General features: G+C 34.4%; 4 protein-coding genes and 1 pseudogene across 10 annotated transcripts; 4 read left to right on the top strand and 1 right to left on the bottom strand.

The window, feature by feature from the left end:
* Positions 1–19,128: 19,128 nt before the first annotated feature.
* On the bottom strand, positions 19,129–30,587 carry LOC132276291 (vignain-like). Of its 7 annotated transcripts, none has more exons than XM_059777660.1 (6): positions 29,682–30,587; positions 22,751–23,077; positions 20,406–21,421; positions 19,966–20,198; positions 19,732–19,872; positions 19,129–19,577 (listed from the first exon to the last, which is right to left on the bottom strand). In XM_059777660.1, exons 3-6 carry the CDS (start codon positions 20,851–20,853, stop codon positions 19,320–19,322), a joined length of 1,080 nt encoding a protein of 359 aa, XP_059633643.1. In that variant the 5' UTR covers positions 20,854–21,421; positions 22,751–23,077; positions 29,682–30,587; the 3' UTR covers positions 19,129–19,319. The 7 variants fall into 7 exon arrangements, with proteins under 7 accessions (XP_059633643.1, XP_059633639.1, XP_059633640.1 ...); XM_059777656.1 differs by having other exon boundaries at positions 22,751–23,082; XM_059777657.1 differs by lacking the exon at positions 29,682–30,587 and adding an exon at positions 27,703–27,814 and having other exon boundaries at positions 22,751–23,082.
* Positions 22,810–28,236, top strand: LOC132276292 (putative multidrug resistance protein). The gene is made up of 7 exons (XM_059777662.1): positions 22,810–22,992; positions 23,320–23,374; positions 23,878–24,062; positions 24,169–24,626; positions 25,001–25,541; positions 25,629–27,589; positions 27,675–28,236. The coding sequence occupies exons 1-7, from the start codon at positions 22,810–22,812 to the stop codon at positions 28,048–28,050; spliced, it is 3,759 nt and encodes a 1,252-aa protein (XP_059633645.1). The 3' UTR covers positions 28,051–28,236.
* Positions 30,588–30,986: 399 nt separating the features above from the next.
* On the top strand, positions 30,987–31,130 carry LOC132280255 (U2 spliceosomal RNA; annotated as a pseudogene).
* A 6,182-nt stretch (positions 31,131–37,312) lies between these two features.
* On the top strand, positions 37,313–42,648 carry LOC132276293 (putative multidrug resistance protein). The gene is made up of 7 exons (XM_059777663.1): positions 37,313–37,495; positions 37,741–37,795; positions 38,283–38,467; positions 38,616–39,073; positions 39,437–39,977; positions 40,065–42,022; positions 42,273–42,648. Exons 1-7 carry the CDS (start codon positions 37,313–37,315, stop codon positions 42,646–42,648), a joined length of 3,756 nt encoding a protein of 1,251 aa, XP_059633646.1.
* Positions 42,649–47,352: 4,704 nt separating this feature from the next.
* Positions 47,353–48,636, top strand: LOC132277361 (protein JINGUBANG-like). Its single transcript, XM_059779215.1, has one exon. It carries the CDS (start codon positions 47,353–47,355, stop codon positions 48,634–48,636), a length of 1,284 nt encoding a protein of 427 aa, XP_059635198.1.
* The last annotated feature ends 21,002 nt before the right edge of the window (positions 48,637–69,638 follow it).

Raw genomic sequence — 69,638 nt, forward strand, 5'->3', positions numbered from 1 at the left:
TGAAGGACGACGCTCCTCCACAGGGTTCGATTGGTTAGTGGACTGTTTTGACATATCTTGTAGCTATGATTTTTTTATTTTATTATTTATTTATTTATTTATTATTATTATTATTATTTTTTTTTAAACCCTGAGATGACACGTATATTATGTATTGACGTAGGAAAGGACGGTAGTGTCCTTAGTTGACCTAAGAACCCAGTTAGCGATTCGAACCCTCGGGTTCGGGTCGTTACAAATTTGGTATCAGAGCTATAGTTCGAAAACCAGTAGGATGACGGGTAGAGGCCCACCTAGGGTTGTGTGGAAGGTGGATTGCATTGTTTATGTGTTAAAATGTTTGTTATCTGAGAAGCATGCTTACTTGCCCAATTGCTTATGTGTTTACGGTTTTAAAAGGCATGCTTATTTGCTAAGTATTCACATGTTTATGTGTTTAATTGCTAAAATGTGTGTTATATGGCTATGACGATGAAATGTATAAATAATTGAGAACATATTAATTATGATATGATGACAAGTGTGATTTAATTGGTAACGGTAAATGGTAGGCACGGTGTGTGCAATTTTATTTTAAATGATAATGTAGCAAGTAGTGAGCACGGTAGGTGCAAGTATGTCTCGTATGGTATTGTGACGGTTATTAGGCATGGTTATGCAAGTGTTTTTTTTTTTAAATGAAAGACGGGGTGTTTAAAAAAAAAATTAATAAAAAAATTAAGTAAAATAAATAAATAAATAAATTAAATGATGGGACATGATTGTATCATGGTATGTGATACGGTTATTATATATATATGTATACATGTATAGGAGTATGCAATTGAGCATGGATGGTTGTATGGGTTTTGCCCTTAATAGGCGAAGAGCTCGGTTGCTCTAGGGTTGTTTGGGGTGCCAGTTCTTATCAAACGAATGGTGCGGACTTTTAGCTCGTGGATTGAGTTAATCAGTGTATAGTCATTTTGAACTTCTTGTTGCATTTTATATGGTGCTTACAGCGCGACTTTGGAACGGGTTCATATTTCATGGCAGGGTGTCTTTGTTGTGTGCGAGTTTCATGTATCGGTGGATAGGTTCCTGTGACCGCGGAGGTCAGGTATGCAAGTGAGGATTTCGAGGGAGAAAGGTATGACCTTAGGAGGTTAGTGTTTGTGACTTGGGTCACAGTTTGGTGCGGAGGTTCTTTTCGAACCGGTCGTGATAGGTGTGACAGAGGTTGTTTAAGTTACGAATGTAGTTTATGGGTTGTAGACGTGTATTTCGGGTATTCTGGTACAGTCTGAGGAAGCATGTTGGTCATGGTTGTTAAGGGGATTGTTTGATTCAGTAGGTCTGGTGTGACGTAGGCATTGACTGGAGTCATGCCAGTGTTGGGTGATTGACTATTTGATGTGATTAATTTCGTGGGTTGTAAAAGTCTGTTTTAGAGACTGGTTAGTTAAAGAGTGATTCTTATTTCGGATAGCTATAGGAGTGTGACGGATAATTGACTCTCAGTGAGTTGATTGCATGGCTCGATGGATGAGCGGAGTTATAGGTTGTCACGATTATCGAGAAAGCCTTGAGGTGAGGTATGGTGGTTAGTTTTAGCTGTGTAGTGTAGGGTTGCACGATAAGGCAGGTAGTTTGGGGTCATTAAAGTGTTTGATCGTTTGCGGATGAAGTAATAGATGATAGGTACTGTGTTACCAAATAGATTGTGTTTAGAATTTGGAAGCTGTGGACTAGGGTTGTATTTCAATTGCATCTGAGGTGTCAGGAGATAGTGCTGGTTATTTGAGGATCGGAAGAAAAAAACTGAGGATTAGAATGATTGGGATGAAGTTGATCTTGTAGGTTTAGTTGGTAACCCCATTTTACTTTTGTCAGGGCTAAGGGGGTTTTGAGAAACGGGAAAGAGGGGAAGTAGTGACATTGAACCTGGGGTATAAAGCTTTTTTGTTATGGCATGTAGATTGTCTTGGGAAGAATGGTCGGAGTAGTCGATTAAGTGTTGGTGACTGATTGTGCTGTACATAATTTGAGGAAGCAGTTGGGTGTTGAGTATTCTGGTTTTTGTGTTCATTCTTTTTCTTTGGGATCTGTCGGCATGGTATTGCTGTAATACCCCTAGTTTTCAAAAGGACAAAATGGGAATTTAATTTTGCATTTTGGTTTTTATTTCATTTTTATTTGATTATATGACTTAGTTGTTTGAATTGATTGTTTTATTTGGGGAATTTATTTTATGTGTATTTGCTTAATTGCTTAATTACTATTTATGTGTATTTAATTTAATTGTTGAATTGTTTGTGAGTGATTTAATTTAATTATTTTATTTGTATGATTTAATTGACGTGTATTATTGGTTAGTTTATATAATTTATTTGTCAATTGTTTATTTAATTTTTTTTTTCTTTTTTCTTTTTTTTTTTTTTTTTGCTTTATTTGCAGTTATGCTTGGGTGACTCATTTAGTTTATATTTTAAATGGTCGTGGATATAGATTAGGGTTAGGGTTTTCTTTTATGGGGAGTATTTAGCCGACTTGTAAATTAGTTAAAATTAAAAATAGGTTAAATATAGAATGAAGGCCTATATATATTGAACAAAATAAGTTTGCTAGGGTTAGAAAACCCTATGCACGTATTAGTTTTGAGAAGGCAAAACAGAGGGAAAAGGGGCAGTAACCAAAGGAGGAAGGGAATGTATTAGGTTTGCCGGAATTTGCAGACGAAGGTTGAAGGTTTCAAACTGAAACCTAGAGGCAAGTTTCATTCTCTCCTTCCTGTAAACTTGTGTTCTGTGCATTCTATATAGTTTCCAGGGTTAATTTAACTTTAAAACTGATGGTTGATGCATGTGTAACAGACTGTAACTTGTTGTGTTTAAAGAACTGGAATCAGTTTCCTGCATACTGTGTTTGTTTATGAATTGAGATTTTTTTTTTTTTGTAAATTAATTCATAGTGGAAGGTTAAGAGTTTCTAGGACTCTAGGAACTTAGACGAAACCCTAGTAATGTAATTAAACTTTAAAACGAATATTTATGCATAATGAACCAAGCTGAAATCTGTTTTTACGTTTTGTGTTTCTGAAATTTTTCTTTGTTTCAACTGTTGCGACTAAGATTTAAGCTTCTATAAATCAAATCCTAAGAGGATGTGAGGAGGTTCTAGGACTGTGTGGATGTAAATTGAACTCTAGAAAGTTTAAGAATCTGTATCAAAGGTGGGACGGATGGCTGGAATGGCGTCGGAAGCGAAGACGAAGGTCAGAGATGAAGGAGCAGGCTCTCAGGGAGAGAGAGTCGGCTCCCTAAGTGAGGGAGCCGGCTCCTAAGCAAGTAGAGCCGGCTCTCCATGAGGGAGAACCGGCTCTGGATAATGAAGAGCCGGCTCCCATGGGGGGGAGCCGGCTCCCTTGAACAGATACCCCTTCGGGGGTATTTTCGGTATTTATTTTGCCCTTGGGGCCTTAAACGAAGTTTCTGGAAAATAAAGGGGGTTCTAAATAATTAAAAATTTACCTATTAGAACCTTTAAATAGTGGGATTATGTGAGGGTTTGATTCTAAGGGGCATCATGAACATAAACAATAGTAATGTGTATGTTGTCCGGAAGAAAGGAAGGGAGATTGACAGGCGAGTTGTTTTAGCAAAATTCAATAAACTGTTATAACGGATATTTCTGGGACTTTATATCAACAATGTCTAAGATATATTTAAGTTCCAAGAGGGTTGGTTAGGTTGTGGTTGTGGACATCGTGTAATTTAAATACATGGCTGTGTGCTGACAGGAGTGAAAGAGATTTTATTTGCTGGTATGTTTTAACCAGTTTACATAAGTAGGTATAAAGTACCATTGGGGTTTTACACAATGTGCAGTGAGACTTCTCAGTGTCATATGATATCAGGCACATGTTTTAGGATGCAGGATTAAAAAGGGACGTCATGTGTTATAAACGTTAACTTTCATGCCGTTAGGGATTGAGGAGGATTTCATTACTAGTCTCGGTTGTAATAATTTGAATGAACTAGTATGAGAGGATGGTTTGGGATTTCTAGCATAATGTACTCAGTTTATAATTCTGATAATCATTACACCATGCTATGGATGTTAGTTGATGAACCGTTGAATTTCTGTTTTATCAATTGTATGGATGTGAGTAATGTAAATTGTTTGTCATTACTTTAACAATTTATTTGGAGGATTTATGATTATAATCATATACTGGATGCATGATAGGATCTTAAAAATATCTGATTTCTATTATGCTGGTTTTTGGATATATTTAATGTTCTAATGAATGTGCATCGTTTGTGGATCATTTGCATTATATGTACCGGTATGGGACGGTGACATATCAGGGATGGATTAGATAAAAAAAAAAAACTAAGTCCTACCCCTTTATACATAAGGAATGGATTAACTAAAACAGTTAAATCCTATATGGATGCATGTGCTGTCAACTAAAACAGTTGAACGACATAATGGATATTTGTTTTATCTTTCTGCACTAGGAAGGAATTTATATATATATTTATGGTACCGTGATACGAGCTTGAGTCTCCTGATCACGGTTAGGGCGCGTATATCGTAAAGGTTGAGTAGCTGGATATAACTAATATTCCCTGGTAGGTCTAGGTACTTGGCCGCTGAAAAGCGTGTTTTATTGGTCACCTTCTACCCAAGCTGAACTATGTTATAGGCTAGTGAGCATCCTATAGTGTGTATTTATATATATATGGACTATTGTAGATATTGCCGAGCTATCTAGGATGTACCTGCGTATCAGGTTTATGTACGAATTGTAGTAGGATAGAACTTGCATGTGGGTCTGACCCACTTTTATTTTTCAGGTGTTCGTAAGTACCAGGCTTAGGGTTTGATCGTGGTGATGCAGATACAGTCACTCACTCTTCCGATTACATAGGATTTTCTTTCTTATTTTGGTTTTGGATTTTAATTTTGTAAATGTTTTACCAGTTGGAATTATTAGGGGTCCACTAGATGGATTCCCGAGTTGTACAGATTTGAAGGATTTAAAAGTTATTAATTTATTATTTTAAATTGAGGATTTTTATTTTAGAATTCTTTCAGCATTTTGATATTTTATTCTTAATTCAAATTTTATTCCTACTTGTTTACATATTAATTGTCTGATATCCCTCGGATCTGTGCTCGGACTTGATCACCCGTGGCTCTAGAATCGAGGGGTATCACAGTTGGTATCAGAACACTCCAGGTTCTAGTGTCCTTAGGAATGTCTTTCGTTAGAAGTCTTCCGCGTTGCGACTCTTAAAAACTTAGAGCCATATTAGGATTCGTTGTATTTTTTTTACGGTTCATTAGGAGAAGCTCCTGATGTCAATTATATTCCATAATTATGGAATGGTTGACACTAGAAGGAGGATGGGGTCTGCGGCGACAGCAAATCAGACCGAAGGAGTAGAGGAGTACGTTATCGAGTTCTCTATCAGAAGCAAAACTTAGGATTTAAGGTTTAGTTCCGGTTGGCACTACTTTTAGAAGTATAAGCCAATGAGGGATATATGAGTGTGTTTTAGGTCCCCGTATAAAGGGACTAACACGATTTTAGTTGTTCTCATAAAGGAGACAACCGAAGAATAGGAGTCCAAATAGGATTCTAGTGGAGGAGATTTCAACATACCCAAGAAAGAGGGTATTAAATGTTTGAAAATCAAGGATCACGTGAAAGTGATCTTGTTCGCTAATAGTATAGTGAACGATACTCATAGAGTTGAGGTGGATAGTTAACCTTGAGTATTACCTTTAAATGAGGTAGATAAAGGGAACTCTTCAGGGGTTTGGGAATCGGATGAAGTTCTTCTCAGAATGAAGCAAAGATTATATAGCACGTTCCGGGGAGTATGGGGATTAGGTTTTGACGATTTAAGTTGCTTTATACAGCTACATTAGACGGTTTGTATCCTGTGTATAAGGAGGATGAAGGTTAAGCCTTTGGCATTTGCTGAGGCAAATGGAGTTGGTTTTGAGCTATGTTTCGAGGTTGGATGATTACCTCCGAAACTGTAGAAAGGAAATTCTGAACCAATCGGGTAAATTTATTTTTTAAAAGAGATTTTCTTTGCTAGAAGGAACGATGTTTTACGTAGGGGTTTATTGTGTTTTATTGTGTATGCTTTATGTGTTTCTTTTTCGTCAAGTATTCAGGATTGGGAAAACGGTTTAGTTGGTGACACAAGTGAGTGATCAGTTAACTACCGTTTTGGAGGAATAGCGTTAATTACGCTAGGATTTTAGGCATGTGATCATAGGATTTGGTAAGTATATCTAACTTTAGCCAATCTAATGAACCTCGACATGCGTGGTTATAGTATATGTTCAGGATGGGATAAGAAAACCAGCAATTTGAGTCAAATGATATAGATTCATTTGATAAGCTGTAACGTCATGCTGGTTTATCGGAGAAACTGGCTTGGCTGAATATCTTCTAGGACAATTTTAAACAGGTGTTCCTAAGTCAGTAGGAGGATTTTGGTACTGGTTTAAGTACTTGTTGGAATGACAACGACTGAGGATAGTAGACGAATTTACTAGTCATCAGTCAATTCTTAAACAAGAATTTTATTTTCATCAGGGAGTGTCATTAGGAGGAGGTGCTGGAGATGTATATCAAAGAGAAGGCAGAGTCACTCATTTACACAAATAATATGAATTTTTTTTTTTCGGTTACCGTTCGTAATAAGTAGTTGTTGCTCGAAAATTGTTAACTATTTGGAGGATGAAAATATTTCCATTTGCGGTTGCAGTTAGACGGGATATCTAATAGACTCTTACTTGTGTTAGAAAAGTAAGATGTCAAAGACTTGAAGATGAGACTGAACATCTAATATCTGTCTCGAAATCTGATATCTGGTAAATAATCTAGATGGACCGTCAGAGATCATTAGATCCTTGCGGCCACTTCTCATGCTAGAGCGGGACTGACAGAGTAGTTTCCACGGATCTAGATGAGAGATTACTGATTCTACAAAAGGGTCAGGATTCTGGTTGGGATATCATTGGCTGATAAAATTAAATTAGCTTCATTTTGTCTAGTTTGGGGAACTAGTAAGATATCAGTTCCTACGAATAGCACGGATCACGAGACGGCTTAGATGGATAGATGTGGTGATTCACACTTTGCATTAAGCTTCATTTAGTGAAAGTAATAGGGACGAAGGTGATCTTATCAACCGATATGGTAATTGAACATTTGGTGGTATTTGCGCAATCCGTTGTGGTTTAACATGTGGAATTATAATACCCGCTGTTACCAGGGAAATGGAAGTGGTCAACTTAGAATATTTGAGCTGACCCCACAGGAGGTAGTACCTTCTTTAGATGAGTTTAAGGTACTGAAAGAGGATTGATAGATGTCTTTCTGCTTCTAGGAAGGTCGGAGTGACTGAGATGTAAAATTCCTAACTTTTGCAGTGTAGTCAAATGGATAGGAGTTACAACACGACATGCCAGGCTCGTTTTGGTGAGCCGGTACGGATAGGGACAAGTATAGTATTGTCTCCAAGTGTCACCTGCTAACAAGGTGAAAAATTGAGGCTCAAATATCATTGGAGGTTTTAGCCACTTCCTATATCAACAGGGAAGTATGACTAATCAGGAAGTAGATGGTTGGTAGAAAGTACCGACATTGTTTGGAATTTTAATTCCATATGGATTAAGAGTTGTGGATAAGCAAGTTCGATGGTGGACATCATTGTGAGTGGTGTTGTTTTGGCGTGTTATGTCAGTTCTACATTGCACTGATAACGGAGTTATAGCATGTGGTTATTCAATATGGAAGATAACCGGTGCTATGTCAAAGGAACTTCCTGAAAGTATTGGAGCAACAACTATGCTTCGCATCTCTAGACTGGAAATGGGATCGTGATATTCTATTTAATCATGGCATATATGCTTAGGATACATATCCTAGGTTGGCATGGGTAATTGAAAGCGTTACTTACCGTTTCAGATATTATCTGTGCTATTGCTGGCACAAGGAGGTTCGTGCGATAATGTTTGGGATTTTAGATAGTCGGGTTGTGTCGATCTCTTACTGGTTGGTCCGACATGGAAGCGAGGTTATCTAATAAGACCTTGACTTTATGTAAGGATACATTGGAGAACCATGCTCTCTTTTGGTAATGATTGCGCACGGTTTGGAGGCGGCAGTCGGATTTTGTAGATAGTTGAACTCGTACATGAGTGTTTTCTATCAGGAAATGGTTGTTGGGAGGACTTTCGTATTGGAAACAATGTTTTTAGAGGAAGGTTAGTTTTATGTATTACATTGACTTTTCCGGGATGTTGTCACTCGAGTTAGGCTGTAGCCTATTGTTTAGCGTTACTAAATAACTAGCGCTGGATGCATAGGACTTTTATGTGTTAGTTCTATGGAATTGGAAGGACGAGGGATGGTTACCCTTCATTAAATATTGGGTAAGATTGGATCATTGCTAGATATAACCTAGGAGTTGTACATTTTTACTATTTTTTCTTTTACATAGAAACTTGGTATGTTGTTGGTTATGTTAGGAATTTGGTGGAGCTCATATAAGCGGCTGTGCCACACGAAAATGGAAATGAATTTTGCACAGTAATTAATTCAGAGTTTCGTGAATTCCGAGGACGGAATTCATTTTGTTAGGGGGGAAGAATGTAATACCCCTAGTTTTCAAAAGGACAAAATGGGAATTTAATTTTGCATTTTGGTTTTTATTTCATTTTTATTTGATTATATGACTTAGTTGTTTGAATTGATTGTTTTATTTGGGGAATTTATTTTATGTGTATTTGCTTAATTGCTTAATTACTATTTATGTGTATTTAATTTAATTGTTGAATTGTTTGTGTGTGATTTAATTTAATTATTTTATTTGTATGATTTAATTGACGTGTATCGTTGGTTAGTTTATATAATTTATTTGTCAATTGTTTATTTAAATTTTTTTTTTTTTTTTTGCTTTATTTGCAGTTATGCTTGGGTGACTCATTTAGTTTATATTTTAAATGGTCGTGGATATAGATTAGGGTTAGGGTTTTCTTTTATGGGGAGTATTTAGCCGACTTGTAAATTTTTTGAAATTAAAAGTAGGTTAAATATAGAATGAAGGCCTATATATATTGAACAAAATAAGTCTGCTAGGGTTAGAAAACCCTATGCACGTATTAGTTTTGAGAAGTCAAAACAGAGGAAAAAGGGGCAGTGACCAAAGGAGGAAAGGAATGTATTAGGTTTGTTGAAATTTGCAGACGAAGGTTGAAGGTTTCAAACTGAAACCTAGAGGCAAGTTTCATTCTCTCCTTCCTGTAAACTTGTGTTCTGTGCATTCTATATAGTCTCCAGGGTTAATTCAACTTTAAAACTGATGGTTGATGCATGTGTAACAGACTGTAACTTGTTGTGTTTAAAGAACTGGAATCAGTTTCCTGCATACTGTGTTTATTTATGAATTGAGATTTTTTTTTTTTGTAAATTAATTCATAGTGGAAGGTGAAGAGTTTCTAGGACTCTAGGAACTTAGACGGAACCCTAGGAATGTAATTAAACTTTAAAACGAATATTTATGCATAATGAACTAAGCTGAAATCTGTTTTTACGTTTTGTGTTTCTGAAATTTTTCTTTGTTTCAACTGTTGCGACTAAGATTTAAGCTTCTGTAAATCAAATCCTAAGAGGATGTGAGGAGGTTCTAGGACTGTGTGGATGTAAATTGAACTTTAGGAAGTTTAAAAATTTGTATCAAATGTGAGACGGATGGCTGGAATGGCGTCGGAAGCGAAGACGAAGGTCAGAGATGAAGGAGCAGGCTCTCAGGGAGAGAGAGCAGGCTCCCTAAGTGAGGGAGCCGGTTCCTAAGCAAGTAGAGCGGGCTCTCCATGAAGGAGAGCCGGCTCTGGATAATGAAGAGCCAGCTCCCTTGAACAAATACCCCTTCGGGGGTATTTTCGGTATTTATTTTGCCCTTGGGGCCTTAAACGAAGTTTCTGGAAAATAAAGGGGGTTCTAAATAATTAAAAATTTACCTATTAGAACCTTTAAACAGTGGGATTATGTGAGGGTTTGATTCTAAGGGGCATCATGAACATAAACAATAGTAATGTGTATGTTGTCCGGAAGAAAGGAAGGGAGATTGACAGGCGAGTTGTTTTAGCAAAATTCAATAAACTGTTATAACGGATATTTCTGGGACTTTATATCAACAATGTCTAAGATATATTTAAGTTCCAAGAGGGTTGGTTAGGTTGTGGTTGTGGACATCGTGTAATTTAAATACATGGTTGTGTGCTGACAGGAGTGAAAGAGATTTTATTTGCTGGTATGTTTTAACCAGTTTACATAAGTAGGTATAAAGTACCATTGGGGTTTTACACAATGTGCAGTGAGACTTCTCAGTGTCATATGATATCAGGCACAGGTTTTAGGATGCAGGATTAAAAAGGGACGTCATGTGTTATAAACGTTAACTTTCATGCCGTCAGGGATTGAGGAGGATTTCATTACTAGTCTCGGTTGTAATAATTTGAATGAACTAGTATGAGAGGATGGTTTGGGATTTCTAGCATAATGTACTCAGTTTATAATTCTGATAATCATTACACCATGCTATGGATGTTAGTTGATGAATCGTTGAATTTCTGTTTTATCAATTGTATGGATGTGAGTAATGTAAATTGTTTGCCATTACTTTAACAATTTATTTGGAGGATTTATGATTATAATCATATACTGGATGCATGATAGGATCTTAAAAATATCTGATTTCTATTATGCTGGTTTCTGGATATATTTGATGTTCTAATGAATGTGCATCATTTGTGGATCATTTGCATTATATGTACCGGTATGGGACGGTGACATATCAGGGATGGATTAGATAAAAAAAAAAAACTAAGTCCTACCCCTTTATACATAAGGAATGGATTAACTAAAACAGTTAAATCCTACATGGATGCATGTGCTGTCAACTAAAACAGTTGAACGACATAATGGATATTTGTTTTATCTTTCTGCACTAGGAAGGAATTTATATATATATTTATGGTACCGTGATACGAGCTTGAGTCTCCTGATCACAGTTAGGGCGCGTATATCGCAAAGGTTGAGTAGCTGGATATAACTAATGTTCCCTGGTAGGTCTAGGTACTTGGCCGCTGAAAAGCGTGTTTTATACGTCACCTTCTACCCAGGCTGAACTATGTTATAGGCTAGTGAGCATCCTATAGTGTGTATTTATATATATATGGACTATTGTAGATATTGCCGAGCTATCTTGGATGTATCTGCGTATCGGGTTTGTGTACGGATTGTAGTAGGATGGAACTTGCATGTGGGCCTGACCTACCTTTATTTTTCAGGTGTTCGTGAGTACCAGGCTTAGGGTTTAATCGTGGTGATGCAGATACAGTCACTCACTCTTCCGATTACATATGATTTTCTTTCTTATTTTGGTTTTGGATTTTAATTCTGTAAATATTCATTCAATTGGAATGAATAGGGGTCCACTAGATGGATTCCCGAGTCGTACAAATTTGAAGGATTTAAATGTTATTAATTTATTATTTTAAATTGAGGATTTTTATTTTAGAATTCTTTCAGCGTTTTGATATTTTATTCTTAATTCAAATTTTATTCCTGCTTGTTTACATATTAATTGTCTGATATCCCTCAGATCTGTACTCGGACTTGATCACCCGTGGCTCTAGAATCGAGGGGTTTCACAATTGCCGTGTAAGGGTTCTATCCTAGTGGTATGTGGTGGTTACTGTGGGGAGTATCGAGAATGAGGCATACTCTCTTGTTATGATGGTATTATCCTAGGGATGCTTGAGGAGAGATCGCTTGGCGGTAGCCTGTTGAGTCGATTAGATATGAGTTTCAGTTGTCATTCGATGTGATACCCCTCGGATTCGAGACACGGGTTGATCAGGCCCAGGCCCAAACCTAAGGGATATCAAACAAATAATATTTTATAATGAACACAGAATACAAATCGAAATAAGAAAATAAAGAAAATGAAGTTTAGGCTGATAGAAACTAAAATAAAATCCTCAAATAATAAAGATTCAATAATCCAGCTCCAAAAACCTTCAAGGTTACAACTTGGGAATCCAACTAGTGGACCCCGAAATAAAACTCCAACTGAAACTGAAAAAACTGAAAGTAAAGATATTCCAAAACTAAATCATGAAGTGAAATCCTATATCGTCGGTAGAATGAATGAGAGTCCCTGCTTAGCACGATCAAGCTTGAGACTGGAACCGTCCGTTACCTAAAAAGAATAATAAAGAAGTGGGTCAGGCTCACATGCAAGTCCTAATCCAACTGTAATCCATACAGTGCCCGATACGCAAATATACCCTAGATACCTTCAACATAACTACGTAATCCATAAATATACCTATATATCCACATTAAGGACATTCACTAGACTATAGTAGAGGTCTTAACCTAAATAGAAGGCAACATGCGAAAACGCACCTAAATGTGGGCATGAGTACCTAGACCTAACAGGGTACACCTACCTATTAAATCCAGCTACGCATCCACTGCATATACGCACCCTAACCAACGACTCTGAGACTCACACTCACATCGTGGTTTTATAATCATATATCTAAAGTCCGTCCAAAATCATAGTATGTCATTCACTTATTCAATGAGGGGACATACAAAATACCGTCCAGATAAGCACTCAACTTATTCAGTTGAAGCGACTTAACTACAACCAATTAATCCAGGAAGTCACTCAACTTAGTCAGTTGATTCGACTTAAACACATTAATGTATTCAATATTTTACAATCCATATTTTTCTTCCGGTAGGTTAGGTTAGCGTTTTTAAGCTAAACCATCCCTTAGTATACCACCGTTCCATACCGGTGCATACAATCCTCCATAATCATGCAGATTATAACATATAAATACTTATTAAGTGATTTACAGTTCAAATCCTCATCCAAGTAATTGCAGAAGAACAGTTTATATTCTAGCAATTTAAATCTGAGCAAAAATTCAGGTAATTGCAGAAAAGATTTAAATATGTTAACTACTAACATCCAGAGCATGCATATAACACATTTATTAAACAGATGACCCTAATATGCATTTAGAATCAACATATAAGCACATGATAATTCACTGAATTCACAAAGTTTAGCCTAAACAACTAAGTCTCCTTCCATCCGTTAACCGTATACAATGTGCATAACTTTTCTACAATTTATTCCGTTAATTCATAGGCAAGCTTTGATCAATCAAGGATCCTATTAACACTTAAAATTAGCTTCAGAGTCACACTGGAAAGTCCCAGAATTTTTTAGACAAGTTCAGACACTCAAAACTCCAAACAGCTCGTTAAATTCAACTTCAGAGGCATAGTTTGAGAGAGAGCCTATTCTACTTTTGAAAGAGCAGGCTCTTGGAATTCCTAGAGCCGCCTCTTAAGAGGGTAGAGCTGGCTCTACCTCTCCTAGAGCCGGCTCTTTGATGGGGGAGCCGGCTCTATGCATTCCAGAGCCGGCTCTCTCATCCTTCTCGAGCCTCCTTCAACCTCTGTTGCTCCTGTGATTTTCTGCAGTAATTCCAGCCATTCCCAACCTGTATAATTGGTTATAAACTGACCCTAAGAGTCCCATCTAAGTCTAGAATAAATCCCAAGATGTGTTTAAAGCAATTAAATACAAAAACAGAGGCTACAGATTCATAAGATTTTTCATGCTTTAAGAAACAAATAAATCACAGACACGCACAAACTATAACTGAATAAATTTTCACACATACAGAACATCAATATACCATCAAATATACATAAAAAACTCAATTAACTATTAATTAAATCCTAAAGGCCACCTAGGTGAACAGAATACAGGCAAAGGGAAAAAAAAAAAAGGAAAAGAACTTGCCTTTGAGTTTCAGACTTGAAACTCTAAATTCTCAGTTTTTGTAGTGATATGTTTGTGTCCTAAATTGTAAGTCTGCTCCCCCCCAGTGCCTTGGTTCAACCCAGGGACACCTCCTATCTTCCTCTGTTCTCCCTCTGTACCTCACAGTTTCTGTGTCTTTCACTCTTTCACAAAACTCAATTCACGTTTCTGTATTAACTGCTATGAACCAAAAACCCTAAGCTTACCGCATGTAATATATTTATAAGCTTAACTTTGAACCCTAATCCTTGTAACGTTAAAGCCAGAGCCCATCTCGGCCCATAAACCAACCTAGGATATATACCTACGTCGGCCACCCATGTGAATTGCAAACCTAAATTCACGTGGAAAACAGAAAAACTAAATTCCATTAAATTCAAATTTTCATTAAATAACAATGATTAAACAATTAAATAAACATAATTAAATAAAAATGATTAAATACATAATTACCAAAAACAATTTAAGCAAATAATTACATAACATGACTAATTAAACAAATAAACCATTAAGCAACTAATTAAATAAAACTATTACGCAAATAAGTAAATAAAATGCAAATAAACCACAAATTAAATTCCAGGAATAGCCTTTTAAAATTAGGTGTATTACATTCGAGGATGATGATAGTAGAGGCATTATGGCATGATGTTTAGTACTGATAAGCAGAATAATTTCAGGTATGATCCGAGGATGGATTAGAGATTGTGAGTTGTTTGTTATGTGTTGTCAGGTAGGTGATGGGGTTGTGCGCTAGTCGAGGCGATTATGGACTATTTAGCCTTTTAGAGCCAGTGGAGACGATGTTGCCAAATAGACACCTTTTTCTTTTGACGAGTTAGTGGGTTGTTGTGACTAAGGTCACGAGTCGGGTGTGCACGGTGATCGAGACAATATCGTCTAGGAATGTAGTAATGGAACGGGTGCTAAAGTATCATTTTATGGCATATGGGTTGTCATTTGTGAGTGACGGGATGTGGTGTCTGATGGGTTGTGATCATTTCTAGTGTTGGTATGTTATGAGCATTGATGCTCTTGTCAGATGGTTGTGTTGTGAGTTGTATCTTAGTACTCGATGACTGGGTGGTAGGGATCTGATTGGTTTTGGTTAGCATGGGCGTTGCGGGGTATCGTATGCGAGGTTTCTGTGTTGATAGAGTATGACGGTCCATTTGTGGCGAGGTTGCCTAGAATTGAGTTCGTAGTTCTGTACGGGTATCCATTTGATTCTTCTCTTTGCGTGTAAGGAGTTTAGTTCATCTCAGGTGAGATTGGGTGTCTATGGTTGGACAGTTGATGTGTAGCATGTGACAAGGTGTCAGGTGCATTCAGGTGCGAGTCGTTAGTCTTTTATGAGAGCTGGGTTTGTTACCCTTTCCATTTGGTTCTCCTTTTTGTGTATAAGGAGTTTAGTTCATCTCAGGTGAGATTGGGTGTCCATGGTTGGACAGTTGGTGTGTAGCATGTGACAAGGTATCGGGTGCATTCAGGTGCGAGTCGTCAGTCTTTTATGAGAGCTGGGTTTGTTTCCATTTGTTCTAGTCCTAGCAAGGACGTCGTTTGTCGTGAGTCTTGTTTTCCATTTAGGAGTTGTGCGCGTTCTTGGGTGGACGGACCTGTGTATGATTTGTTATGTTGTTGAGTTCATCGGTAAAGGTTTGGTTGATTTGGTTGACTCATTCCCACGGAGGGAGATATAGTCTTTGATTTTAGTAGTACTTGTTTTAAGGGTGGTTTTGACGGCATGAGTTGCCGAATAGGGATTGTGTTTTCGGTGTCTAATACTTTCGGTGATGGCTAGGGGTGTGTTATGAATTGTAAGCTTGAGGATGGTTAGGTGATGTAATGTGAGTCATGTACTCGGATGTTTTTATAGGTGTTTGATTCGAGCAGTGTCTTGAGGACAAGTGTCGATGTCGCCTTAGAACTACGTGATTAAAGAAAGTGAATATGGGATTCTGTTGAGAAATAATGGGAATGATTGATTTTGGTTTTGAGGTTTCAGGCATGAGACAGTCGTATTGTGTGTTTTAAAGAAATAAGAATTGAACTGAATGATGTTATGGAGTCGTCTACCTAGTATGGGTGTTATGAGATCATTAGAGAGTTTTTATGTTGGTCGATGATTGTGACGTTTGGTGCTGTGTTATTACTAGCTTGTTAGGGTTGCATGATTAAAACATGATTGGGATTTTTATAGTAAGTATGTGACTGTTTAGCCATTGTGGTTACGTAAAACGATGGATTGATAGTGAGTGGATCTCATTATTGTTTTGTGGACTGTGTGAGATTGTGTTTAAGGTTTGGACCTGAGAACAGGAACGATATTTGTGTTAAGACCAGATCGATGATAGGAATGGCCTGGCCAACCATTTCTCCTGAATCAATCCCTCTTAGCACGATGTCCGGTCAAAGATCAATGATTGTTTCGATTTGTCAGGGATAGTGAGAACACGGTATTGCGCGTTATGTCGGTGTGACAGTGTGTATTCGGGTGGTTTATCTCAGGTGACGAGGTGTGTTAGGTAGGACCAAGTGTCCAATAAATGGGTTTGCGGTATGATCGTTGATTATTGAAGATCTTGTTTTGAGGATTTGAGTCCTGGGTACAGGATAATACGTTTTATTGTTTTGGTGACTTATGATTATGTAGTCATTAGGAGATCTGTCGTTTAATCATCTTGAAGTTGTTTAGTATGATGATTGTCGTATAGTGCGGTTAGTAGTTGCTGTTGCGGTTATGTGATGGTATAGCTATGCAGTAGATAGCGATTGCTTGGTCTGACAAGGATGCGTAGGTTTGAATTTGAGCTTGATTGTGTGATGGACGGGGTTCTAATCTAGGGTTTTGTGTGTCCTTTAAAGGATGAGTGGAGTTTGGATGTTGTCATATTTGGTGGTCTGATGACTGTTCTTCTTTCGTGTTTTGGAGCCTTTCATGGCAGTGTAGAGTGAACCGATGTCTATTGTAGTGTAAAACGTATCAGTTGGTTTTGTGTTCTGATGTTGTGAGTGATGAGTACACTCATAAGATGGTAAGTATTATGATTGCCTGTTGACGTCCGATGTCAAGGCAATGAGGTTAGTGAGCTCTTAGTCTTGCAGTTTGGTGGGGTGTTTCTCAGAAAGGCGTGTTGCCGTGAGTTTTCTTTTAAGGAGGGTAGATTTCAATGACGAAATCTTTTTAAGGAGGGTAGATTGTAATATTTTTTTATTTTTCTGATGGGCCCCACTTTGACTTGGTCATTATAATGACCAATGATCATTTTGTAGACCATTTTTCTCTTCTCTCTCTCTCGGCAGTTTCTCCTCTCTCCCTCTGTAATTTCTTTTTTCTTTCTCTTTTCACCATTCAAAGCTTGATCCTCACCATTCTCTTGGGTATCTGGCTTTGTCACTTGAAGCAAAGTTGACGAGTGCGTTGAGGCCAACGTTTTGATCGGAGCAAAGTTCAATTTGGCCACCATTTAGGATTTCGATTTTTTGGTTCAATTTTAGGCTTTTTCTTCTAGTTGAGGTAGGGGTTTTCTAATTCACAATTTCTTTGAATCTTTGTGAATTTTTCCTTCTAAAGTTGGTCATAAGCATGCTTATTTTTAGTTATTTTGATTATGGTGATTGTATTTAGTTGTGTTCATGATGTTAAGTGATGTGGTGTGTTAATTGAGTCTATGAATTTAATTAATTTGTTGTGATGAAAAGCATGCTCAATTATGACAAGTTGTATGTAAAATATTTGTCAATTGCTATGTAAAATTGGGATTATTAATTGTGGAAATAAATGTAAAATTGAAATTATTAGTTGTGGAAATAAATGTAAAATTGGGATTATTAGTTGTAGAAATAAATTTAGAATTTCTTCTTAAAATGTGAATATGACGTTGATGGAATTTGTAGAATTTAATTGTTGGATTTGTGAATTGAAAGTATGTAAAGTGCCATAATTTGGAATATGAGAATGCGATATGGTGTGAAAATTTATGTTTTAAAACATGCTTAAATGATGCGGATAATATGTATGAAATTCTATGTTGTCATGGTATTGAAGAATTGCATAATTCATGCATTGTCATTGGGAAAGTAAGGGGAAAAGTTTGTTTTAAAAACAAATGGAATTGTTTTTGGGAATTTTTTTTTTCTAAAAGTGTTTGCGAAAACCGGACGCATAGGAGGCGCCTAGTGGTTCGTGGTGTTAGTGTAGTCTAGAGAGGAGTATGGTTGAGCTAACTAGGCCGGATGCGACGCCTTGGAGGTGGCTTGTGGTTGTGGATGGTTAGTCAATCCTCCTTTCGTGATGCCTTGAAGGTGCATTGGGTCGGATTACACTAACGGTTTGGAGGTTGAAACGGAAATGTTTCGGAATGGGGAGTGATACGCATGACATTGCATTCCATAGCATGGCATAGTGTGTTACGACTTGGATGGCATGATCACAGTTCTTTTTCCTATTCCTTATTTGGATTCATAGGGTCACAAGAGGTGTATCTTAGGCACCACCTACTGAGCAATTTGTTCACCCCATATATTTAACATTTTTCAGGTCATGGGAAGGAAGTGGCGGACGACGCTCTCCACAGGGTTCGATGGGTTAGTAGACTGTTTTAACATATCTTGTATCTATGATCTCTTTTTATTATTATTGCTATTATTATTTATTTATTTATTTAAATCCTGGGATGACACGTATATTATGTATTGACGTAGGAAAGGACGGTAGTGTTTTTAGTTGACTTCGGGTTCAGATAAGAATCCGGTTAGCGATTCGGACTCTCGAGTTCGGGTCGTTACAATTTTAACTTAATTTTTGTAAAACAATTTCGAGAAAACTGTCAACTTAAAAAAACTTATCCACATTTTTAAAATTTTCAGTTTTCTTAAAAATAGAAAACAATTTTTTACAAAAGTGAACCAAACATACCCTTGATTGTACCCAATCAATAATAAGTTGATATATAACAGATAATGTAGCCCAACCAACATTTGCATCCCATGATAAATATTAGGAGGCCCGAGCCATTTATGAGGAGCACTCAAGGTCTCCAAGCTAATTGATTGACAATTTTCAAATTCTCTACAGATTTTTTGTTATATATATATATATATATTTATTTATTTATTTATTCTGTTGCGACAACTTGGGTTACATTCCCATGAGCATTAGCAAGAAAAAGTAACCAAATTGGCAAACCTTCATTTCATTATCACACATCAAAAGAGAAGTTTTTATTATTATTATTATCATCCAAACCAAAACATAGAACAGATTCATACCACTACCAAAAATACATAAATAAATAAATAAAAACAACACCACATATTATATGGAACTACTCATGCATGAGCACACAGTTTAGGAGAATGGTTTCTTGGTCTGCATTGGGGACTCTAGAGTTCATCCTTAAGAGAAACTTTCTTAGGATTGTCTGAGGACAACTTGATGGGGTAGGAAGCCTCCATAGCTATACCACACAGTCCCTCTTCTGCATCGATCCCGCGTTGCATTCTTATGTAACCTTTTTCTCCCCATTCTGGTCCCCATGAGTTCCTAACAATCCAGTATTTCGTCCCATCAAGAGTCGTTCCATACCCAACAATTGCCACGCCGTGGTTTAGGTCCGTCCCACAATCCCCAGTAAAAACTCCCTGCAAGTGCACAATCCAACAATTAAGTTGGTTCTACTAAAAAAAACATGTTACATTAAAATTAGTATTATTATGCTATTATTATGTTAGTGACCTTTTAAATCATATTATACAAACCTTGCCTACATCCCTAATAATACTACTAAAAGCTTACCTCCGAGTAGAATTGGAAATCAGAGCCCCCTGCATCTAGTGCAACAGATACTGGTTGGTTAGCAGCAGCTTTCATCAAGGCATTTTCGTCGTTTGCTGGTACATTTTCGTGCCCATCAATTACCACAGTTGGATAATTCGTCTACAAAAATCAACAAGAAAACAGAATCAATACAGACACTTAGTATTCTACGCTTTCTTAATGTTATTAAAAAGATAACAAGAGATATTATACCTTTGATCCATCACAAGTACCATCTTTTGCTTTGTAAGGGTATGTGCCCTCGGTTGTTATTCCACCATTTTGCTTAATGAACTCGTACGCGTTTTCCATTAATCCTCCATTGCAACCTTGGTTATCGGTGTCACAATCCACCAGTTCTTGCTCGGACAAAGAGACTAGCTCCTTTGTCTTGATTTGGTTGATACCCTCAACCCCAACTACTGTTGAAAATGCCCAGCAGCTACCTGAAAAATAAAAACAAATGTAGTAGTAAATTGCAAGCAATATGAGAGATGTAACAGTAGAAGTAATAGGACAGCTGCATGAAGTGACACATTATCAATGCAAAAGATTATGGTAACGTTTTTTATTTTTTATTTTGTCATACTGATTATAATAAACTTTGAAGTGATTTTGTTAAACTAAAAATATTTCATCTGACTGAGACTTACCACATTTCCCTTGGTCCTTGACAGCATTGACTGCTCCTTTCTTCCTCCAATCAACAGACGTCGGCAGATTGGCAGTCTTTTCGTGGATGAATCCGCCTGTCCCACCTCGGCTGCCACGGAGCATCCTGTTGTGTTTAACCTTGGAACCGGCATACGAGCTTCTGAACTCATGGTTGGTCATATCAGCAAACTTGTTGAGTTTCAACTTGTAAGGCTTGTCCATCTTGTTTACCTTGTGAACATGCTTAACATTCTCCTTGAACACATTAAAGCGCTTCTGTTTCTCGTCAAGGTCTCGAGAAACTGTGTGGTGGCTCCTCCACCTCTCGTACAAGTCCCAAAGGCTCTCTTCGGAAGCCAAGTCTTTTTCAGTGAACTCGATGCTCTGGACCAGCCCCAAAACCAGAGCCAGTGACAGAGCCACCAAAAAAAACTTACCCACCTCCATAAATATGTTTCTTAAGAAGATGACAAATTCAGAATTTAATTTGGAAAAGATATAGAAATGGGGTATGAAATTTATCAAAGATATGAAGTTGATGTGATCTTAGTAAAGCAGGGATGTCCTTATATATAGAATGTGGTGGTATAGGTACAAAATAAAAAAGACTTGGATATTAAGGTTTCTTTTCTGTTTAAAACTTTAACCTGAAAATAAGGGAAAAAGGGAATTTCCTTTTAGACGCTATTCAATTATTTTGAGGGTTGGGTTATTGAGTTCATGTCTCTACATGCCAATCACATCACAGTGTTTGTTGAAGGTGACGAATTGATTGGTTATGTTGTTATAGATATTTTAAGTCACGATTTCTTCCTCAAAAACTGTTTTTGCTTTTTGTTGGGTTGCAATAGCTTTCGGAAAGTTTGCAAAACGGTATGAACTTTTTTATTTTATTTCCAGAAAAGGTGTGTATGATTTTATGGTTTCACTGGAATGTTGAATTTGAGTGCAGAGAACTCATATGTCACACACAAACAAGGATCAGGACGAAACATTAAAGGGTCTTGATGAAAAGCTGCAAAAAAAAAAAAAAAAAAAAAAAAATTATATTTCATAATTTATATCCTATATAATAATATTCTCCATTAATCGAACAACAAAAATTCACAGTGAACTTTACTGGAAAAGTTAGATTTAAAAGCACTTTGATTTATATTTCCAATGTGGCTTCTTCACTTAATATTTTCTACCTCATTCACCAGTTTCAAATTTTCCGAGCAGACATTCCTATTGAGAATATTTTTAACAACCCAAATTGATGCTCGACTATTGTCCATTCTCGCTAATGAAGGATGCTGGTACAAACAAGCTAAGTACAAGCTTAACTTTTGGTGTTATTTGAATTTAACTGTTCTCATACTCGGCCAACAAAATTTTAACCTCTCCACCAAGCAATTGCTCTAGCTTTCTTAGATCCATACAAATCAAATTTCACAAAAAGGCGCACACAATATAGAAGCAATGGCAACATATATATATATATATATATATATATATATATATATATATATATATATATATATATATATATATAATGGCGCACACAAGCAGGAATCAGAAAACTCAGAAGAAACTACATGTTATGGATGGGAAAAGTCGAATCTGGGCTCTCACATCATTCGGGAAGTGCCTCTACTAACCCAACTCACCCTAATATAATGGCTAGTTTTAAAATGTTTTTATTTTTTTGTTGGTATTCATCAGTACCCGTAATGTAGTGTGGAAAAATGTAAAAACACCAAATTGGTGTTTTTACTTTGGACCATCGTTTACTAAACGTTTACAATACATTATTTACCAAACACATTGCAACCAAAAACACTGTTAGAGTGTACTGACTCACGACAAAAATACAGAAACAAAAATGCCAATCAAACTGGACCTAATCTGTGCTACTTTCTCAGTATCTGTGGTGAAAAATATACAGGATCTTAACTTGTTCATCATTCTAAGATTCTAAGAGTGAGTAGTGACAAGCAGTGAGATTCCTACTTGAAATCATTTTCGATATTCCATAGCATATGGCATCTCCTGGCCGCTCATGACACGACAGATAAATCCAAATCAACCAAGTTGACTTTTGTTTGAACCATAATTTGACAAACTCAAGGCCCAGTTAGTATCCCTGTCCTCGACAAATTTGTCATTATTATCAGTCTTCATATTGGCATCATACAATATGGTATATAATTGAATGATTAAACTATGACAAATATGAAATTGATTACGACTCAGTTTCATATGATTGGCAACGTAGCAACCGCTAATGGAAAATAGAACACAGAAATGTTCGACTGATAACATGTTTTTGTAGTATAAATAATTTGGAGTTGAAAGAGAATACTTGAGCTTAAGAAAGTGAACTAGGATTTGGAGAAGTCTTTGTTTTATGTTGCCATTGAAATGGGGAGCAAAGGTGGCATGTTCAGGTACGCTGATGGCGTCGACAAGTTGCTAATGTTGTTTGGTACTCTGGGTAGCATCGGAGATGGGCTGATGAATCCACTGACTATGTTTGTTCTCAGCGGCGTGATCAACGAGTATGGAAGCGCTCAACTTTCAATTTCTATTGATGTGGTAAACAAGGTACAAACACTGATGACACAAACCTAGCTTTTCTTGCCATGTTTATTCCCAGCTTTTTGGAAAACACAGGAGCTCCAAACAATGTCTAAACTGCATAAATAGGAGAAAATCTCATCAACTTCTGTGTGTTAAAATGAATTTACTGTCAAAAGAGTATAATATATAGATCTTAGTTTTGAATCATTCACTACTTGCATTTTATTTTCCGATACATTACTAACAATCTTATACATGCCCCTTTCACAGTGCTGCATTTTATTTTCCGATACATTACTAACAATCTTATACCCCTTTCACAGTACTAACAATCTTATACCCCTTTCACAGTACTCACTCAGGCTGCTCTATGTTGCCATTGTAGTGGGAGTATCTGCTTTCGCTGGTATGTATAATACTAATGGTTCAGAGTTTAGCAATTTCATGTATAGCAATTTGGGGCAGGTCAAAATTTGCTTAACGGGAAAATTATTCATATACAAGAAAAAAAAAAATGGTAAATTCAAACACATAAACATGTATTAGAACTTCATTACGAGGAAAAAAGTAAGTAAGAACGAAAAAGTTATATATAGTTGTATTGCATACTGGTCAAGCACGTTCAGGGCCAAATTTGAACCTTTTTTTGCCAGACCAGTTGATTAATTCAGATTTCAAGTTTTCAACATTTGCTGGTTTTACATAAAGCCATCTATGTAGTTCAACCTGTTGTTGTCACTGTTACGGCCAGATTAAATTTAGTCCAAGATGCAATCAATCAGTGTTAAATCCAATAATTGCCAAGAAAAAGGGAAAGGAGGAACAAGAGGAATTTTATTTCAGTATAACACTATTTGTGACAGTTTAATTACCTTCTTCATTCGGTTGCTATACACAATGATCTTGCAGAGGGTATTTGCTGGACAAGAACAGCAGAGAGACAGACATCTCGCATGAGAATGGAATATCTGAAATCCGTCATGAGGCAAGAAGTTGGTTTCTTTGACAACCAAACAGCTTCATCCAATACTTTCCAAGTTGTTTCTACCATTTCCTCTGACGCACATTCAATCCAAGACGTTATAGCCGAGAAGGTAATAAGCTTTTCTCAAACACCCTTCTCATTCCCTATCTCATACTTCTTGTCGTTATTCTTGTTTGTGAATACCAACAGGATATATGTTATATCTTCTGCTGCAGATCCCCAACTGCCTGGCTCACCTCTCAACATTCATATTCAGCCTTGTAGTAGCCTTCCTAATATCATGGCGATTAGCATTGGCAGCTCTTCCATTCTCACTCATGTTTATCGGTCCAGGAGTAGGATTTAGGAAGCTTATGACGAGCCAAGGGATAAGAACAAAGGATGCCTATGGTGTTGCTGGTGGGATTGCAGAACAAGCAACCTCATCAATCCGAACAGTTTATTCATACGTGGGGGAGCGTCAAACACTTGATAGGTTCAGCCGTGCACTTGAGAAGAGTATGGACCTTGGTGTAAAGCAAGGACTTACAAAGGGATTATTGATAGGGAGCATGGGAATGATTTATGCAGTTTGGGCATTTCAGTCTTGGGTAGGAAGCATTCTTGTTACTCGGAGAGGAGAAAGTGGTGGCCGTATATTCATATCAGGAGTCTGTGTCATCCTAGGAGGAGTGTGAGTCACTTTCATTGATCATATTTCTGCTTCCTCATTTTTTATATTTTTAATAGTATATACACATAAATTTGGAACTCAAATAAAGAACACTACAACAGTTCATAGATTAAACAGGAAAATATCAATTACTAAGAAATATCAAATAACAAAACTGAAAGTATATGTTTGACTTCTGGAGTCATTGTTACTAGTTTAAAATTCCCCAACTAATGAGTATTTTCAGATTGAAGGTTGTGTAAATGATAAAGATTCTGCAAACCGTTTCAAAAAGAATTTGAAAATTTTTGAAACAGCATTTCTGTGATAAATTATACTCACCTTTGGAAATTTCTTTAGATATTAATCTTAAACCTTCAATCTTTCCATTCCAGGTCCATCATGAATGCTCTCCCCAATCTCTCATTCATCTCAGAGGCAACAACTGCTTCTACACGGATTTCTGAGATGATTAACCGAACTCCTGCTATAGACTCTGAAGATGGTAGAGGAAAAGTTCTAGCACATGTGAGAGGAGAAATTGAGTTTAAAGATGTTAGTTTCACTTATCCATCAAGACCAGATACCACAATTCTTCAAGGACTTAATCTTAAAGTGACAGCTGGTGAAACGGTAGGCATTGTTGGAGGCAGTGGTTCTGGCAAGTCCACAATCATTTCTTTGCTAGAGAGATTTTATGACCCCAACAAAGGAGACATTCTTCTTGATGGATACAAAGTAAAGAGACTTCAGCTTAAATGGTTGAGATCTCAGATGGGACTTGTGAATCAAGAGCCAGTACTTTTTGCAACATCCATTAAGGAAAATATTCTTTTAGGCAAAGAAGGAGCTCCCATGGAAATTGTTATAAGTGCAGCTAAGGCTGCAAATGCACACGAGTTCATCACCAAATTACCTGATAAATATGAAACTCAAGTATGGAATGCTTTTCCAGTCCTAAATCAAGTTAACTTAGCTTTTTATTATTGAACTTGCGTTGATGAAGTTTCATTGATATTTCAGGTAGGGCAGTTTGGAGTTCAATTATCTGGAGGGCAAAAGCAAAGGATTGCTATAGCAAGGGCTTTACTGAGAGACCCAAGAATACTTTTGCTGGATGAAGCTACAAGTGCTCTGGATGCACAGTCAGAAAGATTGGTACAGGATGCCCTTGACCAGGCTTCACAAGGACGAACAACCATCATCATTGCACACCGCCTTGCCACAATCCATGCAGCAGATACCATTGTAGTTCTAGAATCGGGAAGAGTAGTTGAATCAGGTCCTCAAAATGTGTTGATGCAAATGAACAATGGAGAAGGTGGGGCCTATTCTAGAATGGTGCAATTGCAGCAATCCTCAATGCAGAATGAAGACCACAATCGTTCCAATAGTCTAACAGAAGGTAGAAATGACCAAAAAATGATCAATGCCCACACCCCCCAGATCACTCCTACAAGTGCAAAATCAAGCTTGCAAAGTAGCCCTGCTTTCCCCTTCAAGCCTCCATTTTCCATTAGTGTACCACCTTCCTTCCAAACTCAAACTTCTGATGACAGATATGATGAGGGCTTAGATAAGTCCTCTTTTGCTCGTCCTTCTCAGTGGCGTTTACTGCAAATGAATGCACCTGAGTGGAAGAGAGCCTTGCTTGGGTGCTTAGGGGCTGCTGGTTTTGGGGCAGTTCAGCCAGTTCATGCCTATTGCTTAGGATCAATGGCCTCAGTATACTTCAATAGAGATCACTCCAAACTTAAATCAGAGACCAAATTCTATTGCATAATCTTTTTAATCCTAACAGTTCTTAGCTTCATCACCAATCTCCTCCAACATTACAATTTTGCAATAATGGGTGAGCGTTTAACCAAAAGGGTAAGGGAAAAAATGCTTGGAAATGTGCTTACTTTTGAGATTGGGTGGTTTGATAAAGATGAAAACACAAGTGCTTCAATCTGTGCACAACTAGCCACTGAATCAAACATGGTTCGATCACTTATTGGAGATCGTATGTCATTGCTTGTTCAGGTCTTCTTTAGTGCTTCCCTAGCATTTGTTCTCGGATTAGTGTTGACATGGAGAGTTGCCATTGTAATGATTGCCATACAGCCTTTAATCATTGGGAGCTTATACTCAAAGATTATGCTAATGAAAAGCATGTCCGAGAAGGCAAAAAAAGCACAAAATGAAGGAAGCCAACTAGCAAGTGAAGCAGTGGCTAATCACAGGACTATCACAGCCTTTTCTTCTCAGAAAAGAATATCGAGTCTCTTCTCAACTACACTGGAAGGCCCTAGGAAGGAGAGCATCAAGCAGTCATGGTTTTCGGGTTTAGGCTTGTTCAGCTCCCAATTTCTGACAACAGCCTCTATAGCTTTGACTTACTGGTATGGAGGAAGGCTGATGAATCAGGGATTAGTAACCCCTAAGCATCTGTTTCAAGCTTTCTTCATCTTAATGAGCACAGGAAAGAATATTGCAGATGCAGGAAGCATGACATCAGATTTGGTGAAAGGTAGCAATGCCATAAGATCAGTTTTCGCAATTCTAGACAAGATAAGTGAGATTGAGCCTGAAGACCCTGAAGGGATCAACATTGAAAATTCAATTAGAGGCCTTATAGAGCTGAAGAATGTGTTCTTCTTTTACCCATCAAGGCCTGATCAAATGATCTTCCAAGGCTTGAGTCTCGGAATTGGAGCTGGAAAAACAGTGGCACTTGTGGGACAAAGTGGTTCAGGCAAATCAACAATAATTGGACTAATTGAGAGATTCTATGATCCAATAAAGGGCTCAGTACTAATAGATGGACAGGACATCAAGAACTACAATTTGAGAAAGTTGAGGTCACATATAGCATTAGTGAGTCAAGAACCCACTCTTTTTGCAGGAACTATCCATCAAAACATCATCTATGGCAAAAATGATGCCACGGAAGCTGAAATAAGGAAGGCTGCAATTCTTGCTAATGCTCATGAATTTATAAGGTACATACCCATCTCCCTTGCCACATTGCAAAAGCAACAATTCACCACTTTTTGTCCCATTTAGTGAAACTAATGTTTAACGCAGTTCCATGAAAGATGGCTATGAAACTTACTGTGGAGAAAGAGGAGTCCAGCTCTCAGGAGGTCAGAAGCAGAGGATAGCACTTGCTCGAGCAATACTGAAGAACCCAGCGATCCTCCTCTTGGACGAGGCAACCAGTGCCCTTGATAGTGTGTCAGAGAATCTAGTCCAGGACGCACTGGAAAAAATGATGGTGAGTAGGACTTGTGTCATTGTAGCTCATCGCTTATCCACCATTCAAAAATCAGACTCCATAGCTGTGATAGAGAATGGGAAGGTTGTGGAACAAGGATCACACTCTGATCTACTTGCTGTGGGGAATCATGGGTCTTATTACTCCTTAATAAGACTGCAAAGCACCCAATCTTCTAAACCGTGAGCCAAGGTAATAGCCACATATGAAGCATTGTCTGATAGACTGATTCTGCATTGTCTGATATACAAATTCTTCTGTCTTCATCTAAGGGTCGTTGTTTTCTTCAGCGATAAAAAACCTCAATATCAGTGTTATTTCTGCGAGTCTTAAAGTAGTTAGATATGTGAAATCCGCATGAGTCCCACTTCATAGCTGTGTTTTGAACAAGTTGGTTAAAAATCATATTTTTTATACAACTATTCAGATTTAGTAGATAAGGGGTTAAACATGCTAAGTACAACACAATGATTAAATGACAAATTGTTTTATAAATGCAAAAAGTTGGAATTGAAGGTTCCATTTTCATCCCTTGTCAATGATGAAAATTAAAAATAAAAAAAAAATAAAAAAAAGGGAAAGAAGTTTTGATATACAAGTGTGCCAAGACCTAAAATGTATTTGTGAACAAGTTGCCTTATGGTTCCAGCCCAACGACGACCTACCGGTAACTATTGACATGTTCATTGTTAAGCTCGACTAAGGCTGGCAAGTGACAGTGAAGTTCCTAAATTAATTGGGAAGCAAGCATGGGGAATATTTAATATGTATTACATACTTTGGGTGTGTTTCTAGTTGCATGGAATTAAAGCTTTGGAAATGGGAATCTCAATTCCAAATTTTGTTTTTGTTTTATGTTTTTTTTTTTTTTTCCCTCAAACAAGAAAGAAATTGGAATTCAAAGCTTATTGGTGGCATTTCTACCCAAAAGAGACCAAGATCCCAACCAAAATATAATGCTAACCCAAAAACTTTTGGACTTTAATTATGAATGAATAAAAAGAAAGATAATAAGCATTTGCAAATATATAGCTGTGACATCTTCCATTTATATTTGGCATCCATGTGCATCTCCCACATTCTATATGCTAAAAACATTGTACTTTTCCAAAATTTATATTAAAAAGTCATAAATAACACAAACAAGATTATGTCCATCTAAAGAACAAATATAAGACTCAATATCTTATGCAATTGATAGAACAAGATTATGTCCATCTAAAGAACCAATATAGGACTCAATATCTTATGCAATTGATAAAAAAAAATAAATAAAAAATTCTGATTCCGTGATTAGAAATATGAACCAACACTAGCTTGGTCTCTCATCAAACACCAAATAGGCAATGACAGATCTGCCTTTTTCTGGTTTGATAACTGGATGCTACATCAAATTAAGCAGTTTTTTATCATCAGACATTGTTCTAAACTCTATATGTCAGAATAAAACACAACTAGTAAAGAGATAATAAATGGACCACATTTCCACCACATGGACACAAGTATGTAGTGAATTTGAACATAAATAATTCCATTTCACTAAACTTGAAATATACCAATAATTTAACCTTACATACATCTAAATCCACTTATTATAAGCACATACTGAAATTCCCTTCAATCTGCTAACAATCTTTACAAGAGACATACAATCAGATCTAACTTCAAAAAAAAAAAAAATACCAGAGTTCTTTGATTTAATTCTGTCAAAAATGAACTGAAAAATCCAGGTCTGCCGAATTAATAAAACCCTATATTGATGTGTGTGTAAGCAAGAAGAAAAAAGAAATGGAAGGGAAGGAGGAATGTAAAAAGACCTTCGGTGAAGAGCGATCCAAACATTGAGTTTATACATGGACTGCCAAAAAATAAAGGCACCCAGAGTCATCGCGAAGTACGCCCCCACTTTCACCTCCTCCTTATTCGATTCTTTTCACTCTTACTATATATATATATTATATCAAAATTAGTTGAGTTCTAAACAATTAAATCGACAATGGAAACAGAATTCAAATGAGATGGTGGAATTGAGATAGCATTATTACGGCAAATTGATGAACTACTACTATCTTCCTGTCCTGCCCTAACATTCCAAATTCAATACGAAGACCACGCCTGCAAAAGACCAGACGATGCAGTTTTACCTAAATTTATGGGATAATTCCAAAAAAATGGAGTTTTGGAGGTTAAATGCCAAAAAAAAAAAAAAAAAAAAAAAAATGGAGTCAAATTACAGTTTTTCAAATAAATAAAGTTTTATAAAAAGGCTGATATGGACATCAAAATTTGTTACGAAATAACCCAACTGCCCTTCTATCTCTTTATCATAGGATTGACGGAACAATTTTGCTGGTTCCTTAGAGCATGCCGGATGCGCGCGAGGAAGCCCCTTTTCTGTCTCTCACGTTGCAATCGGTCTCCCAAACTGACTGACTCGTGGATTACATTGAACTGGTCTCTTTCAGTTTGGTCAGTTGGCTGTAAACCACGAAAGATGGATATATCTTGGCCTACTTTCTTTTGCCCTTCAGAGGGCATGCATGCTTTTAATGAAGTTAGAGCGAAGTGAGACTGAAATCTGAAGAGGTTCCATAGACCAAACTTCCCCCCGCTGGCTCATGGAATTGAATTCCTTATTTGTTTTCCTTCTTTGCCCAATCGTCTCATAGTTGTTAAAGGCTCGTGAAGGCTCAGCTAGAACGTTTCAATTTACTACAGAATAGACCCCTTTAATCAAGCTCGTATAAAGCCTGTTCACGCGTTTTAGTTGGCTTCAGGCTCAAAAACAGACTGCATTGTATTTTTTAATCATTTATTTATTTCATATTTTTTTAACTTAATGACTACTAAATTAAAAAGTTATGTATCATATATGTATACTTGGTTATGAATATATAATTGTACTATTATTAAATGTACAAAGTGTTCAGTATTTCAATATTTATTTATTAATTGATATAAATTATATAACACTCAAAATTACCTAATAAAATTAAAATTAGTTCAAATTAACAAAATATAAAAAGAGTTTAATTCAAATTACAAAGTCCAACATTGGTTTTAAGTAAAAATGATTACATGAAAGTCTCTTATAAAACTATAGAGTTAAAGAAATAATAATCACACCTTCTCGGCCGTTTGGCTCAGATCAAGTGTAGTACTAAATTTTTTTTTTATCGGCCTTTTACTAACCTTTCTTGGTCTTTTGGCTAAGATCAAGTGTAGTACTACTTTCTCTGTGCGAAGAGTTTCAGTATTTATTTATTAATTGATATAAATTCTATAAAACTCAAAATTACTTAAAAGAGTTTAATTCACAATAAAGAGCTCTCATTAATTATTATATCCCACGATATAAATTCTATAAAACTCAAAATTAACTAATAAAATTAAAATTCAATCTATAATCAATTGTGCTTGACCAAATGGTCCATAAATTAACCTATTTATCTATTTATTATTATGAATTTTTTAATATAAAAAATCTAATTAGAAAAGAATTATTAATATAAAAATATTTATTAATTGATATATAAAACAAAATAATTTTTCTAAAATTCTACCATAAATTAACTTTTATTATGAGTTTCTTAGTAAAATTAAATTTAATTAGACAAGGATATATTTAAAGAAAATAATATAATTTCTATAAAATTCTATCATAAATTACATATTTTATTTTCAATAAAACTATATCACACTAAACAAAGAAATATTTAAAGAGTTTCTATAAAACTCTAACACAAATTACCTATTTATCTATTTATTATGAGTTTTTTAATAAAAGGAAATCTAATTAGACAAGTATTGTTAATATAAAAAATTATTTATTAATTGTTATAAAAAAAGGTTTTAAAAGAGTTTCTATAAAACTCTAACACAAATTACCTATTTATCTATTTATTATGATTTTTTTTTAATAAAAGTAAATCTAATTAAACAAGAATTATTAAAATCAAAAATATTTATTAATTGAAAATTACCTAATAAAATCATGGAAAGTGTGTTTCAGTATTTATTTATTTATATAAAAATATATTTATTAATTGATATAAAAATAATTTTTGTAAAAATCGTTTCTATAAAACTCTAAAAATTACCTAATAAAATCAATCACATTCTATATAAAACTCTAATTTTTAGTCCAATATAAAAAAATTAAAAAAATATATAAAAAAATAGTTATTTTTTATGAATAATTATCACAATATAACCGGCCCGACCTAATTATGATTATGTAATTATCATAAAAGGACACATGTCATCGTCTTATTAATCCAAGAAGCTTATAAATAGAGGCATGGAGGAGGGAGGAAGGGGAACAGAAATTGAGAATTCTAGAAATCAAGAATTCCACAGTAAAATACAGAAACTCTGCCAAAGAGTTTCAGTATTTATTTATTTATATAAAAAAATATTTTTAATTGATATAATACTATTATTAGATGTGCAAAGAGTTTCAGTATTTAAGTACAAATTACCTATTTATCTATTTATTATGAGTTTTTTTAATAAAAGTAAATCTAATTAGACAACAATTATTAAAATAAAAAATATTTATTAATTAAAAATTACCTAATAAAATCATGCAAAGTGTTTCTGTATTTCATTATTTATTTATATAAAAAATATATTTATTAATTAATATAAAAATAGTTTCTATAATATAATAAAATCAATCACATTATATATAAAACTCTAATTTTTAGTTCAATATAAAAAGAATAGTTATTTTTTATGGATAATTATCACAATATAACCGGCCCGGCCCAATTATGATTATGTAATTATCATAAAAAGACAAATGTCGTCATCTTATTAATCCAAGAAGCCTATAAATAGAGGGAATGAGAATTCTAGAAATCCAGAATTCCACTAAAATACAGAAACCATTCGGCCGAAGAGTTTCAGTATTTATTTATTTATATAAAAAAATATTTATTAATTAATATAAAAATAGTTTTTATATATAATATTATTAGATGTGCAAAAAGTTTCAGTATTTAAGTATTTATTTATTTATATAAAAAAATATTAAAAACACTAAAATCTACATAATAAAATTTAAATTAACCTATTTATCTATTTATTATTATGAATTTTTTAAAAAAAGAAAATATAATTAGACAAGAATTACTAAAATAAAAAATATTTATTAATTGATATATAAAACAAAATAATTTTTTTAAAACTCAACCACAAATTATCTTTTATTATGAGTTTCTTAATAAAATTAAATCTAATTAGACAATGATATATTTAAAGAAAAATAAAATAATTTCTATAAAACTCTATCACAAATTACCTATTTTATTTTCAATAAAACTCTATCACACTAGACAAAGATATATTTAAAGAGTTTCTTCAAAATCTAACACAAATTATTTATTTATTTATTTACTATGAGTTTTTTAATAAAAGGAAATCTAATTAGACAAGTATTATTAATATAAAAAATTATTTATTAATTGATATAAAAAGAGGTTTTAAAAGAGTTTCTATAAAACTCTAACACAAATTACTTATTTATCTATTTATTATGAATTTTTTTGAATAAAAGTAAATCTAATTAGACAAGAATTATTAAAATAAAAAATCTTTATTAATTAAAAATTACCTAATAAAATAATGCAATGTGTTTCAGTATTTCAGTATTTATTTATTTATATAAAAAAATATTTATTAATTAATATAAAAATAGTTTTTGTGAAAATAGTTTCTGTAAAACTTTAAAAATTACCTAATAAAATTAATCACAATTTATATAAAACTCTTATTTTTAGTTCAATATAAAAATAATAGTTATTTTTTATGGATAATTATCACAACATAACCGCCCAATTATGATTATGTGATTATCAGAAAAAGGCACATGTCATCATCCAACTGATCCAAGAAGCCTATAAATAGAGTCATGGAGGAAGGAGGAAGGGGTATTGAAATTGAAATTTCTAGAAATTCAAAATTATAGAGTAAAATACAAACTCTGCCAAAGAATTTCACTATTTCAGTATTTATTTATTTATATAAAAAATATTTATTAATTGATATAAAAATAGTTTTTATCTATACTATTATTAAATGTGCAAATGGTTTCAGTATTTAAATATTTATTTATTTATGTAAAAAAAATATTTAAAAAACTAAAATCTAAATAATAAAATTTAAACTAACCTATTTATCTATTTATTATTATGAATTTTTTAATAAAAGAAAATCTAATTAGGTAATAATTATTAATATAAAAAAATATTTATTAATTGATATATAAAACAAAATAAAATTTCTAAAACTCTACCACAAAATAGCTTTTATTATGAGTTTATTAATAAAATTAAATCTAATTAGATAAGGATATATTTAATGAAAATAAAATAATTTCTGTAAAACTCTATCACAAATTACCTATTTTGTTTTCATTAAAACTCTATCATACTAGACAAAGATATATTTAAAGAGTTCCTATAAAACTCTAACACAAATTACTTATTTATCTATTTATTATGAGTTTCTTAATAAAAAGAAAATCTAATTAGACAAGTTTTATTAATATTAAAAATTATTTATTAATTGATATAAAAATAGGTTTTAAAAGAGTTTCTTTAAAATTCTAACACAAATTACCTATTTATTTATTTAGTATCAATTTTTTTAATAAAAGTAAATCTAATTAGACAAGAATTATTAAAATAAAAAATATTTATTAATTGCAAAATTACCTAATAATATCAACCATATTCTATATAAAACTTTTATTTCTAGTTCAATATAAAAAGAATAGTTATTTTTATGGATAATTATCACAATATAACCGACGCGCTCTGTCATAATTATGTCATTATCAGAAAAGGACACATGTCATAATCCTATTAATCCAAGAAGCCTATAAATAGAGGTATGGAGGATGGGGTACAGAAATTGAGAATTTTAGAAATCTAGAATTATAGAGTAAAATACAGAAACTCTGTCAAAAAGTTTCATATTTATTAAAAAGAGTTTTTATCTATACTATTATTAAATGTGCAAAGAGTTTCAGTATTTATTTATTTAAATAAAAAAATATATAAACACTAAAATCTACATAATAAAGAGTTTCTATAAAACTCTAACACAAAATACCTATTTATCTATTTATTGTGAGTTTTTTAATAAACGAAAATCTAATTAGACAAGTATTACTAATATAAAAAATTATTTTCTATTAAACTCTAACACAAATTACTTATTTATTTATTTATTATTAGTTTTTTAATAAAAGAAAATCTAATTAGACTAGAAAAACTCTAACACAAATTATCTATTTTATTTTCAATAAAATTATAATACATTAGACAAAGATATATTTTAAGATTTTATATAAAAATTCTAATACAAATAACCTATTTGTCTATTGATTTTGAGTTTTTTAATAAAAAGAAATCTAATTAGACAAGTATTGTTAATATAAAAAATATTTATTAATTATATAAAAAGAGGTTTTAGAAGAGTTTCTATAAAACTCTAACACAAATTACCTATTTATTTATTTATTGAAATCTAATTGACAAGAATTATTAATATAAAAAAATATTTATTAATTGCTGTAAAAAGAGTTTGTATAAAATTCTAACACATATTACCTATTTATCTATTTATTATGAGTTTTTTTAATAAAAGAAAATATAATTAAATAATAATATATTTAAAGAAAATAAAATAATTTTTATAAAATCTATCACAAATTGACTATTTTATTTTCTATAAAACTCTATCATATTATTTACAAAACATTCAACACGTGCATCGCACGTACCTTTTCCTAGTAATAATATATGTTTAAATATGCATTATTATATACATGCGTCGTACTTCAATCAGGCTCGTGGCTTATACTGCGCCTTGCGCTTAGACTCCAGAAAGCCTTTGGCGCCTTAATGCGCCTCGAGGCTTTAACAACTATGTGTCTCACCCTTTTCTACCTCAAAATTTGACTTTCGATACTCTTGCCATCAACAGTTCATCCTTGCCCATCGCCGGAATCGCCACCCTCCTCGTCACTTTTTGCCGCCTCATATCATTGTTGCTACCATGATCTTCATCTCGCCGGGCAGTTTCATAGCGTGGCAAAGGCGTCCGAGAATGATAAAGAGAGATGAAGAGAGAGAAATGGCAGATGCCTACTTGTGTCATTTCGCAACAAATTTCCATGTCCGTCAACAAATTTCATAAAATTGAAGTTTGACTCCATCTTTTTAGTCTTTAACCTCCAAAATTCCATTTTTTTAGAATTATACCTAAATTTATTATATATATATATATATATATATATATATATATATATATATATATATATTTGAAATGCTGTTTTTTACCGTTTCACTCATATCCCTTCATTTTGAAAGGACACACTATAGTGTTTGTTTGCATATTTGGTTAAAAACCAAGGAGATGTCAAATTATGAAAGTAAAATATGAGTAATTTGACTATTAGATAGGAAGGAACGTGCATAAAATTCCTCCAGTTTAATTTAATTTTTTATTTTTTCTTTTTCAACAGTCCCAAAATATTTGTTCATTTAATAAAATTAAAACAAAATATTTTACATAAACACCTTTGAAGTTAAGGAAAGTGCATAACATTCCTCCATTCCAATTTAATTTTTATATATATTTTTTGAACTGTTCCAAAATATTTGTTTATTTAATAAAATTAAAACAAAATATTTTATTTATTCTGTAAACACCTTTGAAGTTTTAATCTTCGCAAGGAATTCACATACCCTGATTCATATTTTATTCTCCCTCTGTTTTACAACCAGTCACCGGTGGTACTTTCACTGTATGTGTTAAAACTTGAAACATTGTGGGATCTTTAACTTGTTCAACGTTCTAACAGTAGTGATAAACCATTGAAATTGTAGTTGAAATCATTTTCGATATTCCAAATCATACATTCATACGGCATCTCTTGGCCGTCCGAGTGGATTTGGACAAGCTCGTGACATGACCAGTAAATCCAACCCAAGGCACAGTATGTACTCTTTGTTCTGAACCCATTTGTGATCAATATCATAGTCTTCGATCATATTGGCATCATACCATTGTATACAAATTAAATGATTAAACAGTGACAAATATGCAATATAATGACTAGTATTCTCAGTTTTATATGATTTGCAATGTAGCAAAAGCCAAGAGAAAATAGAACACAAGTAGCTGTCGTTATGGTAACCAACATTGTGTACACCACCAAATTAAGTGTCCAACAAAACATTAGCCGGCAAAACATTGAGTCTGTCCAATTGGTGTTACAAGTGATAGGACAATTGCGGGAGGCTGCGAACCAGAGATGTTTGATTGATAACATGTTTTTTTTGTAGTATAAACAAAGTGGAGTTGAAAGAGACGACTTGAGCTTAAGAAAGTGAACTGAGATTTGGAAAAGTCTGTGTTTTATGTAGCCATTGAAATGGGGAGCAAAGGTGGCATGTTCAGGTACGCTGATGGCATTGACAAGTTGCTAATGTTGTTTGGTACTTTGGGTAGCATCGGAGATGGGCTCATGAGTCCTCTGACAATGCTTGTTCTCAGCGGTGTGATCAACGAGTATGGACGTGCTGATATTTCAATTTCTTTTGATGTGGTAGACAAGGTACAAACACGGATGACAAAGAGCATTAAGTTTTCTTGTGCTGTATAGTCCCAGCTTGTTGGAAACCACTGGAGCTCCAAACAATGGCTAACCCGCATAAATAGGAGAAAAATCTTATCACCTTCTCTGTATTCTAATCAATTTACTGTCAACATTGTAGAATAGATCTTAATTTTGAATCATTTAGTATTTTCATTTTGTTTTCCAATACATTACTAACAATCTTATACATGCTCCTTTCACAGTACTCACTCAGGCTGCTCTATGTTGCCATTCTAGTCGGAGTATCTGCTTTCACTGGTACGTATAATACTACTAATGGTTCAGAGTTCAGCAGGTACATGTAGAGGAATTTGGGACACGTCAAAATATGCATAACCGGTAAATTAGTCATACAAAAAGAAAAGGAAAATTTAAACACATAAACACGTATTAGAACTTTGTTATGAGGAAAAAAAAGAAACAAGAAAGAAAAAATGTTAGCTGTAACGCATGCTGATCAAAAAGGTTCATTGCCAAATTTGAACTTTTTTTGTTTACCTCAACATTTGCTGGTTTTACGAAAAACCATCTCATAGTTCAATCCTGTTGTTGTCACTGTTAAGTACAGATTAAATTTAGTCCAAGATGCAATCATCTCAGTGTTAAATCCAATAATTGCCAAGAAAAAGGGAAACGGAGGAAAGAGAAATTTTATTTCAGTACAACATTACCTGTGCTAATACACTACATTAGTGATAGTTTGATTATCTTCTTCATTCTGTTGCTATATGCAATGATCTTGCAGAGGGTATTTGTTGGGCAAGAACAGCAGAGAGACAGACATCTCGCATGAGAATGGAATATCTGAAGTCCGTCATGAGGCAAGAAGTTGGTTTCTTCGACAACCAAACAGCTTCATCCAATACTTTCCAAGTTGTCTCCACCATTTCCTCTGACGCCCATTTAATCCAAGACGTTATAGCAGAAAAGGTTTTAAGTTTATCTCAAACACCCTTCTCATTCTCTATCCCGTACTTGTCATTGTTGCTCTTGTTTGTTTTCAGTTTTTAGTTTTTTGAGAATCAAAACAGAAAACAGTTTTCCGTTTTTGAGTCTGAAAATCAATTTTCTGCTGCAGATCCCGAACTGCTTGGCTCACCTCTCATCATTCATATTCGGCCTTGCAATAGCCTTCCTACTTTCATGGCGATTAGCATTGGCAGTTCTTCCATTCTCGCTCATGTATATCATTCCGGGAGTAGGATTTGGAAAGCTTATGATGAGCCTGGGGATAAGAATGAAGGATGCCTATGGTGTTGCAGGTGGGATTGCAGAACAAGCAACCTCATCAATCCGAACTGTTTATTCATACGTGGGGGAGCGTCAAACACTTGATAGGTTTAGCCGTGCACTTGAGAAGAGTATGGACCTTGGTATAAAGCAAGGACTTACAAAGGGATTATTGATAGGGAGCATGGGAATGAATTTTGCAGTTTGGGCATTTCAGTCTTGGGTAGGAAGCATTCTTGTTACTCAAAGAGGAGAAAGTGGTGGCCGTATTTTCGTATCAGGAGTCTGTGTCATCCTAGGAGGATTGTGAGTCACTTTCAATGATCATATAATTTCTACTTCCTCATTATTATTATATTTTTGTAATATATACACACAAATTCAGAACTTGGAAAAAGAACACTATCCACTGTTCATAGAGATAACTTGGAGTTCATAGATTAAAGTATATGTTTGAGTTGTTCGACTTCTGGAGTCATTGGTGGTAGTTTAAAATTCCCCAACTTATGAGTATTTTTAGATTGCAGGTTGTGTAAATGATAAAATTTCTGCAACTAGAATTCAGGATCTTTTAAAAAAGAATTTGAAAATTTTGAAACAGCATTTCTTTGATAAATTATACTCATCTTTGGAAATTTCTTTAGATAACCTTCAATCTTGCCATTTCAGTTCCATCATGAATGCTCTCCCTCATGTCTCATTCATCACAGAGGCAACAACTGCTTCTACACGAATTTCTGAGATGATTAACCGAATTCCTGCTATAGACTCTGAAGATGGCAGGGGAAAAGTTCTAGCATATGTGAGAGGAGACATTGAGTTTAAAGATGTTAGTTTCAGTTATCCATCAAGACCGGACACCACAATTCTTCAAGGACTTAATCTTAAAGTGAAAGCTGGTGGGACTGTAGGTCTTGTTGGAGGCAGTGGTTCTGGCAAGTCCACAATCATTTCTTTGCTAGAAAGATTTTATGACCCCATCAAAGGAGACATTTTCCTTGATGGAAACAAGGTAAAAAGACTTCAGCTTAAATGGTTGAGATCTCAGATGGGACTTGTGAATCAAGAACCAATACTTTTTGCAACCTCCATTAAGGAAAATATTCTGTTGGGCAAAGAAGGAGCTACAATGGAACTTGTTATAAGTGCGGCTAAGGCTGCAAATGCACATGACTTCATCACCAAATTACCTGATAAATATGAAACTCAAGTATGACATGCTTTTCTAGTTCTAAATCAGATTAACTTTGCTTTTTATTATTGAACTCTAGCTGATGATGCTTTACTGATATTTCAGGTAGGGCAGTTTGGAGTTCAATTATCTGGAGGGCAAAAGCAAAGGATTGCTATAGCAAGGGCTTTACTGAGAGACCCAAGAATCCTTTTGCTAGATGAAGCTACAAGTGCTCTGGATTCAGAGTCAGAAAGATTGGTACAGGATGCCCTTGACCAGGCTTCACAAGGAAGAACAACCATCATCATTGCACATCGCCTTGCCACAATCCGTGAAACAGATACCATAGTAGTTCTTGAATCGGGAAGAGTAGTTGAATCAGGTTCTCATAATGTGTTGATACAAATGAACAAGGGAGAAGGTGGGGCCTATTCTAGAATGGTGCAATTACAGCAATCCTCAATGCAGAATGAAGGCCACAATCGTTCCAATAGTCCAACAGAAGGTAGATATGACCGAAGAATAACGAATCCCCACACCCCCAGGACTCCTAAAAGTGCAAGATCAAGCTTTCAAAGTAGCCCTGCTTTTCCCTTCAGCCCGATATTTTCCATTAGTATACCGCCTTCGTTCCAAACTCAAACTTCTGATGACAGATATGATGAGAACTTAGATAAATCCTCTTGTGCTCGTCCTTCTCAGTGGCGTTTGCTGCAAATGAATGCACCTGAGTGGAAAAGAGCCATGCTTGGGTGTTTAGGGGCTGCTGGTTTCGGTGCAGTTCTGCCAGTTCATGCCTATTGCTTGGGATCAATGGCCTCGGTATACTTCAATAAAGATGACTCCAAACTTAAATCAGAGACCAAATTCTATTGCATCATCTTTTTAATCCTAGTTGTTCTTAGTTTTATCACGAATCTACTCCAACATTACAATTTTGCAATAATGGGAGAGCGTTTAACCAAGAGGGTGAGGGAAAAAATGCTTGGAAATGTGCTTACCTTTGAGATTGGATGGTTTGATAATGATGAAAACACTAGTGCTTCAATCTGTGCACAACTAGCCACCGAAGCAAACATGGTTCGATCCCTTATTGGAGATCGTATGTCATTGCTTGTTCAGGTCTTCTTCACTGCAACCCTAGCATTCTTGCTCGGATTACTGGTGACATGGAGAGTTGCCATTGTAATGATTTCCATGCAGCCTTTAATCATTGGTAGCTTTTACTCAAGGAGTGTGCTAATGAAAAGCATGTCTGAGAAGGCAAAAAAAGCACAACATGAAGGAAGCCAACTAGCAAGTGAAGCAGTGGCTAATCACAGGACTATCACAGCCTTTTCTTCTCAGAAAAGAATATCAAGTCTCTTCTCAGCAACACTGGAAGGCCCTAGGAAGGAGAGCATCAAACAGTCATGGTTTTCAGGTTTAGGCTTGTTCAGCTCCCAATTCCTGACAACAGCATCTATAGCTTTGACTTACTGGTATGGAGGGAGGCTGATGAATCAGGGATTAGTAACCCCTAAGCATCTATTTCAAGCTTTCTTCATCTTAATGAGCACAGGAAAGTCTATTGCAGATGCAGGAAGCATGACATCTGATTTGGCGAAAGGTAGCGATGCCATAAGATCTGTTTTCACAATCCTAGACAGGAAAAGTGAGATTGAACCTGAAGACCCTGAAGGTATCAACATTAGAAAATCAATTAGAGGCCATATAGAGCTGAAGAATGTGGTCTTCTCTTACCCATCAAGGCCTGATCAAATGATCATCCATGGCTTGAGCCTCAGAATTGAAGCTGGCAAAACAGTGGCTCTTGTGGGACAAAGTGGTTCAGGAAAATCAACAATAGTTGGACTAATTGAGAGATTCTATGACCCAATAAAGGGATCAATACTAATAGACGGACAGGACATCAAAAGCTACAATTTGAGAAACTTGAGATCACATATAGCATTAGTGAGTCAAGAACCCACTCTTTTTGCAGGAACTATCCATCAAAACATCGTCTATGGGAAAGATGATGCCACAGAAGCTGAAATAAGGAAGGCTGCAATCCTTGCTAATGCTCATGAATTCATAAGGTACATATATACTCATCTTCCTTGCAACAATTCACCTTTTGTCCCATTTCATCATCATCATCATTCTTGCCTTTATCCCATATAGATGGGGTTGACAACATGAATTTTCTTTTTCCATTCTTTCCTATTATATCCCATGTCTTCTCATAGATTTAATTTTTTTAATTCGTTTTTAATTACTTCCTCCCATGGAAATTTTGGTCGAACTCTTTGTCATTTATCTTCTAGTGAAACTTAATGTTTGATGCAGTTCCATGAAAGATGGGTATGAAACTTACTGTGGAGAAAGAGGAGTCCAGCTCTCAGGAGGCCAGAAGCAGAGGATAGCACTTGCTCGAGCAATACTGAAGAACCCGGCGATCCTCCTCTTGGACGAAGCAACCAGTGCCCTTGATAGTGTGTCAGAAAGTCTAGTCCAGGAAGCATTGGAGAAAATGATGGTGGGTAGGACTTGTGTCATTGTAGCTCATCGCCTTTCCACCATACAAAAATCAGACACCATAGCTGTGATAAAGAATGGGAAGGTTGTGGAACAAGGATCACACTCTAATCTACTTGCTGTGGGGAATCATGGGTCTTATTACTCCTTAATAAAGCTGCAAAGCGCCCAATCTTCTTACCAGTGAGCCGAGATATAAGCACACATTATGCAGTGTCTGATTATGCATTGTCTGTTATGCAACGTCTCTAGGAATTGAGTTTGTCATTAAAACAAAGCAAGCTTTGACATGAATGATGGCAACTCTACCTGACCAAACTTTTGGTATACCATAATCGTCAGGTTTATGCTACAAAGCTCTGGAAATTATAGCATATAAGATCTTGTATAAGAAATAAAAATTATCAAAGTGTTCCATTGAGCAAGAACCATGAAAAAGAAACAAAAAGAAGGATAATGGGAAATTTTTGATAACGACCTCGTTCCAAACTCATAAATACGATACTGGAAACGTACACAAATAGAGAACACAATCAAAAGCAAAAAGGAAGGATAATAAGCGTTTGCTAATCAGTAATCACCGCTAATATATAGGAGTGATACCTTCCATTTATATTTGGCACCCATCTGCATCTCCCACATTATATATGCCAAAAAACAATGAACTTTTTCAAAATTTGTATTTAAAAGTCATAAATAACAACACGAACAAGATTATGTCCATCTAAAGAACCAATATAAGAGTCAATATCTTATGCAATTGATAAAAAAAAATAATAATAATAATAAAAAATGATACTAATTACGTTATTAGAAAGATGAACCAACATGACTTACAAATCGTAGAAAGCTCTCCAGCTTGGCCTTTCATCAAACACCAAATAGGCAATGGCGGATCTACCTTTTTTCTGGTTTGATAACTGGATGCCTCAAGGCATGTACAACTTCCAATGCCCCAAATTTTGCTCATTCTGCCTATCTTCAACAGTCACACTCCCGTATATTTTTCTGAGTGTGAATTCTCAATCCCTATACGCAGATTCATTTTGGGGTTAGTTGTTTTTAGTTAGTTATATGCCAAGTGGTATTGGGCCTATTTTGTGCCTTGGGGCTTCTGCCTTCTTTGTGCTGCCACTTGTGGGCTAGCTATCTGTACTTGTATATACTTTTCATCTTTGGGGGGAAAAACCACATAACTCCCGTCAAAAAAAAAAAAAAAAAAAAACCACTAAAATTAAACACAATTCTGAACTAAATAAATGTTATCACATATTCTGACCCACCCGTTTATTAAGTTGTGAAAGGATAAAATTAACCTTATGATTTAATATTAAATTAAAAATTGATATTTATTATTGTGAAATTACGAAATCGCACATCTTCTTCTTCCTCTTTGCTCTCTCTAGAACTTTTAATAGAAAAATATCTGATAACTTTATAGCATTTCTTAGTTCAGGGAGTGTTATATTTTAGTGGGAGTTTTTTTTACGAAAATGATAATAGATGGGGATTATGTGATTTTTCTCCTTCATCTATAGAGTAGTTTATATAGCCACCGAATCCGTCACCAAATTCAATTTATCACGGACTTATCACCACAATTACATAAATTAAAATTGATAATTACCGAATTCAGTCATTAAATTATTATTATTTATCTATACAATTAGTTTGATTTTTCTAATAGAAAAAATATATATTAAAAGTCTTTTTACTATGTTGCGTCAAAATTGCATTGGAAAAAAAAAAAGAAAAAAGAAAAAAGCAATGTTTGTTCTCTCCTATGAATTTATTTATTTTGTAAAATCTGGTCTAATAACTAAAACCAAGTAATATGTTTTAATTTTATCCTAGCATGCAATGAAACAAGATGTGCAGAAAGAAGAGTTAGTGATAATTAGTTCTATCCATGGAATTTATGGTGTTGGCATGGTGATTAAAGTTGAAACAATTGCGGGAAAACACTTTTTTCACATTATTGTTGAAGGTCAAAAGTGGTATTGTACAAATAAGGTCAATTGTATCTTTGTCAAACCATGTTAGATCCTAAAATTGGGCTGCTCTCTTATGGGGATGAACTACTACTACTAGGTCATGAATAGACTATTATTTTGATGGATATGCTCTAACAAAATAGTACTAAATTAAGAATATATTTATTCAATAAGCTGTACATTAGCTCATTTTAATATATATATACACACACTAAACTAACTAAGAAGATATTTAAATTCACTAAGCTGTACATTGGCTATATATACATATATTATTAACATATAAAAGTAGAACTTAGTCTTCACAAGAGAGGACGGCCTCCATAATTAACACCAAATAGGCAAATCGTGGTCCCGGCAAACGCAATGCAACTTGTAAATAAAGTGCTTTTTTTTTTTTTTGGAAGGTGTAAATAAAGTGATTTTGTTACTGTTGTCTCTGTTATTGTCTTCTTATTGGTGGCACAGTAGTCGATATAGATCATTGCTTCTGTCATCAAGACAATAACACTTGAGTTAGTCTAATAATTAAAAAACATTAGAAAGAAATGACAGCTAATGTAATAAAAATTTAACTTTTCATATATATATACAGGTAACTTTTTTCAATAAACTTCTTTTTTCTATTTTTTTATTAAAGAACCTCCCTCGACTTGTAATATTTTTTCAATAAGTTCTCCTTGTCTAATTTTTTACCAAATAACCCCTTCAACTATCTAAAGGAGGTAAAAGAGTTAATATTTGGATCAAAATGTCCTTTTATTTAAATGTTAATTTTCTGAAACTTCAAAAATTCATACCTCACAAACCGTACAATTAAAAAATATAAATAATATATGCACGAAAAACTTATGAAGTAAAGATTCCAAAAATATAAGATTTGTATAATAAACCATCATAACCAGAGAAAAATAGGTAATTTAAAAATTTACTCCAACAATCGATTTTATTTTTTAAAAATAAAATATTTGAGATATTTACAAGAAAATTTTCAGAATCATTCATTTACATATGGAGCCGAATATATAAAAAAATTTAGCCCCAACAGAGATCGATTTCATGAGATATCATACTTTGCGTCAAAGCATTTTTCATTCTTTTATAGACTCACCATTTTAAAAAATAATAAAAATGAATATTTTTTTTTTCAATAATTAAAATAAAAATGAATATTGGGTATCTATTGGAGCTAATTTTTTTTATATGTTATACTCCATATGAAAATGAATAATTTTAAAAAATTTCTTACAAATAACCCGAGTATTTTATAAAAAATAAAATAAAATTGTTGTAGTAGATTTTTAGATTGTCAATTTCTCTCTGGTTATAAAATTTTGTTAAACAAATATTATATTTCTGGAATATTTGTTTTATAAGCTTTCCGTTCATATATTATTTGCAATATTTGGATGTACAATTTATGAGATATTAATCTTTTAAATTCGGGAAAATTAAAATTTAAATAAAGGACATCTTGGTCTAAATATCAACTCTTTTACTCCCTTAGATAGTTGAGGAGGGTTCTTTGGTAAAAAAATTAAATAAGGGGGATTTATTGGAAAGAGTTATAAGTCGAGGGGGGTTCTTTGATAAAAAATTAGACGAGGGTTAAAACGCTACAAGACAAGTGGAGTTTCCTGTACTTTGCCATATATATATATATATATATATATATATCTCCTGAGCTGTCAATGGCTAAGCCAACTGGAGCTCATCTGACCACCTTTATTCAAATTCTAGTAATTGCAATTCTTTGTATTAACCCACCGATGGTGAGATTTTTGGTTGGATCCTTGTGCCATATATTACTTGTTTATGGTATGAAAAATTCATTCTTTGTTTTTATTCTTTCACCGTTGCTTCATTGGTATTTTCATGCTTTGACAGCAATGTCTTAGCATTACGACCAAGCCAAATCTCTTGTCTACACGCCCAAAATGGTCCCAAGGCCTTAATTTATCTTAATCGATATATAACCCACCTTTCTAATTTAATCATTTGACCTAATTAATTAACCTTAGAACATGTAAAGGTGCTTAATTTCTTTATATGCAAAACTAGCTATATAAATCTATCGATTGTGTACAAAAATGAATTGGCACATAAATTCAAATGCCTTATTATTATGTATGAATGAATACCCAAAAACAGACTCCTTGTTTGATGGCCCAACAAAGTGTGGAGACTCCATCTACTTGCATTATTTTGTAGATCATTGTATTAAATCCAAAAATACTCTAAAAATGACCTATTCTACTTTGTAATTTGTATATATATACAATATCTTTCCATTTTTCTGTTTTCAATTCCCATTAATTAAACCAAGAAAACCAAGAGATACGTATTTTTTTATTTTTTATTTTAACAATAATGGAAGAATATTTCCTCTTTCTTTTACTCTTCATCTAACTCTAGACCAACTTAGAATCTTTATATCATCCATACTTGGATTAACTTTTTTTTTTTTTTTTTTTTTTTTTTTTTTTTTACGAGGTAGGTTAAAATTAAGTTAGATTAATAGGTGCAAAAAGTCGAAATCTAGCACTCTCAAGATCCACCGAAGACATTAACCACTGAACGATCAAGTCATCTGCATACTTGGATTAACTTAATCCAACAAATAATATTAAAGCAAAATGACATGGTATGATCCTTAATAATTTTCTCCCTCAAAGAGTACATACACCAACACAATTAAGGAAGCTGATTCGTTACCTTATTCTTGTGCGTGTGACAGTGTGGATATATATATATTAATATCATATTAATATAGTCTTTATCGTCCATTCATTACCTAGGATAAAATTTACCCCTCATTTCACTTAACCTATCCTTTCTTTATATATATCGTCTCTCACACTTCAAGTCTGTCTCTCTCTCTTCACATTGCTGGCAAAATGAAGATCCGATCGTGGATATCCACCTGCTCCTCCGCCACCTCCATTGCCACCGCCACCGAAACAGCACCACCCAAACTTATCATCTCCGATTCAAGCATCTCCTCCTCATCAACCTCTCAAGACACCAGCTACAGCAGCCTCCAAAGCAACCTCTCCCTCCAAACCCTCCCATCCGTCCCCTCCCTCCAAAAACTCTCCCCCGAAACCCTAAACCTCTCCGTCACCCATCTCCGCCTCGCCTCCCTCAAACCCCGCCTCACCCCCATCACCTTCCTCGCCGTCCACCACCACCTCCTCTACTCCGCCTCCGGACACCAAATCAACGTCTTCGACATAGAAAACGGAAACCACACACTCATCGACACATTTAACACCAACAATTCTTCATCAGGCTCAATTAAGTCCATTTCTTTCTCTAAAGAAAAAGTGTTCACTTCACACCAAGACAGCAAAATCCGAGTCTGGCAATTTTTAACTGAAACAAAACTTCACAAACTCGTTGCCACTCTTCCCACCATTAATGATCAGTTAAGAAACTTCATTTTACCAAAGAATTATGTTAAAGTCCGTCGTCATAAAAAACGACTATGGATTCAACACAATGATGCTGTGTCCGGACTCGCTGTTAGCATTGACAGTTTAATGTTCTCAGTTTCGTGGGACAAGTACATGAAGATATGGCGGGTATCGGATTTTCGATGTGTTGAGTCTGTTAAAGCTCACGATGACGCCATTAATGCCGTTGTAGTGTCCGGTGATGGAACTGTGTACACGGGTTCTGCTGACCGGAGTATCAAGGTGTGGGCGAGGAGGTCGGGAGAGAGACGGTACGGGATGGTGGCGACGCTGGAGAAGCACAAGTCGGCTGTGAATGCGTTGGCGTTGAGCGCCAACGGATCAGTTTTGTTTTCGGGTGCTTGTGACCGTTCGATCTTGGTGTGGGAGAGGGAGGACAGTGCAAATCACATGGTGGTCACCGGAGCTTTGAGAGGGCATAGTAAGGCCATTCTGTGTTTGGTCAATGTGTGTGATTTGTTGTTGAGTGGGTCAGCGGATCGGACGGTCAGGATTTGGCAACGCGGACATGATGGACGGTTCTGTTGTTTGACCGTCTTGGAGGGACATGAAAAACCGGTACGGTCGTTGGTGGCGGTTCCGAGTGGTAATGAACCGGCCGGTTCGGTTAAGGTGTTTAGTGGAAGCTTCGACGGAGAGATCAAGGTGTGGCAGGTCGTAGTTTCGAATCTCAATAGTCCATTTTCCTCTGATATTTTGAGATAGAATTCATAAAAATAAATATTTATATTTATATTTCAAATCATCGGCTATTTTATTATTGGTCGGGCTTTGGATTTGTAATGACCTGTTTTCTATCTTTGTGTATAATTTGATTTGAGATGTTCCTATATGCACTTTTTGTCGACTTTATAATGTTAATTTAATTAATGTATTTATTCTTAATCAACATGTGACGTGATGTATTGATTCTTCTTAATCAACATGTCACATGCATCGATATGGCTTCATTCCAGGTATGGAAGTGAATGAAAAGGTAGAAATAATTTTTTTCCTGTTTTGAAATTGAGAGAGACTTGGACTAAGTGTAGAAAAATGATTCAAACATTGGATTAAAATGGCCATTTCTTAACTTGCGTGATTAGAATATTTCCCAATTTTATGCTGGCTTTTGAACTTTGATGAATAATTAGTGATTATAATCGAGAGCATTTAATAACCCAAAGAAAATAAAGACAAATAAAACCTTTTTAATATCGATCTTAGATTAGCTGGCTAATATTATTTTCAATTTTACATTGCTTAGCTTGACGAAGCTTAATATAAACCTAGAATGTTGAATCCACCACTATTCATATCTTACCTATATAAATTGAAACAGTATTAAAATAAAACGTAAGTTCTTCATCTAAGTTTGAATCACAAGTAAAATTCGATCCATTTAAGAATTATCTGAAAGCTAATTGGCCGTTCTCCACAAGTTTGCACAAACACGGTACCGGAAGTAAAGTAGTTGTGGCGAAACAGCCAAACGGCCCTTTTCTGTCCGCCATGGGTGGCTTATTCGCATTCCAAAATTGGAAGGTATTATTCACACATGACAAATACAAAATTCTTTTGGCTGTCCCAACAAGAAAACGCCAAATTATATATAATATATTGAACAACAAGTTGTTGTATGGACAGTATAAAAGTTTTGTCCAAATGAATGAATTGGTGGTCTAAGAATACACTGCAAAAAGGAGGAATATATATATATATATATATATTCAGATTTCATAAATGGATTACTTGTGGCTGTTTTGCTCCATTGCAAATATCTTACAAAAAGTAGTCTGCAGACAGATGATTCAATATATATATTAAAAATATATATGCCCATACCAATTCTAATGATAAGAGAGGCCACCACCTAGGTAACAATTTTAGGTGTCCAAGTTGGCCAACTTGAGTTTGCTGCTAAAGCAGAGTGGTCAACAACAACCAATTGAAGAAGAAGATGATGATATTGTTATTTAAGTAACTGGTGTCATTTGACAACGTCCATTTATGTGATCAATCAAGCTCATCTTTTCCATCACTATGACCTCATATACAAAATGAAGTTCTTTATTATGTAAATATTACAATAGATTCAGAGATAGTCCAAACTTTTACGCAGAGCATGTTATCGATACAAGATGACTTAGGAATAGTTCACAGTGTTAGTCCTAGAAGATGGCAGATTAGTAGTAATTAAGATTTGAGATCCTATAATAATATCTCCAAAGAACACATATGATTAAACTTTAAATCATAACTGTTACTCTTTTGAACTTGTGGCTAGTAAAAAGTTGCAAAATGAACACTACTATCACAATGCAGTAGCACATGTACAGACTGTGGTCCTTAGCAACTTCATACGGATCAGTTATGAAATAAGGGCAATGATTCATAAAGCTGTGGATAGAGCTCAAGTATATTCAATCCGGCATCCAATGGAATGATCGATACAATATATATATATATATATATATATATATTGAGATCATTATCATGGAAGTCTTTTACACACACACACAAACACCTTTTAAATGACAATAATAGCTAGGAGTACTAGTCATGTCACACAACCACTACAGATATTAACAACCCTTTTTAACTAATAGGAGTAGCTACTAAAACTGTTGGTTTAGGTTCAATTTTTCTTTATATTTGATATCTTAGTACTATATATATATATATTAAGATTAGCCAAATATTTTTAATTTGATTAATCAGGATGTATACCTCTCAGCTTGCTAATTAATGTGATTCACTGGATCTGTTTTGAATGTTAAGTCAACTTCTAACATAGATTTAGAATTGTAGATACATCAACAGCACAGACATGATTATAGATTTCGAAATAAAGAATTGTAGTTAAGTTAATATTTCATATGATTAATATGGTTTTTGTTATTTCTTGTCTTAATAGCTTAAGTCTATAGATAGAATCCATGTCTGGGAAATGATCGAATCAATATAAAATACTAGAGACAATTTATTAATACTTCGGTTTTTGCCTTTAACAAAGAATTAATGAATAGCATACAATGGAAATTAACTATTTTAATTTTAATTTAATAATAGATGGCACATGAAGCTGTCTCTTTTCTTTCTCTTTATTAAGGATATATGGGTAAAAAACTAGTTTGGATTAGTAGAAAAACACATAACATCGAACCAGAACATCAATCACCATATAGCATATAATACAAATAGCCTAAACAATGGATTAGGTTACATTCTGAAAAATAAATAATAAATTGCTCATGGGTTTGTTTGGATGTCGTTTGGATTTGAATAGTCACATTCACAAAGTTTAATTTAATGTATAAAGACCATCATCTTTAACGAATTAGAAAATTGGGGAAATTTTGTGATACTTATTTTCCTGCATTTCATCATTTTAAAGTTTACTTGAAATGACAAGACTCCGTTTAATATAGTAAATTTCTAAATTAACATATTGTGTAGATTATGAATGTATCATTGAATTCAGAGGTCCCAATGTTCTTATTACGTTCTGACTACGATCATATAGTAGTTTGTGTAACAAGAGAATAGAAACATAATTATTGGCCACGAAATTTCAATAAATTAACACAATTATATATAATCCAAGCTAAAATATAGAGTTTTGTATTTTCTATTGTGTATTTGTGTGTGCATCATCCAGAAGGATACCTAAGGGTGAAACTCTAGCTGTTTAATTATAATTTTAGATTGTTTAATTATAATTACTTGTGAATTGTGATAAATATGGGTACTCTAGCTCAACCAGAAGAGGCATGCATTCAAATGACCGTTTGATTAAGTTCGCAAACAAATTTGAAAATCATAAATGAGTTGCCATAAATTAAGTACTTTTGAATCCTTGGGAGATTTTATGAATAAAATAACACATCTCAATGTCTCACGTAATAGGATATACTAAAATATATATGTAGGTATATATTAACTTGTAGGACATTAATTATTGATGATTATTACTACTATTAGAACGTCACTATATGAGTCTCATTAACTTAATCAATTCAGTATACACTGGATCGAGATATAAGATATATAAACAAGAAGTCTGTTGGTTGTAAAAATGGGCATAATATATATATATATATATATATATATCATCTCAATGAGCATTGATCACACAGCAACCAAGTGCCAACCAATACTTGCACGTACTCCCTCAACTTGCCAACTTGTTCATGCACAGTGCACACACTTAGAAAAGCTGTTTGAATGAAAGAGCTAGAGAGGACTTTTTGTAGTCATTTTTCTTTAGTATATATTATGTAGTTATATATAGTTGTATATATAGCTAGTATTGTGTCGTGGGCTTGGGGACAATGTATAACAGCCAAAAATAATAAAGCTATCTAGTTTATTGATTCAAGCTGGGGTGCAAGTGTGTACTCTCAATGAAAGCTAGAAGTCCACATACGTTTGAGATTAGTCTTATGATCCTATCTATCTACCCATACCCAGCCTTATTCTTTTCCGACCTCAAAGGTTTCTGAACCCTGCAAACAATTAACAATGTGTACACAATTCTATATATATATATATAGACGTGTACATGTGCTGTCTTCAACAATTTGTCATCGAAAAACAAAATGGATAAAGAAATAAATAAATAAATAAATAAATAAATATATATATATATATATATATATATATATATATATATATATCTATCTTATACGCTGGAATTGACGTTGGATAGATTATCCATGGTTTTAGAAATTGACGTGGATAGATTATCCATGGTTTTAGAATTTAGGTTTAAGAGAGTAATATGTATATATTTATTTATTTATTGTACAGTCTATATTCTCTATGTTGTTTTTATAAGGTCAAAGTTCTTGAAGGGTCATTTTATCACCAAACATATATTATCAGGTCTGCATATTATTTCTTTAAGTATATGTTTGTACAGTCGTTATGTTAATTTATAAGATGTATATATATGTCTGGCTGTATCATAGAGGCCTGTAAACTTTTCTTAATTATAAGAACTATATATACTCTTAATCTAAGGCATAGACTTCTATGGAGGATAGTTTAAACCCACCCAGCACTTGGTAATCTTAAGATGTACCTGTATCTTAACTTACCTTACCTTACCCGGCCCTATTCTATCTTAGCCTTATCTAATTCAATTTATTCAACACTTACACGGTTATACCCATATATATATACAGAAATGTTGTCTTTGGGCCTACAGCATCTACTATGATATGCTTTGATGTGGTCCCAAACGCATTGGGCTCCTTCAAACAACTCAATGAAAAACTCCTAGCAGCAGCCAGTGCCATCCCCAAGTTTAATCTTAACTTGGGCTGGGCCATTCAGAAGTCTAAATTTTTAATAGGCTCCACTAAAAATTTCCCACGTTTAAGCCTAATTATTATTGTCCAAGAAGCACACCCCGAGTTGAGTTTGTTTCCCTTTCGGCCCATCTTCTGATTCTTGAAAATTTCTCTCTCCTTAATTCCTTCCCCATAAGCATTTCTACAACATTAATAATCTGAGATGGAGTAGGTTAATATAAGCAATGTTATCTCTATCTCCTTAGTCCCTTCCCCATATACTTTGCAATGGTATCTCTCCTCCTACACTACCACTCAAGGTGAGTAAAAAAAAATTTCATTCATAACTTATACACGATTGCACATCAAACAAGATATATGTCCACGTACCTTTAACATATACGTGTTGTAAGAGTTTTGGTCTTTGTACAACGGAAAGACAAAAACCTATTCAATTACCTCATGCGATTAGGTGTTAAGTTAGAGAGCTAGTACATCTCTTCCAATATGAGATCGGGTTTGTTAGACTAAAAATATGAATGTCAATTATTGGTTTGAGTGTAGAGAGTGGAAGAAAAAAACGGTTGTTCGCGTTACTTATGTCATGTCATTTCGTCATGTTGGTTCAAGTGCCACGTGAGTCGTATACTTTGGTGGTTCAAGTATCACATGAGTTGTGCACGTTAATCGCACGATATAATTACATTTGTGGTATGATGTGAGTGTCAAATTGGTACGTGGTTAAGGTCTAGTGTGACGGTATACTTGAGCGTCACCGAGGAGAAAGAGAAGGGTTTCTAGAAAGAGAATTAGACGGGTTTTTCAGGTGAGGGTTGGAGAGAGAATGATTTTTAGAGAGAGAATTAGAAGGCTTAGAGAAATATAATGATTTATAGAAAGAGAATTAGAAGGGTTTCCCAGGTGAGGCTTAGAGTGAGGGACCGAGGATACTTATATATAACAAGGCTGCTAACAATCTGATTTGTTTGGTTTGAAAATGACAAAAATACTTTCTCCAGAACAAAATTATGCTACATTTTGAATTATTCTACATTCTGGCCATATTCTAGTATTCTCCCCCAATGATAGTTTATTTTTTTCTTGGGTGTGATATACTAGGAAAATTTTACAGGCATAAATCCAAGTTATACATATGCTAAGCATGTAAATATCAAGTCACAGTTGTGATTGCTTACAGGACTTGCAGCATTTTCTGAATGGAAATTTGGATCTGCGCACAACATTTTCTGAATGGAAATTTGGATCTACACACCTTCCTCTTAGGGAGCAGCTAGAAATGCCACTCAAGTTACAGGATTTAATAATTTTCATTTTCACTTTTGGTGCAATTTAATCACTTTTATTTGCATCTACGAGGCGTGGATCGTGCAGGTATCGTGCGATATACTAGAATGTAACATGTGTAATTACATCTAATGTATTAGGTGTTATGTTAGACCACTAACCTAGGTCATGTTGGTGATATAATGTGACGATTTGCATTTTTATCATTTTCTCCAAACATATCGAGTATGTGCATTATTTATTTTACTGTTGGGTTATGATTAATTGCAAATGTGGTTATTTTTTTTAAAATGTCATATAATTATTTTATGAAGGGCATTATTGACTTTTACTGTGTAAATGACATTTATTTATTTTGTGAGGGCTATTGTGGACTTTTGTTATGCAAATGGCATACTTGGTATTTAGAAAGACTTAAGGGGCATATTAGACTTTTATCATGCAGATGGCATGAATGTGAATTTCATAAGGTTGGAAGGACTTTTAGTCATTTCATGTGGTTTTGGTTTTGACCAATAATTAATAGGACACATGTGTGCACACTTGGCAATACATGGGAGTGTATGGTATAGTTTTGTGTGACTATCCTAGTTAGTTAATTCCCGTATGATACGCGAATTAAACGCGTACGTACGAATTTTGAGAAAATATTTCCGTTTTCGATCAGAGTTGAAAGATACGGTAAAATACGCGATTTTTTTCATCACCCCATATCTAACGTGTTTAATTGTTTATTCGTTTTGGTTGCTTCGTTTAATTCATAACCTAATTATTATTTTTTTTTGTTTACAAAATTCACGTTTCTAATAGCGTATGTTTCAAAAACACAAAATATTGTCTTTTCTACCCTCTTTTACTTGGTATAGCCATTATTTTTTAAACCATCAAAATAATGTTATATGTTGTGCAAACTATTGTGTTTTCTACCTTCTTTTGCTTGGTATAGCCATTATCTTTCAAGCCATCAAAATAATGCTATTTGTTGTGCAATCTCTTATTGTTGTCACTCCAATTATGATCTTTAATCAAAGCAATGAAAGATATATATATATATATATATATATATATATATATATATATATATATATTTGTGGAACACTATAATTTTGAAGAATCATAAGTTTTTATTGATATTTGTAGATATTTATAAATTTTTTGTTTTGTTGTGAGATCTTTTAAATTTTGTTAATATCTTTATTATTATTATTATTTTATAAGTTTGTAGATCACCACACTCCTTAGATGTTTTAGTAGAATATTACATTTTATACTTATAAATTTTTTTTATGATTATTGTAATAGTATTAATTGTAATATATTTATTTCATTATTTGTTGCATATTCTTTATTGTCCTTATATATATATACATATATATATATAAGAAAATAAGATGTGTATAGCCGAATTTTTGATACTTTTTAGCGTATATAACGTATTATACACATATGTATCCGTATTCATATTTTTACGTCTCCGTATTTTTTTGCCGAATTTTTTAAACGTATTTTAAAAAAAATATCGAATTATACTCATACATTTCCGTACCCGTATTTTTTTCGTGCCGTATTTTACTAACTATGGTGACTATTGTAATTCTTCACAGAAAAAATTCGGTAGAAAATATTTTTGTCATTTTCTTTCTCCTCCATAGTCTCATTTTGGAAGCTCTATCTTGCGACTTTTGTGTTGGGAATTTGGGTTGGCTTTGTGAAAGAATTATAGTCCTACGTTTGTGAACTTCAATTTGGTATAAGGCTTGTGTGTGAAATTCAAATTGTTGGGGTTACAAAATCTGTTTTGAAAGGAGACGAGGAGCTGTGTTTTAAAAAGGGTGTTCTTTATTTACTTCAACTTTTGGTGGCTTTGATTCATTCCTTGAATTGTTGTAGTAAGGTTTTTCAAGCTCCTAAAAAGTAGGATTGTCTAACACTTAATTCATTTGCCTTTAGTGAATTAATTCCCTTCATTTTGAGCTGCAAAGTGTGCAAAAACTAAACTAAAATTATGTGCAAATTCTGAAATTTGTTTGACTGAAATTACATGCTGATGTTCTATCCAAATTCATGTAAATTCAAAAATTTTCTTTTAGAGATGAATTGATATTATGATAATATAGTTAATTATCTTTCATTGAGAATTGGTTTCACACAATTTGGTTGAGAAATGAATTTATTATGAATTTCTGAAGTTAGAATCATCTTGCTGGAAATTCTGATTATGTTATTTGGATTCATTCAATCAGTTATGGTCTTTGGATTCATTCAATCTGATTGAATGAATCCAAAGACCATTGAAAATTTAAAGACCATATTTTCAAAATAAAATTTTACTTTACTAAAATACCTCACCATTTAAAACAGTTTTTATGAGAAAACTCGGAGAAATTCTACCTCCAAGCCAGAATTTCTAACAAGATGACTCTAACTTCAGAAATTCATAGTAAATTCATTTCTCAACCAAATTGTGTGAAACCAATTCTCAATAAACGATAATTACTTATATTATCATAATATCATTTCATCTCTAAAAGATAAATTTCAAATTTACATGAATTTGGGCAGAACATTAGCATGTAATTTCAGCCAAACAAATTTCAGAATTTGCATAGAATTTCAGTTCAGTTTTTGCACACTTTGCAGCTCAAAATGAAGGGAATTAACTCACTAAAGGCAAAGAAATTGAATGTTAGACAATCCTACCTCTTAGAAGCTTGAAAAACCTTGCTACAACAATTCAAGGAATGAATCAAAGCCACCAAAAGTTGAAGTAAATGAAGAACACCCTTTTTAAAACACATCTCCTCGTCTCCTTTCAAAACAGATTTTGCAACCCCAACATTTTGAATTTCACACACAAGCCTTATACCAAATTGAAGCTCACAAACGTAGGAATATATTTCATTCACAAAGATAACCCAAATTCCCAACACAAAAGCCTCAAGATAGAGCTTCCAAAATGAGACTATGGAGGAGAAAAAAAAATGATGAAAATGTTTTCTGCCGAATTCTCTCTATAAACAATTACAATAGTCACACAAAACTATACCATACACTCCCATGTGTTGCCAAGTGTGCACACATGTGTCCTATTAACTATTGGTCAAAACTAAAACCACATTAAATGACTAAAAGCCCTTCCAACCTTTCAAATTCACATTCATGCCATCTGCATGATAAAAGTCTAATATGCCCCTTAAGTCTTTCCGAATATCAAGTATGTCATTTGCATAACAAAAATCCACAATACTCCTCACGAAATAAATAAACGTCATTTACACAATAAAATTCAATAATACCCCTCATAAAATAATTATATGACATTTAAATAAAATAACCACATTTGTAATTAATCATAACCTCGATAGTAAAATAAATAATGCACATAATCGAAATGTCCGGATAAATGATAAAAATGCAAACCGTCACATATAAGTTGTCATGGTGTGGGAAAAAAAAGTGGTTCGGTTGTCACGTTGATCGTGTGATATATGTACGTTGGTGGTGTGATAGTTATGGACAGTGTTCAGGTGTCACTTAAATGGTGTGAGTATCACGCTGGTGATTCAAGACGTGGTTCAGGTGTCACGTGGGTCTTGCAGGTGCCACGTTGATTATGTATTATCAGGGCATTAAAAAAAAATTACCTTATCTTAGTTGTTCTCATTTTTATGGATTTTGTTTTATATTAATTCAAAATTTCATTATATTTTAAAAGTAATTTTTTAGAGAATACATTATAGCAAACTCTTTATAAAATTCAAATCACAATATAAGTCTAAATTCATCAATTTGTTCTAGTATATATCTTTGTTTGAGAACCCTTTTAATTCATACTATAAGATATAATTTTTTATGATGAGAAATGGTTTATCTTGGATAAGAACCCCTAATTTTTAGTCCTTTCTAGTAAATAAAAACCATAATTTTTAGGGAAGCGATAATTACACTCCACTTTTATACGATTACATTTCAAGCTTAAAGGAAATGACACCTCTAACGCCAACTTTTAAAACTAATAATTATTTTTCTTAAATACCACAATTATCATTTTGGATTATGGTAAGATCTTTTTGTCTCCCTATATTTCCCCAATTAACGTTTTTAGTACCCCATATATTTTTGTTAACCCTATTTTTCTCTTACTTTTTGCCTTTATAAGTAATCGATCTTGTTAGCATAAAAAAAACTTTGAATAAGTAGTAAAACTTCATGAACCATTAAACTTCTTTGATGCTAATGATGATGGGAATGGTAATTTGTCTTCTTCTTTTTTTTAATGTGATTTTTAAGAATTAATTTGGATGGTGATGGGAATGGTAATTAAAAAAAAAAAAAAAAAATCTTTTCTATTTTATGCTTTGAGTTTGCTTTGGATTTTTTTCTTACCAGATACAATTTTAAAGAATTAATTTGAAATTTCTTTGAATTTTTAAGTTTTTCTTGTTGATAAATAAAATCTTAACTCTTTGACAATAAAATTACAAGAACGTGGATTTTATGAAAAAAACAAAAAATAAATAAATAAAAAGAGATGATATTATATACAACTATGACATTATATGATTTATCTTAAAATATTTACAAGGAACTATTCTAAATTTAGATAAAGATTTGCAATGTTTAGTAGTGGAATAAATTTCCTTGATTTTATTAATTGTGACTGATTTTAACATTGGTCATCATCCCAATAATTACTGAATAAATTTTCTTTTGCCAAAAAGAAAAAAAAAATAGCAAAAAAAAAAAAAGAAGATAAAGTTTATAGTGCAAAAGATGTAATACCCCTAATTTAACAAGGATAATTCTGGAATTCATTAATTATTTAAATTGTGTTTTATGTGTTTAGTTGTGAATTTGTTGGTTTAATTGTTTCATTGGTTTTAATTAATTATTTGAATTTTGTGACTTGTTTAAGTGTTGTAAATTATTTATTCTATTTAATTCTTTAATTGTTTATTGATTGAGTTTTAATTATTTGATTAAATTGTTTTCTTTAAATAGAATTAATTATTAAATGATTTAATTAAGTAAATAAGTTTTTACGTTAGTAGGATTAATTAGGGTTTTGTTTTAGCGTCATTGTTGTAGCCGTCGTAGTATAGGATTGTTATATTGTCGGTTGTATAATTCTCTTTCAATTAGAATTAGGGTTTAGGTTTTTACTTAAGCCTATAAATATAGTATTAGAGGACTACTTAGGGTTTAGAGATCAAAAACCCTAGTCACGACATAAAGAAAATAGAGAGAAGTTTAGAGGAGTCTGGGAGAAATTTAGGAAGCAACAAAGGGAAGAAACAGAGAGTTGGCCGGAGATTGTTGAACGACGTCGGTGTAAGGCAAGTTTTATACTAGCTCTATCTCTTTGGCCTGTGTTCTTTGCATCTCTAACACAATCTCAGGATGGGTAAAAACTAAATTAAATTGCCTGGTTGCATGGAATTTGTTCAAAACAGGTTGTGTTTCCGATTAAGTATTTTGCATGTTTTATTCTGTTTTGTGTAACTCTTGTTCCAATTGAATTCAATTAATGAATGACGAATTTAAATTACTCTGGAATACCCTAGGACTTAGTTTTAAATCAACAAGAAACTTGGGTTGGAGGAACAAAGTTGCCTGAGTTGGAGAAGAAGTTGAACAACATGTTTTCTTTTAGGTGCATGTTAATCGTTTTTAAACTATTTTTGTTTAATTCTTGTTCCCACTGAACGTGATTATTAATCAAGGAAGTTAATTAACTTTTGAACACCCAAGGACTTAGTTTTAATCAGCAAGAAATTTGGTTTGGAGGATCAACACAGCCGGACACCGCCGGAATTGGAAAAACGACGCATAGGGGAAGGAGCCTGCTCTATTTCAAGTAGAGTAGGCTCAATTAAAAGATGGAGCAGGCTCTACTTTGTGATGGAGGCTGCTCCACTTTGGGTGGAGCCGGCTCCTTCGAGGGTTTTCATTTTTTTTTTTGGTTTTCTGCGAGACTGCTAGCTACTATGCTTGGATTAATGGTTTTAAGGGGCAACTGAGAGTTTAATTAGAGGTTCTCAGTGATGTTTAAATTCCTACTAAAACTTCAGAAGGCATGATAATACATATTATACCATAGAAGGTTAGTAGAAGGGACATTATGAAACTTTTAAGAAAGTTTACATGATTGCTTTGTGCGGATGATTCAAGTTGTTTAATTTTAATTTAGCAATTGAATTAGGCATTTGATAAGTAAATCATATAAAAGGGGTATGGGGTTAAGCCTATTAACTAATATAAATTCAGTTAATACTTAATAAGGAACTAGTTGATGATTACAAAAAAATTGTTTATGTCAACTTGTGGGATGTTGTGGAGTAATTACAAGTAAGTATGTAAATTCTGTTAATGTTATTATTATGCTTATTGTGAGTTACAAGATGGTTATATTTATTCTCTGCATTTAAAATTTGTTGGAGAATCAGGTACTGGATGTGTTAAACAAGCCTGCTAGTTAAACATTCTTGTTATGCTTATGATTGGATATGTTGATATTGATATGTTATGCTGTCATATATATATTATCAATTCTGGATGGATGTTTGGTATGCACCGGTATGGGACGGTGACATACTAAGGGGATTAGCTTAAAAATGCTAAGTCCTACCTACTCTGGAATAAGGGATGGATTAACTACAAAAGTTAAGTCCTACCTGTCTTTTGTGTCAGATCAACAAATAATTGAGTGACACGTTGGTTTGGAATGGAATTTAAATATATTTTTATGGTGCCACGATATGAGCCTGAGTCTCAGAGTCGTTGGTTAGGGAGCGTATATGCATTGGGATGCATAGCTGGCTATGATGATTGGATGTGTACCCTGCTAGGACTAGGTAGTCATGCCCACCTTTGGGTGCGTTTTCGCATGGTGTCTACTAGTCAGGTTGAGACGGGCCTGTAGTCCAGTGAGAGTCCTGTAATGTGATTATATATATATTTATCTACAGACTATTAGCTATTGTTGGGTTGGTTAGGATGTACATACATATCGAGTCTCTGCTTGGGTAGTAGTAGTATAGAACTTGCATGTGGGCCTGACCCACTCATCATTTTTCAGGTATCGGACATTTCCAGTCTAGAGCTTGTTCGTGCTGAGCAGAGACGATCTTCCATTCTACCGACGACGTAGGACTTCTTTCCAAATATCAGATTTGGATTTTATCTTCAGTTTTTACTTTCATTCAGTTTGGGATTTTTATTAGAGGTCTACTAGAGATAGATTCCCGAGTAGTTAAACTGATGGAGTTTTGGATTATCAGATTCTAAGTATTTAATTATAAAGGATTTTACTTTTAGTTTTTTTCAGCTTAAACTTTATTTATTAAATTCATTTTGTCATCTGTGTTCGTATTACATATTAATTGTTTGATATCCCTCGGGTTTGGGTCTGGGCCTGATCAACCCGTATCTCAGATCCGAGGGGTATTACAAAAGATAGGTATGATATTATAAAATCGAGAAGACTTGCTTATTCACTGGTGAGTAAGTCATCCCTACTCACTGCTTATGTGGTACAATCATAAATGTACAAATAATTTGTAACTACAAAATCAGAAAAATGATAAATAATGACAATAATTTTTTTGGAATAAATTCAATCACCGTCTATGATTTCCTTATTTATCATTTTTCTGATTTTATAATTATAGACTATTTGTGCATTTGTGATTGGATCACATTACAGGCTCACCTATGAGTAAACAAGTCTTGTCCAAAATAAAATAAGAGAGGGTGCATTAATGTCTAAAATAAAATAAGGGAAGGTGCATTAATTAGCTTAAGGACATTCTTGTCATTTTCTTTAATCAAAAAAGAAAAGTGGAGTGCAATCATACAAAAATGAAATGCGAATATGATTTTCCTTTTATTAATTGTGACTGATTTTAACATTGGTCATCATCCTAATAATTCTTGAATAAATTTTCTTTTGTCAATATATATATATAGTAATAAAAGTAATTAAGGTAAAAAAAATATAAAATTTATAGGGCAAATAATAGGTATGATATTATGTTACGTTTGGTGTGCAGGAATGGAATGGAATGCAAGTGGGAATAGAATGAGAATGAGAATGGAATGGAATGGAATGGTCATTCTCATTCTATTGTTTGATTGTAAATATGAAATGTATAGGAATGGAATGATAATAACCATTCTAGTGTTTGGTTGAACCAATTTAAAATTTATAACGGAATAAATTTTTAATTGAATTCTCCAAAATATCCCTCTTAGTAACAAATAAATTAAATTAAATTAACAAAATGATATTCTCTAATAATTTTTTAAAAATAATTGGTGGCAGTGGCGGTGGTGGATGGTGGAAAGTGGTAGTAGTGTAGGTGGTGGTGTTGGAAGGCAGCGGTGGTGGCAATGCTGGAAATTAGTGGTAGCAGTGGTGGTAGAAGGTGGCAGTGGTGTTGGTAGAAGGCGGTGGCAGTAGTGTGGTGGAAGGAGATAGTTGTGTGACTATAGTGGTGGTGGAAGGCGGTGGTGGTGGTAGTGATGGAAGGTGGTGGCGGCGGTGGTGGTGGCGGAAGGTGGTGGTTGTGGCAATGGTGAAAGGTGGTGGTGGTGGCGGAAGTTGGTGGTTGTGGCAATGGTGAAAGGTGGTGGCGGTGGTGGTGGTGGTGGAAGGTGGTGGGAGGCGATGGTGGAAGGTGGTGGCGCCGGTGGCGGTGGTGAAAGGCGGCGGTGGCGGTGGCGGAAGGTGGTGGTTGCGGAAGGTAGTGGTGGTGAAAGGTAGCGGTGGTGAAAGATGGTGGTGGTTGTTGAAGGCGGTGGCAGTGGCGGTGAAAGGCGGCGATGGTGGTGTAGGGCTGTGGCGGTGGCAGAAGGTGGTGATGGTAGTGAAAGGCGGTAACAGTGGTGGTGGTGGAAGGTGGTAGCAGTGGTGAAAGGTGATGGCGGCGGTGGTGGTGGAAGGTGGTGAAAGGCAATGGCAGTGGTGGTGGTGGAAGGTGGTGGCAGTACCAGTGGTGGTTATGGCAAACGGTGGCGGTAGTGGTGGTGAAAGGCGGTAGCGGTGGCAGTGGTGGTGGTGGAAAGTGGTGGGCGATGGTGAAAGTCTGTGGTGGTGGAAGGCAGTGGTAGTGACGGTGGTGGTGAAAGGCGGAGATGATTGTGGTGAAGGTAATGGTGGTTTTTAGACTTGGAATATGAGGGTGTTTTGGGAAGTCGATTTTTAAAATAAATTACTTGGGAATGGAATGGTCATTTCATAAATTTAGTTGTGGAATGGATTTTCATTCCCAGGAATGAATTTTCATTCCAATGGAATGGCCATTCCCACTTTAAGTTGCATACCAAACAAAGGAATAGTTGGAATGGGCATTCCATTCCATTCCATTCCTACACACCAAACGTAGCATTATAAAATAAAGAGTAATGATAGAGGCACCGAAAGAAATTCCCAAATGAAAACCGAACTTTCACGTGGTTGGCCAAATCAGCACCTCTTATTTACATTCCTTTTGAGTTTCCAACCCTTCTCTCTCTCTCTAGTTTTTTGTACGTATATTTATATTACACACCCTTCAATTTCTATCTTCCATTGACGCCATATCTCAATTCATAAAATCCTATTTAAATCTTTTCATCTATTCATTCTTTTTATATTGACTTGTGTCTTGACTTGTAAATCTTTCATGATTTTATTCTTTTTCTGTTGTCTTTTTTTTTCGAAGAAGACCAAATTAATAAGCCACCGTGACAAATTGACCCATTTTGATGAAGTTTAGAGATTAGGGTTTTTATGTGGAAGATAGATGCAAGCGACCTCTTCAAGGAATATTGAAGAGAGATGATGATGGTTACGGGTCAAGGTCGTGGCCATGGCAGAGTCTGAACAAATTTGGGTATTTTAGGGAGAAAAATGAGATGTGAAATAAAAGGATGGTGGAGGTGGTGGTGGTGATGATGACAAGAAGAACAAAGAGATGGAGAAGATAAATTTATATTCACATAGGGAAAGAGATGGTAAATTTAGAGAGGGGAAAAAAAGGTGATTGCAGAGAGCCAATGGAGAAGAAAAATTCACAATCCAGAGTGATTGCAGAGAGCCAATGGAGAAGAGAAATATATAACCCAAATCTGATAAAGAGAAAACGAAGAGAATTTGAGAGGGGTAAAATATTTAAAGAGAGAATAAGTAAAGATAATCTGAGAACTTGTATGAAATAAAGATGAGGATAAATATGAAGGACTTACTTGTCATTTGTTGAATAATTTTTTTTTTTGAAAAACTGTTTAAGTGGATGACGTGGCCAAAACCACGTAAAATTCGGTGCAAATTCGGGATTAATACTTTGGTGTCTCTATCAGTATTCTAAAATTAGGGATGATGTATTAATTAGATTAAAGACCCGCTTGTCATTTTCTTTAAACAAAAAAGAAAAGTGAAGTGCAATGCATCTAAATAATAGAATGTAAATATGGTCTCCCATTTCAAATAAAATATATATAATAAAAGATAAAAATAGATAGAAAAGATAATCAATCAGAAAGATAAACTCAATTTCATTGCTTGTCACCTCCCTCTTCAATAGACAAATTCAATCCATACCCAAGCGGCCAAGGGAGTGGAACCCCTTGTGGTAGCCATTTCAGCCACTTGATCCCTACTAATTATCATTTGCACAACCATATTTCAAATCTATAATACGATGACTTAGTAAAAGAGTATAAAGTATGAACATATAAAAAATAAAAGAAAGTGTAATATTGACTGAAGTAGAAGACATATATGTCTATCTATTTATCGTCTTGTCAAATTGAAGATAGACATCTCAAATTAAATTCGAGATGCGTAGTATTGTTCTATTTTTTTATCTTATATGAATAATAGAGTTACATGACCATCTAAATTAAATGGATTAAACAAGTTATTTGTATAACCAATTTAATAAACGAATTGTATTCGTGTAAATGGTCTCTGACATGATTGCTAAACAGATAGTATTCAGGTTAACCTATTTAACATAATACACATAAGTTGACATAATATGATCATAACCCGGCAACACGAATTGCAACCCAGAATCCTAGCCCTATAGTGGATGGAACAAGACATAACTTGCAAGCTTTTTCTCAAGACGCTCTGCGCAAATTGACACTTTCGAACAACAACATGTGATATATATTATGGATGTCAATTATCAAAATATTTCTAGGATGAAAAAAAACGTTTAAAAATGTGCAGAACTAATAATAAACCTACAATATCTTCAATCATTGTCATATTCACATCCACTTTAAATTGATCATTTTTGTTTCGTTATTTAAGTCTAGAAATATTGAGTGAGTGTAGTGTACAAACACAAAAATATTTGCAAACAAATTATGTAATGTAATACCCCGTAATTTTAAAGAATGTATTTAAATTAATTTTGTGTTAGGTTAATTAATTTTATTTATTTGTGCATACTACATTATTTTATTAAATTCATTTAATTGTGCATGTAAATTAATTGTGTATGTTAAAATAGTAAATTTATTCATTTAATTGTGCATGTATTATTTTAATTACTTTTATTTGTTGATTATGTTTAATAAAGCTATATTAGTTAATTAGAGTATTATATTTGTGTTATATAGTATTATGATGATATAATGTATTATTTTGTAATAATAATAATTATATTAGTTTAATAATAATAATAATAATAATAATATAATAATAATAATAATTATTATAAAAGTTTATTAATAATAATATTAGTAATAATAATAATAATATTTATAATAATAGTATTAAACCAAAGTCATGATGAAATTAGAGATTAGGATAGGATTGCATCAATGGTTATGGTTGGAATTAAAGCCATATAGGTAGGAATATGAGAAATGGGTGAGAAGTTATTATAAATTAGATATTTGTAATATTTATATTATATATTTTGTGTATAAATTAACTAGCTTGCCTTAGAAAAAAATAAAAGGGAGTTAGAAGCAAAGTATAAATTCTAGAGAGCTATTTTATAAGAGTGAAAGGAAAAGAGAAAGAGAAAGAAGCTTGGACCGGTGTAGGCAATTTTACCCGACTACGCGCAGACCGGCGGATTTATTTTAAATCCAAAAAGGCAAGTTATTATCTACTTTTCCCCTTTGAATTAATAAATTAATTGTTTAGCTTAGTTTTATGCATAGAGCCAAGGTTTAGAGGTTAATAAATTATTAGTTTTATTTTATTCAATTAATGGAATTTTAATTATATAGGATGGTATATATTTATTTAATGTCCTATGAAATTAATAATGGCTAAAAATAATTAAATAAGACTTTAGGGATTTTTCTAGAATTTTCTAGATTTTTCCGGGCATTTTCTGCAATTTCCGGCGACCTTCCGGCGAGTTTTCCGGTCGCCGGCAGTGGGGGAGACGACCGGAGTGATCCGGTGCGACGCGGCACACCATAGGAGGGTGTACGCGCGCATCCTGGCCATTAGTGGAGTCTGATTGATCCGGTGCATCGCGGTCCATGATACCGCGGTACACCCGGATCTGTGGGCGTTGGATGGAGGGAAGATAGGGTGAGATGATCCGGTGTGACGCGAGTACGGAATCCGGATGCAGCCAACCAACCAGGAAGTGACACGTCAGCAAGGCACCCTTAGTGCGCGCGTGGCAGCGCGTGCGCGCGCGTGGGAGCGCGTGGCTGATGCCAGACGCGCGTGGAGGCGCGTGGGAGAGTGGGGAAGGTTGGGCTGCGCGTGGGGAGGCTCTGGGAGGCGCGTGAGGGCGCGTGTGGGGTCCCTACAGCTGCTGGAAATTACCAGAATACCCCTAGGGCCTGTTTTGTAAATTCCAGAACCTTAAACTTGGATTTTTAGGTACTGTGTTGGTAATTACGGGTTTAACGGGCCACGAAATTATTATTTTAACACCCGTTACTTATTCTTATGGCCGATTAATCTTTTCTAAGCATTTATTGGCTCGTTCGCAGTACGGATACTAATGTGATTTATTTAACGACATTGTTAAATATAAAAAGTGTTATTATCGTATTTAATGGTATCAAACATTACTGTTAAATTAAATAAGGCCATGGTTTTAGTCAGATAAATTATCCATGATATCTTATAGGATGTTTATACTGTTAATTGATATATAAACCATGATTATTATGCTGTGTGCATTTCAGGAAATAAATGGACTGTTTAATTATGTCGCATTTATATTATATGGATGTGTTGCCATATAGAACCATATGAGCTGGCTAATAAGTTTAGACTCATTTATACCTTATGCATTCGTTGCGATAGACAGATGTGTGGCTGTCGGGGTATGTGGTTTAATATTATTGGCATGTGTTGCCTAACTGACATACTTGGTATATTTATTAATATTATTGGCATGTGTTGCCTAAATTGACATTCTCGGTATCTTTATTAATATTGTTGGCATGTGTTGCCTAATTTATATGCTCAGTATATTCATCAGTACTTTGCGAGGTGTTATCACTGTGTAGTTCGTTATAGTCTGTGTTGTCAGTACCGTGCACCATGTATAATAGCTGATTTCCCGGGTAGGGAAAGGCGACACTTAACCACCTAGTGTGAGTCTAAGTGATCACCGTCTATTCTGGTTGAGGTCATGTTATACATCGGATAGTTCCCGTAGGATGTATACAGATATAGTACTCATCCGATTCATAATGATTAATTTATTTGATTCTCTGATTTGGGTCATAGTAGAGAGGACTTGCTCGTGGGGTTGACCCACCATTGTTGTTATTTCAGGATACGGTCAGTATCCGTTTCAAGGCTGAGGTTAGCAGTGTGGGACCATCATCCGAACTCATCTACTCTTACGATCCAGTGCAGGGTAGAAGTTTTATGTAATACTTCAGTTTCAGTTTTTATTTACTTTTGACGTTGAACTCTCAGGGTTATATTTAAGGATCCCTGACGTAGGATTTCCAAGTTGTAATGAAGTACTGCATTAAATAAAGGTTGGATGGATGTTGTATTATTTAATGTTTCTTTCCTGTCTAAATTCTTTTAATTCCATCATTTTGTATTCCATGCTTGTATATTGCCAATTGTTTTTGATATCCCTCGTTTTTCGTGTATAAGCCTGATCAACTTATGCGTGGAAAATGTGGGGGTGTTACAGTTGGTATCAGAGCATTCCAGGTTCGAGTGTCTTAGGGATCTGTGATTACTATACTTCCGCGTTGTGTATTCTGATAATTAGAGCCTAAGTATTAGGGTTCTTTGTATTCTTTTAGTCGGTCCATGATAATGTACTGACGTTAGATTTTTCTGAATTTAAAAGAAGGATGTCTCGGCGTGGGACAAGGAATGCGAACCGTCATCGCAGTATTTCCCCAACTCAAAATGAGAATCAGGAATTTTCTCCTCAAGTTGCTGACATCATTGCACGAGCTGTGGCAGCAGGAGTAGCATCTGCTCTACGAAACCAGCAACCTCCTCCGATAGTACCTGTTCCTGAACCAGTGGCACAGCCAATGTCATGGGACAAAGTTCGTCACTCGTTCATTCGGGGAAATCCACCGACATTTGCGGGGTCCACAGATGTCTTGTTAGCATATCAGTGGAAACAGGAGAGCGAGCGTCATCTTCGGATGGTAATCTGTACCGAAGTGCAGAAACAGATGCTGGCTACGTTTATGCTGATAGGCAATGCATTGCAGTGGTGGGAGTCTATTACTACTGTCGATGAGAGGACCAGATTGACGTATGCTGAATTTCAGACTCGCTTTGACGGCAAGTATTTTCCTATGTCAGTAAGATCAGCGATGAAGACCGAATTTCTGGATCTGCAACAGGAAGATATGACTGTGGCTGAGTATGAACAGAAGTTCATAAATTTGTCATTATTTGCACCAGAGGAGGTCAATACGGAAGAAAAGAAGAGAGACCGCTTTGTGAAGGGGTTAATATGGCCGATTAAAGTGGTGATCTTAGGTAGTCCTGCATATACTACTTATATCCAGGTGGTTAATGCCGCCTTACAGCACTGCCAGATGAGGAGTGATTACCGGAAGTCCAAGGGAGATAAGCGGACTAACCGAGACTACCAGACAGTGGAGAAAGGAAGCAGCAGTGGTGCCAAGTCCAATGATCGGGGCAGATTTCAAGGACAT

This window comes from Cornus florida, unplaced genomic scaffold, assembly GCF_030987335.1.
Source record: "Cornus florida cultivar Cherokee Brave unplaced genomic scaffold, ASM3098733v1 CherokeeBrave_3.0.0_Hap2_Chr10, whole genome shotgun sequence".
Taxonomy (NCBI): Eukaryota; Viridiplantae; Streptophyta; class Magnoliopsida; order Cornales; family Cornaceae; genus Cornus; species Cornus florida.

Excerpts from the sequence above, each read along its gene's own strand:
- LOC132276293 (XM_059777663.1), top strand. The coding sequence starts at position 37,313 with ATGGGGAGCAAAGGTGGCATGTTCAGGTACGCTGATGGCATTGACAAG. Across the intron at positions 38,468-38,615 it reads AAGACGTTATAGCAGAAAAG|ATCCCGAACTGCTTGGCTCA; the intron begins GTTTTAAGTTTA and ends TTTCTGCTGCAG. Across the intron at positions 42,023-42,272 it reads AATGCTCATGAATTCATAAG|TTCCATGAAAGATGGGTATG; the intron begins GTACATATATAC and ends TGTTTGATGCAG.
- LOC132277361 (XM_059779215.1), top strand. The coding sequence starts at position 47,353 with ATGAAGATCCGATCGTGGATATCCACCTGCTCCTCCGCCACCTCCATT.
- LOC132276292 (XM_059777662.1), top strand. The coding sequence starts at position 22,810 with ATGGGGAGCAAAGGTGGCATGTTCAGGTACGCTGATGGCGTCGACAAG. Across the intron at positions 24,627-25,000 it reads TGTGTCATCCTAGGAGGAGT|GTCCATCATGAATGCTCTCC; the intron begins GTGAGTCACTTT and ends TTTCCATTCCAG. Across the intron at positions 25,542-25,628 it reads CTGATAAATATGAAACTCAA|GTAGGGCAGTTTGGAGTTCA; the intron begins GTATGGAATGCT and ends TTGATATTTCAG.
- LOC132276291 (XM_059777661.1), bottom strand. The coding sequence starts at position 20,853 with ATGGAGGTGGGTAAGTTTTTTTTGGTGGCTCTGTCACTGGCTCTGGTT. Across the intron at positions 19,873-19,965 it reads GTACTTGTGATGGATCAAAG|ACGAATTATCCAACTGTGGT; the intron begins GTATAATATCTC and ends TGATTTTTGTAG. Across the intron at positions 19,578-19,731 it reads ATTTCCAATTCTACTCGGAG|GGAGTTTTTACTGGGGATTG; the intron begins GTAAGCTTTTAG and ends GTGCACTTGCAG.